At 38.6% G+C, this 66,300-nt stretch overlaps 1 protein-coding gene across 1 annotated transcript; it reads right to left on the bottom strand.

Moving 5' to 3' along the window:
- Positions 1-32,958: 32,958 nt before the first annotated feature.
- Positions 32,959-53,176, bottom strand: LOC128684063 (5-hydroxytryptamine receptor-like). The gene is made up of 3 exons (XM_070080627.1): positions 52,935-53,176; positions 44,745-45,090; positions 32,959-35,195 (listed from the first exon to the last, which is right to left on the bottom strand). Exons 1-3 carry the CDS (start codon positions 53,174-53,176, stop codon positions 34,950-34,952), a joined length of 834 nt encoding a protein of 277 aa, XP_069936728.1. The 3' UTR covers positions 32,959-34,949.
- Positions 53,177-66,300: the final 13,124 nt, after the last annotated feature.

Genomic DNA, 66,300 nt, shown 5'->3' on the forward strand with positions numbered 1-66,300 from the left:
ATTAAAATCTACACGCTCTCAGCGATTCTGATCATCACTCTGTGTGAGATGTGTAAAAATGAGAAATCAATTATCACATCACAGTTATTCATAAATGTCATTATTATCACTTGCACTCTCAGTGGTTTACCACTTCCCGTGATAATAATAATAATAATAATAATAATAATAATAATAATAATAATAATAATAATAATAATAATAATTGTATTATTATTATTATTATCAATAATAATAATAATAATAATAATAATAATAATAATAATAATAATAATAATAATAATAATATTATTATTATTATTATTATTATTATTATTATTATTATTATTATTAGTAAAGAGGAAGCAATGGGTTGAAAAGAGCCCTCATAACCTCCGTTTTTTCCAGGTTGTGGCAACAAGGAAAGGGGCAACTCAACATACTGGGAAACGTCTGCCAACTCCACGTTGTGATGAGCAGATTTGGACGCCGGAAAGCCACTCTCTCCTGCCCCGTCTGGACTGATGTGAAGGGAAAGGGTCAGTACTAAGCCGTATGTGCTGGTAGACGAATAAACTCCTGGGTTCTGCCTCCTAACCCAAAGATCGACCGGTGTAATGAGCTTACTCCAGGTGCAAGTGCTAACGTTGGGCATCATGATTCCTTACGCATATTGCCCTTGTTCGCATAGAAGTAATTAGGTCCCTGGGTGTTAGCCGAGTCTTGTGGGCTGCATCCTGGGGAGGAGGATAGAAGTATTGTCTCAGAATGCGGCAATCATTCTGTCCTTCAGTGCTCTTAAATCTAATAATGCCACAGTACTTTGACCCTCTACTATATTTTTAAAAGCGTCTATTAATATTCATTTATTGTCTTGCCATTTCAGTGTATAAATTTCTGTTTAAAATCACTCTGTATCTACATTATGACCTATAATATGATCTTTCTTTGCATGGAGAGATGTGGAGACTCCAACTGTGTGTATGAAGGTTGTACGACTCCACGTAAAAAATATTCCTATTCATTAAGTTTTTTTTAGACTGGTTATAAATGACCATAATTTTTAAAGGGGTGGACCGGTAAGCCAGCGGAAGGCCTCGGTCAGATGACCAAAAGCTCCAAAGGCGGGTCATCATCTGACTAAGACCCGCGTCAGGAAACATTTGTCCTGTTTCCTGACGAACCTTACCTAACCTAACCTATTAAGTTTTTAGATATATGATGTAAAACATTTTAGGCACGGAATCCCAGCCTCTGTTTTAGTAAGATCCTTCACCTCATTTGTAGGCAAATTACTAGAGTCAATTATAACTAATAATATAAGAAGCCGTCTTGATAAGCACAGCTTGATTAATAATACTCAGCATGGATTCAAGAGGGACTATTCTTGCCTAACTAATTTATTAACTTTCTTCAGTAAGCTTTTGAGGCCGTTGATCAGTATAAAAAGTTCGATATTGTTTATTTGGATTATAGTAAGGCTTTTGATAGAGCACCGCACCAGAGACTTAAAGAAAGTGGCAGCTCATGGAATTGGGGGAAAAGTTCTGTCATGGATCGACTCATGGCTCACCAATAGGAACCAGAGGGATCAATTTTAGGCCCATTGATGTGTATAATATATATTAATTACCTTGACGAGGAAATTACTAGTGATATTAGCAAATTCGCTGATGACACGAAGATAGGTAGGATTATCGATTCAGATGTACAGTGTTAGTCATGGTATTGTGCCGCCCCTCCCCCACACACGTACCAAAACAAACACATACAATGAGAGATTATAATATATATATATATATATATATATATATATATATATATATATATATATATATATATATATATATATATATATATATATATATATATATATATATATATATATATATATATATATATATGTGTGTATATATATATATATATATATATATATATATATATATATATATATATATATATATATATATATATATGTATATTATATATATATATATATATATATATATATATATATATATATATATATGAACATGTATATATATATATATATATATATATATATATATATATATATATATATATATATATATATATATATATATATATATATATATATATATATATATATATATATATATATATATATATATATATATGTCGTGCCGAATAGGCAGAACTTGCGATCTTGGCTTAAATAGCAACTCTCATCTTGCCATATAGGACAAGTGAAAATTTGAGTATGCAATAATTTCGCAAAAATCATTTTGAACCTAACGAAAAAAATATATTTCACTGTGTTTGTTTAGTATTAAATTAATCTAAACAAATCTAAAATATATTTAGTTGGGATAGGTTATAATAAATTGCGCTTGTTATAATAAGGTTAGGTAAGTTTTCTAAGTTCCTTTTGGTGGAAAATTAAAAATTTTTACATTAACATCAATGAAAAAAATATATCCTTAAACGTATAAGAGAAAATTTTAGAAAGGATTTAATTTTAAATGAGTTCTTGCTAATTGACCAGTTTTACATATTCGGCACGACATATATATATATATATATATATATATATATATATATATATATATATATATATATATATATATATATATATATATATATATATATATATATATATATATATATATATATATATATATATATATATATATATATGCACAATTACTGAGGTTTTAATCCTTGGTGCTGCGTCTTTTATGCTTAATCACGACCCACAGCCGTGTAGGAAGACTCCCACACAAATTCTTGAAAGTTTGGAGAGGTATGTTATTCCATGCCTCATGTAGAGCAGCCTCCTCCAGCTGCGGGATGGAACTGATATCCTTGCCCAGAGAACTTTGTTTCACTATTGACCAGAGGTTCTCAATAGGGTTTAGGTCTGGAGAATTGTCTGGTCAGTCATTAAAGAACCACACTTCACAGTTCTTAAGCCATTGAACTACTGATTTGGCGTTATGACACTGTGCACCATCCTGCATGAAAGCCGTATCCCCACACTTGTCAAACACCTCGGGTAAATTGTCACACAATAACTCCAGGTAATTATATTGGTTCATATACTGGTTTTTGGGAAGCACAATGAGTTCATTAACACTCTGAGCACTGAAACACCCCCAAATCATGAGCGAGTCTGGGCGTTTGGTGGTTCCACAGGTGTAGCGTGGGTCTAGTGGGTCACTGCCTCTGGGCTGGTACATGTTCCCCAAGGTTACAGGTGATGGTGAAGTTGCTTCATTCCTCCAAAGTACTTCAGACCACTGTTGAGGATTCCAGTGAAGATATTTCTTTGCATAATCAAGCCTACAGTTCTTCTGTGGCTTGGAGAGGATCGGTTTCTTAACCTGGCTGTGACTGCTGTACCCCAGTTCTGACACACGTCTGTTAACAGTTCTTACAGACACCTCTGCGAGAAGATGTGGGTTCTTTTCTTTCAGTTCTCTAGCAGTTATCTTAGGTGTACTTTCTGTTTCTTTAACACAGTTAAAGATGTCTTCTTCGATGGGCCAGGCCAAGGTTTGCCAGACAGTAACTCGACACTGCTACCAGTTCCTCACTGAACACTCACACACACCAACATTCTCCACTATTTCTTTCGTCTGGTGCCCAGCTTTGTGAAGCCCTGTGATTTGAGCTATAGTTTCAGGTGTTAAAGACTTCCTTTTATCCATAATCAAACATCTATAGCCCCCAAAACCAAAGGGAACACCGGACAAAAGATGGGGTGGATGAGAGACAAAAGTGCAACACTTCCTCTCACCAGGCAGCCATGTGAGCACTGAGGAGTCACTGTGGAGTGTGGAAGCAGACTGTGACATCATGCTATCGGCTGCTCCTCTGCATAATGCACTGACGAAAAACACCCTCTTGTATGGTAGGCCTTCGATTTTCGTCACGGCATTATGCCGGAGAGCTCACCCGGCATAATGCTATGACATGGGGATTTAGTCAAACTCAATCCCTGGTCAGAAAAGTGGCAGATGTAGTTCAATGTAGATAAATACAAAGTTCTACAGCTCGGGAATGTTCATAACCCTAGCACATCTCAGCTTAATAATACTGAACTTAACAACAGAGAATGTAAAGAGGACTTGGGGGTTGTGGTAAGCAGCAACCTTAAGCCAGGACAGCAATGCCTAAGTGTACGTAATAAGACAAATAGATTACTAGAATTTATATCAAGAAGTGTAAGCAACAGAAGTCCAGCGGTTATACTACAGCTTTATATATCATTAGTAAGGCCTCACCTAGATTACGCAGCTCAATTCTGGTCTCCATATTACAGAATGGATATAAATTCGTTAGAAAACATTCAGCAAAGAATGACAAAATTAATTCATAGCATTAGAAATTTTCCGTATGAAGACAAATTGAAGCCTCTTAAATTACATTCACTTGTAAGACGAAGAATGAGAGGAGACATGATCGATGTGTATATGTGGTAGATGAGTATTAATAAAGGGGATATAATGAAAAAAAAATAAGCAGTATAATGTGATCCTTTATTGACAATGTTTCACCTACACAGTGGGATTTATCAATTCACAAACAGATCTACCTGGGTGAGAGATATGTGAGTATTTATAGGATGGAGTCAAGTGGAGAATGCTGGGTAGGTTGGATCTGATAAGGGCGTGCACGGGACTGGCAGGTGCGTACGTAGTTATGTGGTATAACGATGAAGAAGTTTCTTGGCAAGGGGTTCAGCTATGTTATAGAATGGTTGTTTTGGCTGAAGTTGTTGTATATACAGATAAGTGATGATTCCAGGATTCTGTGGTATTGATTGTTTTCTTCTCTGGTGATAAGTCTTGCGTTTCTGTAGTTGATTAAATGGTTGTGTAAATTTCGGTGTTAAACACAAGCAGTCCTTAAATCGTCCGATTTGCCTGCGTACTGTGTTCTGAAGTACGTGTTTGGAGGCCTTTGGATGTTTCACCCACGTATAATTTGCTCCAGTCATTACATGGGATTATGTATACAGCTGCAGAGGACTGGAGCCTGATGGTGGTGGATGTGGAGGTAGATACTTGGCATGAGGTATTAGAAAAGATGTTGGAAACGTGTTTGGCAATGGAGTTGGTGGGGAGGACTATGTATCTTCTCTTGGCAGTGTCTTCTCTGGGTATGTTAAAGATGTTATATGTCCGGCGTCTGCAGTCTCTGATAAACTGACGAGGATAGTGAAGTTAAGAAGATACTTGTTTAATTAGAGAGCATTCTTCCTCAAAGAACTCATTGCTGCAGATCCGGCGTGCACGCAGGAAAAAGCCTGTAATTACACCACGTTTGGTTTTGGTGTCGTGGTGAGCATAGAAGTGGAGAAGATCATGTTGGTTGGTAGGTTTTCGATAGACTTTAAAACAAAGTTCTTGGTCAGCCGTGAAGAAGGTTATATAGATGTCCTATGAACCAAGATTCCATGAAGTTGCAGTGTCTGACAAGTTGTACATGAATGGTATACATTCATGTCTTCCATTCATATCCTTGAATTTGCATTGATAAAGCCACTGTATGGCGAAATGTCTACTATAAAGATTCCCACATGTTACACATGTGTCTGAATTTTCATCTTGTCGGTATTGTATACCATTCATGTACAGCTTGTCAGACACTGCAACATCATGGAATCTTGGTTCAGAGGACATCTATATAACTTTCCTCACAGCTACTACTACTACTACAACTAACCCATTCCATGGGTATGACCTACTTCCACTGGGGAATCCTGCCTACCAGTGACTATGCCCTCGTCCCTACACGTCCCCTTCTACCTGACGCCAGTATATAAGCGCCAGACTTCTTGCCTGTGCTCCAGAATCTTCACGACTACGGTGCTTTTCACACCAACTTCAAGGCTGAGGGACTGATTACCTTATCTTCTGTATATAGTTTTACTGTCTTCCATTCATGTCCTTGAATTTGTATTGATAAAGCCACTGGATGACGAAACGTCTATAATAAAGATACCTACTTGTTGCACGTGACTAAATTTTCATCTTGTCGGTACTGTATATCATTCATGTATATATATATATATATATATATATATATATATATATATATATATATATATATATATATATATATATATATATATATATATATATATATATATATATATTATTTTTTCAAGGCTAGTTCATTTAAAAATATTTTGTTGGGTCCCTTTTTCTTTTCTTGTGTGCTCATTGTCCTTTAGGCAGCATCCGTCGTATTATGCATGTTTGTTTCATTATGCCCATGTTTTGTGAGCCATCTTTGTTGAATTATGTCTTAATAATGATTGTTTTTGTCACAGCGTGTCTGTCTAGTGAGTATCAGGTGGAAGATCAAGCCTCATTGAATCCTTGCGTTGACCAGTTTTGTTTTGTCCAGTCTGCATCCTGTGTATTCTCGCGCATCACACATTGCGCAACGCGATGTACGCTCAAAACATGAACATTTCTGTTTTATCTTTTTTTCCTGGCAGCTCTGAGCCGCAACGGGTACGGGGTGGTGGACGACACGACCAGGGACTTTTTCAGAAAAGCTATCAGTGCGGGAATCGTCAACAAGAAGGCGATAGACGAGTGGCTCAAGTCCTAGCTAACTTCTTCCCGAAACGAGTCGCCATCGCATCCAGCACTTTCATAAGGGATCTAATCAGGACAAAATCGAACCACCACGAACCGGTCAATGCAGAAGTTTACACTATACCTTGTGGAGGATGCGACAGAATATATATAGGTGAAACAGCAAAGAACCTCGAAACACGTCTCAATGAACACATAACGTATGTAGGAACGATAACTTCAACAATGCCTGCGTACAACACCGGAATTCCACCAATGAGAGAACCTAATTTCTAAAGACGTAAGTGCCTTGAATCATCATTAATCGTTGTTTCTAATACAATCAAGCAAAATAAAGGCAGCTTCATCATCCTGAAGTATTAGCAAAAATCCTCCTCAAAACAATGAAACCAGCCATCACATAGGCTCTGCTGCTAATACTACATAAGAATATAAGAGGAGGAACCCTGAAACAGATCTCAAATCCTATCACTAACAGAAATATTTTTATGCTTCCCAAATAATGGCTTTTATACCTTTTACTCATGTGCAAGTTGATTGTTCTACCACATTGTATTACTACTACTACTACAACTAATATTACTACTACTACTATTACTACAACTAATATTACTACTACTACTCCTACAATTAATATTACTACTACTACTATTACTACAACTAATATTACTACTACTACGCCTACAATTAATATTACTACTACTACTACTATTACTACAACTAATATTACTACTACTACTACTACTACTCCTACAATTAGTATTATTACTACTACTACTACTCTTACTACAACTAATATTACTACTACTACTCCTACAATTAATATTACTACTACTACTACTACTACCGCTAGTATCACACCTCTAAGCCTACGTATACCTTCTGTGTCCATGTATTGTTTGTAACGGCTTGATAAAGCTCCTGGAGAGCGAAACGTTGCCACAGTAACATGTCACATTTGTTGCACTAGTGTCCTTTTATCTAACATATTGTCGGTAAGTCTACCAAAATTAATACAATATATTTCCCGGAAATCTTCCTAAAAAAAAAATCTTACCTCCCCCCACCATCACAGAAATCTTACACCCTCTTCGGTAATTACCCCCGTCATGGAATTCTTAAACCCTTCAAGGAAATCATTTATATTAAAATGAGGTTTCAGGTGTTTTTTTTTTTTATCAGTCCAAAATCCTGCTGAGAAATCCTAAGTCTCTTCAAAATGTTCCGAGTCGTTTCTGAATGACCTACGTATACCTTCTGAAGATGGCGTGACTGTTAGCGGCAGTTATACAAACTCTCAGGCTTGACTAATGTGAGAGTATACACACACACTCTAACTCTCTGAAGTCGAATGAATGAGTTGAATTCTTTCATTTCTTTACTCGCAATCTCTGTTCTGGAATATTTACATAATAAGTAAATATTTATGGAAATATACATACAACATTCGAAATAATAATGCTCTTAAATACAATACACATTTCGAAACTGGCTTATTATTGGGACAACGTTTCACACTGTGTCTAACTTCATCAAGTCATCAAATAAGAACGATTTGACGAAGGTTTCTACAGAGAGAAACATTGTCGCAATAAGAGCCTGTTCAGTAACTTGCGTCTATTCTTCACTGTACTCAACAGTACGAAATTTGGATCAAATAAGACTTTTAAAATGTGCATGTAGTGTGAAATTTATGTTGGGTAAAAACTTTTCACCATTATGTACGACTTTTCTGGCTACTTGGTAATGAAAACATTAAGTAACTTTATTATGGAAACGTTTCGTAATATTTACGAAGTGTTTCGTAATTATTACCTAACGTTGCATAAGTGCAGTAATATAATAATGAAACCACGAAACAAGTGGTATTGACACATTTACCAAACCGTGGCCAGCCGGGATTAGATCCTGCGACACATTCTCCCGCCTCAAGAGACTGAACAACGTTCACACTCACTTAACTACTCAACCAGCAACGCGGTTAAAGCAATGTGAACATTGTTCTATCTTTTGAGGCGGGAGAACGTATTGCAGGATCTCATCTTGGTTGACCGCAGGCGATCTTAACAATGCAAGACAAGCCAAGTTCAAGTATTTTCACACGTTTCAGTGCGCCATTAGGAGTTGTGCAATGTTGCAAGGGCAGGAGAAAATGGGGGGGAGGGGGGGAGTTTTTTCAGAGTATGTTAGCATGGATGACACCCGGGAGGATCTCTGAATGAGGAAGGGGAGGCCAAACCCATTGCCAGCCGCCACCAGTCGCCCCACACTCCGCCCTCTATGGGGTCGAGTGGAGTAGGCTCCACAGTTTGCAGATAGCATGAGATAAAATAACTAGGGGATAGTTAATAGCCAACCCTAAGTTCCATATCGCTGGAAACAGGTCTTGTGTCATAAGTTACATTACAACACTGTGGATCATCCACATACAGAATGTAGCTATTATTTACAATCGTCTAACTAATGAAACAGAAGGAATAAATGCACTCATTTTGACTTAAGAAATCGTAATGACACGATTGCAAATAAACCATACCCCCGGCCGGGACTGAACCCGCGGTTACCTGGAGGTTACCTGGAGGTTACCTGGAGGTTACCTGGAGGTTATTCCGGGGATCAACGCCCCCGCGGCCCGGTCCATGACCAGGCCTCCCGATGGATCAGGGCCTGATCAACTTGGCTGTTACTGCTGGCCGCACGCAGTCCAACGTACGAGCCACAGCCCGGCTGATCCGGCACTGACTTTAGGTATCTGTCCAGCTCTCTCTTGAAGGCAGCCAGGGGTTTATTGGCAATTCCCTTAATGCTTGATGGGAGGCTGTTGAACAGTTTTGGGCCCCGGACACTTATGGTGTTTTCTCTTAGTGTACCAATGGCGCCCCTACTTTTTATTGGCGGCATTTTGCATCGCCTGCCCAGTCTTTTGCTTTCGTAGGGAGTGATTTCTGCCCGTCGCGTTAGCCACTAGACCAGCTAGCCACAATAGTTGGATGAATCTTATTGTGGCTAGCTGGTCTAGTGGCTAACGCGACGGGCTGGATTTTTGAGACTCTATGACCGCGAGTTCAATCCCGGCCGGGGGAATGTTTTTTTTGTACTCATTTTATCAACAGGTAATACCCGATGTCCCAGAACTTAAGTTAAGATAAGATTTCGTTCTGATTTTTAACCCCGGAGGGTTAGCCACCCAGGATAACCCAAGAAAGTCAGTGCGTCATCGAGGACTGTCTAACTTATTTCCATTGGGGGTCCTCAATCTTGTCCCCCAGGATGCGACCCACACCAGTCGACTAACACCCAGGTACCTATCTGCTGCTAGGTGAACAGGACAATAGTATAAGGAAACGTGTCGAAATGTTTCCACCCGCCGGGAATCGAACCCGGGCCCTCCGTGTGTGAACATGCCTGTGTGAATTCTCCTATTCAAACTTTCATTTCTTGTAATAACTAGGCAATTCCTGTTTTTTTCTTTTTAACCCCACTATTATTATTACCTGGTAAAGTGTATGGTAGAGTTATTATTGAAAGAATTAAGAGTAAGACGAGAGATGCCAAGCCCATGATGATCCTTTTCAAATCACTTGTTCTCTCTAGGCTGGAATACTGCTGTACATTAACATCTCCATTCAAAGCAGGTGAAATCGCAGATCTAGAGAGTGTACAGAGATCCTTTACTGCACATATAAGTTCTGTCAAGCACCTTAACTACTGGGAACGCTTGGAAGCACTTGACTTGTACTCGTTGGAACGCAGGAGGGAGAGATATATCATAATCTACACTTGGAAAATCTTGGAAGGAATGGTCCCAAATCTGCACACAGAAATCACTCCCTACGAAAGTAAAAGACTGGGCAGGCGATGCAAAATGCCCCCAATAAAAAGTAGGGGCGCCATTGGTACACTAAGGGAAAACACCATAAGTGTCCGGGGCCCAAAACTGTTTAACAGCCTCCCATCAAGCATTAGGGGAATTGCCAATAAACCCCTGGCTGCCTTCAAGAGAGAGCTGGACAGATACCTAAAGTCAGTGCCGGATCAGCCGGGCTGCGTGCGGCCAGCAGTAACAGCCTAGTTGATCAGGCCCTGATCCATCGGGAGGCCTGGTCATGGACCGGGCCGCGGGGGTGTTGATCCCCGGAATAACCTCCAGGTAACCTCCAGGAAAGACGGAGAATAGGATAGCAGATGAACAAGGAGGCTTTAGGAAAGGTAGGGGGTGTGTGGACCAGGTGTTTACAGTGAAACATATAAGTGAACAGTATTTAGATAAGGCTAAAGAGGCCTTTGTGGCATTTATGGATTTGCAAAAGGCGTATGACAGGGTGGATAGGGGGGCAATGTGGCAGATGTTGCAGGTGTATGGTATAGGAGGTAGGTTACTGAAAGCAGTGAAGAGTTTTTACGAGGATAGTGAGGCTCAAGTTAGAGTATGTAGGAAAGAGGGAAATTATTTCCCAAGTAGTCACAGTTGCTCTTTGCTGATGACACTGTGCTCTTGGGAGAGTCTGAAGAGAAGTTGCAGAGAATGGTGGATGAATTTGGTAGGGTATGCAAAAGAAGAAAATTAAAAGTGAATACAGGAAAGAGTAAGGTTATGAGGATAACAAAAAGATTGGGTGATGAAAGATTGGATATCAGATTGGAGGGAGAGAGTATGCAGTAGGTGAAAGTATTCAGATATTTGGGAGTGGACGTGTCAGCGGATGGGTCTATGAAAGATGAGGTGAATTATAGAATTGATGAGGGGAAAAGGGTGAGTGGTGCACTTAGGAGTCTGGGGAGACAAAGAACTTTGTCCTTGGAGGCAAAGAGGGGAATGTATGAGATTATAGTTTTACCAACGCTCTTATATGGGTGTGAAACATGGGTGATGAATGTTGCAGCGAGGAGAAGGCTGGAGGCAGTGGAGATGTCATGTCTGAGAGCAATGTGTGGTGTGAATATAATGCAGAGAATTCGTAGTTTGAAAGTTAGGAGGAGGTGCGGGATTACCAAAACTGTTGTCCAGACGGCTGAGGAAGGGTTGTTGAGGTGGTTCGGACATGTAGAGAGAATGGAGCGAAACAGAATGACTTCGAGAGTGTATCAATCTGTAGTGGAAGGAAGGCGGGGTAGGGGTCGGCCTAGGAAAGGTTGGAGGGAGGGGGTAAAGGAGGTTTTGTGTGCGAGAGGCTTGGACTTCCAGCAGGCATGCGTGAGCGTGTTTGATAGGAGTGAATGGAGACAAATGGTTTTTAATACTTGACGTGCTGTTGGAGTGTGAGCAAAGTAACATTTATGAAGGGGTTCAGTGAAACCGGCAGGCCGGACTTGAGTCCTGGAGATGGGAAGTACAGTGCCTGCACTCTGAAGGAGGGGTGTTAATGTTGCAGTTTAAAAACTGTAGTGTAAAGCACCCGTCTGGCAAGACAGTGATGGAGTGAATGATGGTGAAAGTTTTTCTTTTTCGGGCCACCCTGCCCTGGTGGGAATCGGCCAGTGTGATAATAATAATAATAATAATAATAATAATAATAATAATAATAATAATAATAATAATAGTAATAATAATAATTATGATAATAATAATAATAATATTATTATTATTATTATTATTATTATTATTATTATTATTATTATTATTATTATTATTTTATTTTATTTATTATTAACACTTCTGCCGATTCCCACAAAGGCAGGGTGGCCCGAAAAAGAAAAACTTTCATCATTCACTCCATCACTGTCTTGCCAGAAGGGTGCTTTACACTACAGTTATAAAACTGCAAAATTAACACCCCTCCTTCAGAGTGTAGACACTGTACTTCCCATCTCCAGGACTCAAGTCCGGCCTGCCGGTTTCCCTGAATCTCTTCTTAAATGTTACTTTGTTCACACTCCACCAGCACGTCAAGTATTAAAAACCATTTGTCTCCAATCATTCCTATCAAATCAACAAAAAACCCCCAACAATAGATTTGTAGCCACGTAAATATCTTGTTGATTTTATTTTTAAATACTTACAAAAAAATATATATATATATATATATATATATTTTATATATATATATATATATATATATATATATATATATATATATATATATATATATATATATATATATATATATATATTTTTTTTTTTTTTTTTTTTTTTTTATCACACTCTGGGTTCCTTCCAAAAAAGGGGGCCCCGAAAAAAAAAAAACTTTTACCATCATTCACCCCCATCACTGTCTTGCCAGAAGGGGTTTTTCACTACAGTTTTTTAAAATGCAACATTAACACCCTCCTTCAGAGTGCACACTGTACTTCCCCCCCTTTCCCGGACTCAAGGTCCTTTCCCAACCCCCAAACGTGGGCTCTGCCCTTCAAATTTTTTACTTTTCCTAATTTCCCAAAAGCACCCAAATATTTTCCCTTTGCCCCCATTCACTCCTATCAAACACGCTCACGCATGCCTTGCTGGAACCAAGCCCCCGACACAAAACCTCCTTTTCCCCCCCCCCTCCAACCCCCCCCTAGGCCGACCCCCACCCTGCCCTCTTCCCTTTCCCCTACAGACTGATACACTTGAAGTCATTTGTTTTGCCCATTTCTCTAATGTCCAACCCCCTCAACAACCCTTTTCCCCCCCCCCTGGGCAACAGTTTTGGTAATCCCGCACCCCCTCCTAACTTCCCAAAATACAAAATTTTCTGCATTATATTCACACCCACATTGCCCTCAGACATGACATCTCCACTGCCTCCAGCCTTCTCCCCCCAACATTTTATCACCCACGCTTCACACCCAAAAAGAGCCAATTTGGAAAACTATACTCTCATCCCTTCCCCTTTTGGGCCCCCAAGGGCAAAAAATTCTTTGTCTCCACAGACTCCCAAGTGCACCACTCACCCTTTTTCCCCCTCAATTTAAGGGGTTCACCTCATCTTCATAGACCCATCCGCTGACACGTCCATTTTCCCCAAAAATTTGAATACGTTCAACCTCCATACTTCTCCCCCCAACTAATTCAATCTTTTATCACCAATCTTTTGTTATCCTCATAACCCATTTTTTCCTTTTATCTAATTTTTAATTTTCTTTTGCACACCCTACCAAATTCATCCCCCAAATCTTTTCAGAACTTTTAAAATTTCCCCCAAAGAGCAAAAAGGTCATCAAAAGAGCAGCGGGACAACCCCACTTTGTGTGGTTTTTCTTTTTTAACCCACGCCCCCAAAGGCCCCCCTTTTCCCTTTCTTAAACCCCATCTATAAAAATTTTAAAAACCCGGTGACATCAAAAATCCTTACTAAGGCCTATTTTTACGGGGAAAAAAATTTCCCCTTTTCCCTACATCCCTTTTAACTTGACCCTCATACCCCGAAAAACTTCTTAAAGTTTTCCCAGAACCACCTCCTACAAATACCCCCTTGCAAATCTGCCACATTGGGGCCTAAACCCTCCTTACCCCTTTTTCCAAAATTTCCAAAAAATGCCAAAAGGTTTTTTTAGCCTTATTAAATACTGTTCACTTATATGTTTCACTGAAACACCTGGTCCACACCCCCTTTTCCCTTTTCCTAAAGCCCCCTTTTGTTCATCTGCTATCCTATTCTTTTCCAAATTTTAATTTTTCTTCTTTATAATTCCCCATACCCCTTTTTACCAGGTAATAACCAGACTTATCCCCAAAATTTTTTTGATTTTTTTTATTTTTTGGGCCTTTATAAAAAAAATCCATGCATGCCTCTCCAACCCAGGTACCTTTCCCTTTTCCCAAACTTTTATTAAAAACCTGCCCCCCAACCACTCCAAAACTATACCCCCCACCTGTTTTTAAAAATTTTATTTTTATCCCATCAACCCCGGCTGCCTTCCCCTTTTTTCATTTTACCCCAGCCCACGAATTTCCCCCACACTCACAACTGGCCTTTCCTCACCCACAAGATGTTTTTCCCTCCCCCCCTATACACGAAATCACAGTTTCCCCTATCTTCATCAACATTTAAAAATTTCCCCTCAAAATATTCTCCATCTCCCCCCAAACCCCTCTAACCCCATTTAATAACTCTCCTCCTTTTTTTAACTGACAAATCCATTTTTTCCCCCGGGGTTTTCTTAACTGTTAATTCACCAAAACTTTTTTTTTATTTTCAACAAAATTTGTTGATAACTCACCCCCTTCTCATTTGCCCCCTTTTAATTTTTCAATTTTTTTTAACCTTTTTCTCTTTTCCCATAATTCCCTTCCCCTCCTTCATCATTTTACTTTAAAAACTTCAAAGCTTAAAATTTTTTCCCCCCTTTTCTACTCTTTTACATCATCATTCCAACCCAATTTTTCCCCCCTTCCCTCCTGCACCCACTCCCCCCTGTAAACAAAATTTCTAAAACCTCACTACATTTTTTTAAACCCAGCCCATACCTCTTCGACCCTTTTTTATGCCCCCATTTGCCCATCTATCCTCCAATAGCTGTTTTTAAATTTACCCAATGGCCCTCTTTTTTGGGGTTTTAAACCTTCACCCCCTCTTCTTCCTGATGCTTCTATTTCCTTTTATCCCATCTTTCCTTTTTCCCCAGTGTAGGGTACAACCAGAAAGGATCTGAATATTTGGGGGTCTATAAACATGTACCCCGAAGTTACTCCCTTTTTATCTACCAAACAAAAATCCAACAAACTAATAATTTTGCCCACATCAACGGGATACTTTTTTTATCCCTTTTTCTTTTAAAAAATGTATTACCTATAACTAAACCCCTTTCTATACAAACAATCAAAGGGCCCCCCTTATCATTTACACCCGGCACCCCAAAAATTTACCACCACAACCCTCTAAAAGTTTCTCCTACTTTAGCATTCAGGTCCCCTTCCACAAATTTCCCCCATTTGGGTTTAAAGGTCTTATACATTCCCCTTTCATTCCCAAAAATTTTTCTCTCCTCTGCATTTCTCCAGGATACACGCTATTATGACCCACTTCGCATCCAACCTTTACTTTTTAAACCAATAATTTTTGAATTTTCACACCATTTTCCCCTTTTTCCTCCATAACTGGGGTCATTTAAATACGAAAAACTTCCTTTGCCCCTTTAAATCTCTCAGATAATTGGGGTTTAATTTCCCCTTTATTTCCCCCCTGAAACCCCACCCCCCTTTAGCTTTTTTCCTTTTAGGGGCCCGGGCATCCAACCCTTTTTATTCATAAATCAGCAATCATCTGTTTCTTTTCATCCCAATTACATCCATTCACATTTGAAATCAGTTTTATAAAGTTTTTTTCTTTCTTTTTGTAAAAAGATGAGAAGGGGGTTTCTACCCATTGCTCCTTTCATTTTATTTTTTTCATACGACACGGGAACCCAAAAGGGGAAAAAGGGGATTTTTTTCCCCCTTCCCCCTGGACAATAGAAGAAAAAAAAAGAAAAGAGCCATTTAGGGGAGAAAAATTAAAATTTTGTTTTATTTATATGATGCGGTTTTGTGAAGTACCAAAGTGTAAGTAGGGGGAGAAGATATCCCCGTTATCTTATGTTTATGAGACAGAAAAAAAAACCAGCAATCCCCATCATGGAAAAAGTTACAGGTTTTTGTTTTTCAGTCATCTGGGAGGATTTGATTTTCCCCCCGGGGGTTGCTTATATATATATATATATATATATATATATATATATATATATATATATATATATATATATATATGTATGTATATATATATATATATATATATATATATATATATATATAGATAATCTATATATATATATATATATATATATATATATATATATATATATATATATATATATATATATATATATATATATATATATATATATATATATATATATATATATATATATATATATATATATATATATATATATATATATATATATATATATATATATATATATATATATATATATATATATATATATATATATCAAACACTAAGTGTCGTAAACTGTTCCTGGATCCTCTCAAGTAAGCACAAATTGAATGAATTTTCACAAGAGCTTACAAGAATTCAGTTTTAACTAAAGATTTGAACACGTAATATAATTTTAACATAAATTAATAAACGCTTCAAACCCCTTTGCTGCTTTAACTTTTATCCTTAAAAAAGTTATAAATAATTTATCCTCTCACCCCCCTCAAAAAAAAAAAAAAAATTGAAGGAAAATACTTGTCAGAGAATTTGCTATTCATCTCTCTTTATCGACTTTATGTTCAGTTTAGGACCCTTGATAGGGAGCGTCGTAATGCCGGAGGAGGGCTCTTGATCCAAAAACTTGGAGCTACCTTTCCAGCTTTTTAGATCAATCTTGATTAACTCCCACTCCCCTGGCACTTTTACACAATTATAACACTACAACTGCTATTACTACTACTACTAGTAGTACTACGACTACGACTACGACGACTACTACTACTACTAGTAATAATAATAATAATAATAACTGAATGTATTTCAGTTGCTGTGCTTTCCGAGGAAATTATCACTGTATTTTATAATCCCAGTCCCTGTCTCTCTAACATCATCCTTGCTGCATTCTCCTCCCGGAATACTGTAGACCCCTGCAGCAATAGTGTAAATGGGTCCCTAATTTTGGTGATCTCGTTTATAGGTTTAATTGTAACGATTGCCACGGTCACGCTGGCTAACTGTTGTGTGAGGAAAACGAGTCGACGGAATGGCGTGAATTAGTTTTGCCATCCTCTTGCAGGCGTGGAGGACGTGTAGACAAAACTTAATGGCGGCATAAACCCTTCTCGATGTATTTCTGCTCACCTGCCAAGAATTCGTCGTCACGAATCCTGAGACTTGAGATCGGTGTGAAAATAAACGAAGTGGATATTAATTACTGTTGGGTGTCCGATAAACTCTGTGTTTGAGTGTTACTTTCCTTGATAAGAAAGACGTCAAGACAGGATAAAGCGCCCTCTTTAATTTGTTTGCTGTAAAGTAGAAGGACACAAGTGCAACTAATGTGACATTTATTGTGGCAACGTTTCGCTCTCCAGGAGCTTTATCAAGCCATTACAAACAATACATGGACACAGAGGGTATATAAAGGCTCAGAGTGAGGTGAATACTAGTGAGGTACCATTTCGATGTTCACTAGTGGTAGTAGTAGTAGTAGTAGTAGTAGTGGTAGTGACAAAAGTAATACAATATGGTAGAGCAATTAATTCGTACATGAGTAAAAGGATATAAAAGCTATTACTTGGGTAACATAAAAATAGGTTGGACAAATATAAACTGGAATGAGGCAGCTTGTTTCAGTGTTCACTCTCTGTGCTTTGTGTAGTATAACGGGAGAGACTATGTGATGGCAGGGTTTACTATTTTCAGGAGGATTCTTGCTAAGACTTCGGAGATGGTGAAGCTGCCGTTGTTTTGTTTAATTGTATTCGAAACAGCGATCAGTGCTGATTCAAGGCACTTGCGTGTGCGGAAATTATTTTCTTTTATCACTAATTGGGCGTCTCTGAATTTCATAAGATGATTGGTGGAATTTCGGTGTTGTACACAGGCGTTGTTTAAGTTGTCGTTCCTACATGCGTATATGTGTTCATTGAGGCGGGTGTCGAGGTTTCTTGCTGTTTCACCTACGTAGATCTTGTCACAGCCTCCACAGGGTATAGTGTAAACTCCTGCATTGACTGGTTCGTGGTGCTTGGGTTTTGTCCTGGTTAGATCCTTTATTGAAGTGGTAGAAGCGATGGCGACTCTGGTGTTAGCTTGTGAAAGTACTTTTGAGACGTTTAGTGCAACCTGGCTGTTGGGAAGAATTATAACTTTGTTGGGAGCGGTGTTGATGCGTGGAGAATTGATGATCTGAAGAGCTCTTTTCTTGCAGTCTTTGATGAAAAAAGAAGGAAATTGTAACTCAGTGAATGTTTGGTGAATGTAAGTACATTCCTCGTCAAGAAACTCAGGACTACAAATTCGGTATGCTCTTAGGAAAAACCCGATGATGATGCCTCTTTTGGTCTTGGTATCTTGACTGGAATAGAAGTGTGTGAGATCATTTTTATTGGTGGGTTTCCGATAAACTTGAAATCTTAGGTTGTTGTCTACTTTGTGAATGAGGACGTCGAGGAAAGGTAGCTTGTCATTGGACCCTCCTTCTAGTGTAAACTGGATCGCTGGTTCAACTGCGTTGAGCCTTGCCTGAAGATCCCGTACATCAAAACGTTTTGGAGTTATTACGAGGACATCGTCCACGTAACGTAACCAAGTGACGCTTGAAGGGATGATGTTGGCGAAGTGTTCGGACTCTAGGTGTTCCATGTATAAGTTGGCTAGGACGGCACTTATTGGGGACCCCATTCCCATGCCGTAGGTTTGTTTGTAGAGCTTGTTATTGAAGGAAAAACAGTTGAAGATAACACAGAGTTCAATCAAGTCAACAAAATCTCCGGGAGGTAAAGGAAGATTAAGGTCCTGGTTGACTTTACGTCGTAGAACCTCGATGGCTTTTTTGGTAGGTACTTTTGTGAAGAGGGAAGTCACATCCAAACTGCTTAGTTTCTTGTTACGGATGGAGAGGTTACGGATGCGGTTGAGAAGGTCGCCTGAGTGTTTAAGATGAGCGGGGCTGATGGTCCCCAGAAGGCAGGAAAGATGTTTGGCAAGAACTCCGGCTAGTTTGTGTGGAGCAGTGCCGTCCTAGCCAACTTATACATGGAACACCTAGAGTCCGAACACTTCGCCAACATCATCCCTTCAAGCGTCACTTGGTTACGTTACGTGGACGATGTCCTCGTAATAACTCCAAAACGTTTTGATGTACGGGATCTTCAGGCAAGGCTCAACGCAGTTGAACCAGCGATCCAGTTTACACTAGAAGAAGAGTCCAATGACAAGCTACCTTTCCTCGACGTCCTCATTCACAAAGTAGACAACAACCTAAGATTTCAAGTTTATCGGAAACCCACCAATAAAAATGATCTCACACACTTCTATTCCAGTCAAGATACCAAGACCAAAAGAGGCATCATCATCGGGTTTTTCCTAAGAGCATACCGAATTTGTAGTCCTGAGTTTCTTGACGAGGAATGTACTTACATTCACCAAACATTCACTGAGTTACAATTTCCTTCTTTTTTCATCAAAGACTGCAAGAAAAGAGCTCTTCAGATCATCAATTCTCCACGCATCAACACCGCTCCCAACAAAGTTATAATTCTTCCCAACAGCCAGGTTGCACTAAACGTCTCAAAAGTACTTTCACAAGCTAACACCAGAGTCGCCATCGCTTCTACCACTTCAATAAAGGATCTAACCAGGACAAAACCCAAGCACCACGAACCAGTCAATGCAGGAGTTTACACTATACCCTGTGGAGGCTGTGACAAGATCTACGTAGGTGAAACAGCAAGAAACCTCGACACCCGCCTCAATGAACACATATACGCATGTAGGAACGACAACTTAAACAACGCCTGTGTACAACACCGAAATTCCACCAATCATCTTATGAAATTCAGAGACGCCCAATTAGTGATAAAAGAAAATAATTTCCGCACACGCAAGTGCCTTGAATCAGCACTGATCGCTGTTTCGAATACAATTAAACAAAACAACGGCAGCTTCACCATCTCCGAAGTCTTAGCAAGAATCCTCCTGAAAACAGTAAACCCTGCCATCACATAGTCTCTCCCGTTATACTACACAAAGCACAGAGAGTGAACACTGAAACAACCTGCCTCATTCCAGTTTATATTTGTCCAACCTATTTTTATGTTACCCAAGTAATAGCTTTTATATCCTTTTACTCATGTACGAATTAATTGCTCTACCATATTGTATTACTTTTGTCACTACCACTACTACTACTACTACTACTACTACCACTAGTGAACATCGAAATGGTACCTCACTAGTATTCACCTCACTCTGAGCCTTTATATACCCTCTGTGTCCATGTATTGTTTGTAATGGCTTGATAAAGCTCCTGGAGAGCGAAACGTTGCCACAATAAATGTCACATTAGAGCTTTTTGGAAAAAGTCCAAATTTGTTTTGGTGTCTTTCCAACCTTTTGGGGAGGTATCCAGGATAACCCAGTTAACCCCCTCCTCTAAAGGAAGGAGCACGGCCAGACCAGCAGCACAAAAAACGGGTTTCCAATTACACCCCCCACCACCCCCATGTATTTATCTAACCTCCCGTTTAAGGGGCCCAAAAATTGTGTGGGCCAAAAAAGGGTTGGGATAAATTTTAGGGAATGGGGTGGTTAGCCCTGAAAACCGAACTAAGGGTCGGTTGCCGTGTTCCTCCCAAGGGCCCCCTGACCGGGCCAGGTTGGGTGCTTTGGGCCCAAGCCGGTAGGAGATTTGGACCTCCCCTTCGCTGGCCAGGGCCTTCGAAAATTTCCCTTCGTTTTTATGTTCTTATGTTCTTTTTTTAAAACTACACAACGTTTTAGCCTCAACTGTATTTCGGGTTTTTTTAAATAAATCCAAACCAGTGCTTTCCTATACCCTTTCCCTGAATCTAAATTTTTTCCAACTTGAAACCATTGCTGCAGTCCTGTCTTAGAACATAAAGAACATAAGAACATAAGAAAAAGGAACACTGCAGCAGGCCTACTGGCCCGGGGAAAAACCCCTGTTTCCCAGGGTTGGCCAATGACCCAATCTAGCCGGTCCGGGTCACTTTGGGTTTAAAAGGGAGGAACACGGCAACCGACCTGGTAGCACAACCCACGGTCCAACCCCCACACCTACCCACATCCACAAATTTTTTACCCCAACCCTTTTTAAAAGCTACACAACTTTCCCTTGGCCTCTATAACTGTACTTGAGAGTTTGTTCCACTCATCCACAACTCCATTCCAAACCAGCACTTTCCTTCCCCGAACCCGTTTTTTCCAACTTAAAACCATTGCCGAGTCCTGTCAAAACTAGATATTTTCACCCACTATTACATCCCCTTTATTTATTCCTGTCTTCCATTTATACACCTCAATCATATCCCCTAATTCCAGTCTTTCTAGAAAATTGCAGATTCGGGCCCCCTTAGTCTATCCTAAAGGGGAAAGGTTTTGTCATGGATAAACTTACCCTCCTTTGTACATTTTCCAGAGCATTTATATCCATTTCTGTAATAGGGGCCCAAAAACTGTAAGCAAATCAAATGAGGCCCAACCAAGGATGAAAGAGCTAAGGAAAAACCCTTGGGGATTTTTATTTTTTTTGCTTCTTTTTTATGAACCCAAAGGTTTATAAAAAACTTTTTAGAACACTTATGCACTGTTGTCTTGGTTTCAGTTATTTCAACCCAAAGAACCCCAAATTTTTTTCGCAACCGAACATTAAGATCTACTTTTATTTTTTTATATGTGGCATGGTTATTGTCCTGCCCAACATTTAGAACTTTGCATTTTTTCATATTAAACCCTTTCGCCACTTCCCCAAACCACTGCATCAGTCTTTTCAAATTTTCCCTTTTAGTGCTCAATGTCTCGCCAAAATAAAATTCGAGGGCCCTATTTTGGTTCCCCCAAAAATTTGTTTGATGCCCCTTTTTATCCCCTCATCTATGTCTTTTTGTAGTTTGAACAGCGGGGGCCCAGCGCGCCCGGGGAAAACATGCTGTGACCTTCCCCCTCTGATTTCCCCCCAAAAGTTATGAAACTCTCGGGTTTTTCATTTTAAACCCATGCCTCTATCCGGGAAAAAAATTTCCCCTATTCCATGTCCCTTTAATTTTCCTAAAATAGTCTCTGATGGGGCCCCTAAAAACCCTTACTAAGTCCATATACACAATATCAAAATTTCATTACCATGACCCCCCTTCAAATACCTTAGTGAAAAAGTTAATAAATTGAAGGCGGGAACCCCCCCTTTGAAAAAACCATGCTGAGATTCGTTGATTAATTTATGTTTTTCGGGGGTACAAAACCCCTTCCCTTGGGAATTATTGTTTCCCCATAAATTTTCCCACTATGGGGGTTAGGCTTATTGGTCTATGGTTCGGGAAAAAGGCCCTGTCCCCCTGCTTTGAAAATAGGTATCACATTTCCCTTTTTTCCTTTTATTTTGGCCCATGCCAGTTTGTAGTGATATGTTGAAAAGAGTAGCCAAAGGTTTCCCTAAGCTCCTTTTTACATTTTTAAAACCCCTTTTGCATACATTTCCCTTTTTCAGGGGGGGTTTGTTGGGTTTTTAAATTTTTATCTTTTTGCCTAAGGACCACATTTTGGACCCTAATGGGCACAGTTTATTATCGCCCTGTTCTAATTTGATCATTTCGGGAATATAGTTTGGTATCCTCCTTTTAAAAATTGAGAGGAAGAAAATTTTTAAAATTTTAAACTTTTCCCTTTATCACTGTCAGTGAGCTGCCCCGAGGAATTTTAATTGGGCCTACCCTTGCCCCGGGATTTTCTTCTTGATACCTAAAAGAACCTTTTGGGAATTTGTTTCTTTCCTTTTAACCTCAAATCTTTTTTTGCTTTTCCCAAATTTCCCCTTTTTATTTTCTTTTAAAAAGATTTCTGATACATGGAATCATCTTTGTCATCCTCCTCTGTACGTTTTCCAGAGCATTTATGTCCATTCTGTAATACGGTGACCAGAACTGAGCAGTATAGTCTAAATGAGGCCTAACCAAGGATATATAGAGTTGAAGAGCAACCTGAGGACTTCTAATATTTATACTTTTAGATATGAAGCCAAGAATTCTGTTAGTTTTATTGCGAACACTAATGCACTGTTGTCTTGGTTTTAGATTACTGCTAACCAGAACTCCCAAATCCTTTTCGCAATCAGTAGTATTAAGATCTACATTATTTAGTTTATATGTCGCATGGTTATTTTCCTGTCCAACATTTAGAACTTTGCATTTGTCTATATTAAACTGCGTCTGCCACTTCTCCGACCATTGCATCAGTCTATTCAAATCATCCTGGTGTGGTCTAGTGTTCTCATTAGAATGAATTGGACGGCCTATTTTGGTGTCATCAGCAAATTTGTTTATGTCGCTATTTATTCCCTCATCTATGTCGTTTATGTAAATTGTGAACAACAACGGGCCCAACACTGACCCCTGAGGAACACCGCTTGTGACGTGCCCCCATTCTGATTTCTCCCCATTTATGCAAACTCTCTGCTGCCTATTTGTCAGCCATGCCTCTACCCAGGAAAAAATTTCTTCTCCTTTTCTGTGTGCCTTAAGTTTCCTCAATAGCCTCTGATGTGGAACTCTGTTGAAAGCTTTACTGAAGTCCATATGCACAATATCATATTCATTACCATGATCTACCTCCTCAAACACCTTAGTGAAAAATGTTAGTAACGTGTTGAGATTCATTAATCAATCTGTGCCTATCAAGATGGCTACTAATTGCTTCGGCAATTATTGATTCCTTAAATTTTCCCACTATGGAGGTTATTCTTATTGGTCTATAGTTCGAAGCCAAGGACCTGTCACCTGCCTTGTAAATAGGTATTACATTTGCCATTTTCCACTTATCTGGCACCATGCCAGTTTGTAATGATACGTTAAAAAGATTAGCCAAAGGTATGCTAAGTTCTTCTTTACATTCCTTTAACACCCTTGCAAACAGTTCATCAGGGCCTGGGGATTTGTTAGGTTTTAGTTTCTCTATTTGTCTGAGGACCATGTCACTAGTTACGGCAATCGTGCATAGTTTATTATCGTCCTGTTCTACATAATCTATTATTTCAGGAATATCGATAGTATTTTCCTGGGTGAAAGCTGAGAGGAAGTAGGTATTGAGAATTTCACACATATCCCTATCACTGTCAGTGATCTGACCAGAGTTACTCTTAAATGGGCCAATCTTGTCCCTAATCCTACTTCTGTATACCTGAAAGAACCCTTTTGGGTTAGTCTTTGAATCCCTTGCGACCTTAGCCTCATAATTCCTTTTTGCTTTTCTTTTCCATTCTTTATTTCCCTCTTTAATTGAATATATTGATTTCTTAACTGCCCATCCCCTCTTTTGATACGCCTATATATGCCTCTCTTTTGACCAATGAGATGTTCCAATCTATTGTTCAACCATTTGGGATCATTTTTGTTCGGTCTAATTTCCCTACTGGGAACGAAAGTTGTCTGGGCAGCTAGAACTATGCTCTGAAAAACGTCATATTGGCAACCAAGATCACCTACCTGACCCATAGTCAGGACATCTCAATTTAGCCAACCCAGGTAATTTTTCAGTCCCATGAAGTCCGCCAAGTGAAAATCTGGGACAGACATTTGATTGCAGTTATCTCGGTGATTCCATGATATATTGAAACTAAGTGATTTGTGATCACTTTCCCCAAGCTCATCATTAACCTCAAGATTATTATTTAGTGACTCTTTGTTGGCAAGAACCAAGTCAAGCAGACTGTTTCCTCTAGTTGGTTCCGTCACAACCTGTTCTAAAAAGCAATCCTGAACAGTATCAACAAAGTCACTAGACTCAAGATTTCCTGTCATATTGTTCCAGTCAATTTGTCTAAAGTTAAAATCTCCCATTACCACAACATTTTCATATCTAGATGCCTTATGAATTTTGTCCCATAACTGCTTACTGCACTCCCTATCAAGGTTTAAGGGCCTATAAATCACAGCCAAAATGAATTTGTCACGACCCTCGAGAAACTGTAGCCAAACAGATTCTGTGTTTGATGTTTCTAATCTTATATCATGTCTAAGACAAGAATTTAAATTTTCTCCGACATACATCGCCACTCCTCCACCCTTCCTGTTGACCTTATCAGTGTGGAATAGTTTATAAACCTGTATGTTGCATTCAGAAGGTATTTCTCTATCTTTCAGGTTGAACCAGGTCTCTGTTATACCAATAATATCTATATTACCTACACTTGCAAGTAATCTTAGCTCATCTATCTTATTTCTTAGACTCCTACTATTTGTATAGTAAACATTAAGGGAGCTAGTCACTCGTTACTCTCTGCTATCTCTCTTTGTTTGTTGATCAATTGATTTGCCATTACTAGCAACTTTATTTTGAATATTGTCTTTTAAACATATCCCTGAGGTATCCCGGTAATATCTGCTGTTTTTAACCCTAATACTGCAGCCTGATTGTTTCCCACAAACACCCATACCTCTATAATCTATCAGTTTAAATTCCTAGACAAGTCATCAATTACCCTCTCAATCGAATTGGCTAATGCAACCACTCCATCCCCAGAGAGATGAACCCCATCCCTTGCATACATATCACTTTTGCCAACTGATAGATGTACATCTATCAGTTATCAATGAATGGGATTGCAAGTTCCTTGCAGTACCTGTCTAGCCAGCAATTTATACCAATTGCCCTAGACATCCCTTTCTAGGCAAGATGCTACATATGACTGTGATCCCTCCCTTAGACCTAACTACTTCTATGGCTGACCTGTGCTTATCCAGCAGCTCCTCTCTCCTGCCCTTCCCAGTGTCATTACCCCGAGCACTAAGACAGATAATTGGCTTGTTCCCATTACCTGACATAATATTATCCAACCTGCTGACTATGTCACCAACACCAGCTCCAGGAAGGCACACCCTCTGTCTGACCTTTCTGTCTCTGTTACAAAAAGCACTGTCCACATATCTTACCTGAGAATCTCCTACTATTAAAATATTCTTATTGATTAGCAGGGGAATCAGTGGTACCTTCAACCTCACTAACCACTGAAGTACTCTCGTGCTGGAGAACAGAGAATCGATTTCCTACCTTCACATCTTCTCTGTTAACCCTCCTTATCTTCCTTCTTCCTGAACTGCGAACCACTTGCCACTTAAAGTGGCTGCCACTATCACTGCTAGTGACCAATTCCTCCTTACAATGTCTTATAGTGGGATGACATCTTCAGAATGTGCGAAGGTTGTTAAAAATGCTCTTTTCGCTCGGTATAAGCCGATTTGTATTATCTAATGGGCCCAGGAGCAAGAAACATTTTTAAAGTCCCATAAAACTCTGACGAGTCAAGAACGTAACATTTACCTTTATTTATTTACATTGCACACAATGTACTGGTCCTGTTGTTTTCAATGGAAATATTTATCTATAGATATATCTTGGGGCCAGTATTTAGGAGAGTGCCCAAGGCTTACAAATACTAATCCAGTCCTGGGCGTGGGAAGCACGTCCTCTCACCGTAGGTGAAGAGCGTGTATGAAGTAAGCTAATTATTGGTGTAATGGTGTGTGTGTGTGTGTGTGTGTGTGTGTGTGTGTGTGTGTGTGTGTGTGTGTGTGTTATATCATGGGAAAGTAACCATAGCTCTCCCCAACTTTCATCTTTCTTTCAAAACTGATGAATTGATATGGGAATTTTTAATATCTCTAATCCCACAGTTTTTCATTTGGGCTGCTTATTGTTTTTTCTTTTATCTCTCCCTCCCGGTCATTTTTCCCCACCAGTATCTTGCCTCCGTAATGCCCATTTTTCTGTCTCCAAATTGTCTCTCGTGGCAGCGCTAAAAATAAGTGATCAACTGGATGTTTTAATTGAATGTAAAATCGAGCTCTGGTAGGTCAAAAGATGACGGCTGAGGATTTCGTTTTTATAATTTTTTCGGACTTAAATATACATTTCTAATATGATTTTCTAACATTACTGAACACAAAGTAACCTAATCTAACTTCACTTATGTCTAACCTAACGGAGTCTAATAAAAGGATAAATGCAAAACTGACGCGAAGCGTATAGAAACTGAAGCTGGGAATCTCGAACGAAAATCAACGCAGTGAAACCAGGATGAGTTTCCTCTCTTTGTTTTTCCTCGTCTCATCCACCTTCCACTTTACAATGAGTTTATTATGGCTCTCAAATATTCAAGGGACTGGATGCACGGCTGAATACAAGATGACTAATAAAAAGTTGTATTTTATGAAGAGCTGAACCCGTGAGGGTCATTCAGCTCAAGGGGCGCTGGAGGCTCGATCCTCCGTGTGCTAATAGCGGCCCGGTCTCTGATTATTATTATTATTATTATTATTATTATTATTATTATTATTATTATAATCAGACTAATTATTATTATTATTATCATACTAATTATTATTATTATTATTATTATTATAAAATACTAATAATATTACTATTAAAATTAGTTATGGTTATTAATTATAATCCCATAGGGACCATGCAGCGTTTGGGGAATAAGAGGTAATCAGATTTGATGCAATAAAAGGAAGGTAAATCAGATTACTGGAGTCATTAGTTTTCACAGCGGCGTCAGAGTGCCATTGACTGAAGGGAATATACACTTATAAAATGAACTGAAAATCCAACTCTTGTGGTAAAATATACAAGTATATTCCATGGAGAAAACCATAAGTGAAGAAATTCAAAGTCATCCCGCTATGAGAGGAATAGATACGAGCTGTGGAGACAATTTGGTTTTATGGATATTGTGGAAAGAAAGCAGCCATATAAATGACTTAAGATGGTGTGTAAATCTGGAGTGGATGGGAAAAAGTGTAGGACGAGTTCATTGGAGGATGTGAGGAACTTTTTCAGAGGTTTGGGGCTTGAGCATCCAGCGGGTATGTGGGTGCTATAGTTTGGAGTTAAAGAAAGGAGCTTTTGGGGCTTGTCGTGCTGTTGGAGTGTGTGCATGGTAATTTAAATGAAGAGAATTAGAACACGTATTTTAAAGATGTAAAGTACTGCACCTGCACTTTAAAAGATTACAAATGATGATAAGATTCCATTGGTCAACACTGGCTCTTCTTTAATGAATTTCCATTGCTATGCTTCATTTCTTTTGCAACTCTTATGAGAATTACAAATGCAGCACGCATTTTATATGAAAATATATGAGTCTGTATTTTATCCGAAGGTATATATTAAAACAAGAATTCAAAGACATTTGTTACAGAGGTTTTTATTTAACATGTACAACCTAATAGTGGACAATGCCACTGGGACCCGCCACTCCAGGTCAGAGATCAACAACTGGGGCGTTACAGACACGCACACACACACACACACACACTCGCCATGACACTCTCTGGAGTAAGTTACACGGGGATATAACCAAATGAAGTCATTTCTTACTTGACGCCATGTTGAGACGTCCCCGTGTAAACAGATATGGCGTCGCTGTTGCTCGAAAAATGGAGGCTCATCATTTTACGAGGAACAGCTGGAGATGGTATCGGGCACAACGCTCAAGACTCTCTCAGTCAAAGCAATATGTACATACACAAATGCTGAGTCATATATATATATATATATATATATATATATATATATATATATATATATATATATATATATATATATATATATATATATATATATATATGTATGTATATATATGTACATCTATCAAACTTTATATAACTCACAACCCCAGGCAACATTGATATGAATCCAAGTACAGAGAATGAAAGCATGAAAAACACTGTTTATGAATGAATTGAGTGTGGAATTCACTGAAACTTGGAAAAATGGCGATGGCTTATTACTCTCTCTAGGTGTGAGCGATACAATGCAACAATGAATGAATGAAGCTCTGTACACCACCCTAATCACGCTGGAGGCTGGGCTTATGAACTTACTTGTACACTCACGGACTCCGGCGTGTGTAGGGCTGCGTGATATGCACACACACGTGTCTGTAGGGCTGTGACGCTCACGTGACATCAGTGTGTGTAAGGCTGTAATACGCACATGACACAATATCTGTGACGAGGGTGCAGTCATTTAATTCAAGTTTTTCTATACACACACACACACACACATATATATATATATATATATATATATATATATATATATATATATATATATATATATATATATATATATATATATATATATATATATATATATATATATATATATATATATATATATAAAGAGTTTATTACAACATACAACTACAACGACGAAGCACCTTGTTATGTACGGCAGGGGTAGTGTTCATTTGTTTGAGTTAGTTTCTCGTCAGAATAGGAAACAAAGTAATAAATTATGTTCACATTTTGGTTGGATAACTTTTGAGTGCATAAATGATACCTTGGTTGGTATAGTTAGGCCTTTTTACTTTGCTTCTGAAGATATGTGGAATATTATATGAAGTTCAAGCATTTAGTAATTTGCCACATTATCATGTGATTGCTCCTACATATATATATGTTGTGCTTTAGAGCCTGATCTTACCAACTTAGCTTATTTGCAAACTGTGGTAATATTCGGCTGAAAATTCCAAAGTTAAAATGTTATACTGATGTTAAATAATTCTAAAATTTATTGTATTAAATTATTAAATAAGCTCGTTAGGCAAAAAAAAATAAGAAAATACTTTATATATATATATATATATATATATATATATATATATATATATATATATATATATATATATATATATATATATATATATATATATATATATATATATATATATATTTTATTATAATCATTATTTTTATTTATTTTTGTTGAGATGTATCACTATTGATTTAGCACTTGGCAGACGTCCTCGTATAGGAATGAATGAAAAAAAATTGTAAACATTACGCGAATGGAACTCAGACAACAGTATATATCTTCAAATATTTAGAATTAGAATAGGGATAGACTAGTGCCTCAGGGATGATTGGAATGGAATCATGGGCTACAGCGATTAGGCGAGGCGTCTGAGTGACCTTGCTATATAAAAAAAAAGTTTAAATGAGTTTGGCTTCCACGCCATAAAAAAAGTAATTTGAATTCTTTTTTTTGGGGTGAATGTATGAGCTTCTTTTGACTTTTAGGTGAAAAGAAGGTACTGAATGCCTATCTGAACGACTGTCAGAAGGACAGACTTAGTCTCCGTGGAGGTGAGAATGACAGTAAGGGTGAGTAAACATATTTTCGTACTTTGGCTTCCATAGGAAGCATATAGAGAGTGGCATTCACGGAGAGGTTCAATAGCATTCTCAAAACCTGTGTGGCTAGTGTTTACAGCGGGTATGAAACAATAGGAGGAAAAAAAGACGAAGTATCCCATGCAAACTGAATGAATAAATTTAGTGTTTTAGAGATTAAACTAAACGGTTAGTAAGTAAAAAAATACCCTGTACTTTTTCGCGTAGTAAATATCTGATTTTTTTTGAGGGGGGGGGGAGGGGTTACAAGAAAGAAAGTATTAGAACTAAAAGCTGAATTATCATTACTTTATCTTCCCTTTCATAAATCAAAAATATATTTTGACTAAAAAAAAAAAAAGCAAAATTTTCCCCTTTTCATACCTGTGTGTGTGGACTAAAATAGTCAGAGAAGAGCTTCACTGTAGTGATAAATGAAACACAAATATATTGTCTCAATAATATTTTCTAAATGTAATTAGTATTTGCTATTCTTTGTTTGAGTTCATTGTTTGTACTGAACATAAAGTTAAGCTGTACCTATCGCAGCCCAATCAAACAGCCTCTCCTAATCAATGATTCCATTCCTGGCCCCGAAATTCTAATCAACCTGAACATTATATATATATATATATATATATATATATATATATATATATATATATATATATATATATATATATATATATATATATATATATATATATATGTATATATAGACGAGAATGTTTCAGTAGATATCTTTAACTGTATTCCGTGTCCGCTTAGAGAAGCTTCCCAACTCCCAATGTTTATCTTTTCGCGATTAGCTTATCTCAATTTTTTTTTTTGTAGAACAATAATATCCCGATGGCCCGTATTAATTCCATGGTTGGTAGCAAAATGTGTCTCACCGTCTGTCCTTATTCCTCAGATACTCTTGACCTTCCCCGAAGCCTGTCCTGAACTACAGTGGTTCTACAACAGCATAGCAAACGATCCACCAAATCTGTCTTGAACCTACAAATGGTTCTATAATAATTTAGTGGGAACTGCAATTGGCAATGATGAAGTATTTCCAATACCTCTCCAATAAATCTCACTGCCGTTCATATGTCTAGAAATATTTGTTTGAAGATTCATCCGATTCAAGAGTCGTCGATATACAAGTCTTCTTGAAACATTTTTTTTATAGTCAAGAAGGAAAGTACATCCGTATATAAGCAAACACTTGGTGAAGTTATTCCTTCATGAATAAAAAATTTGAAAATATGTAATAAGACTGTAAAGTATTTTAATTTTAATGAAGACTCTAAATGTTGAGTAATATTACTAGTACTACAAATAATAATAATAATAATAATAATAATATTATTATTATTATTATTATTATTATTATTATTATTATTAATAGCAATAATACTATTAAAAACTGAATAATAATAATAATAATAATAATAATAATAATAATAATAATAATAATAATAATAATAATAATAATAATAATAATAATAATAATAATAATAAATACTCCAAATATTAGCAATTATAATAATGTGGTGAAAATTAATATAATGGACAATGGCGACGGATTGATAATTCTTGACCACGGATTCGAATCCCGATTATTCCCACCAATAATTAAAAATATATACGAATTTACATTAAAAAAAATCAACTAAAATTAAAGGAAAATAATATAGCCGGTAATTTCACGAAAAAAACGGGTTATTCTAATTGCAATTCACCTGCAGATTAACTTTCAAAATCTCATTTTAATAAACCACTCGCTGTGTACACTGAGAGATGCACATCTCTCAGTGTACGTATTTTTGAGAGATACATACTTATGGGTGTATAGGCACTGTGAGAGATATATACCTTCTTGGTGTATATACAATACAGTGAGATTTATATACCTCTCCGTGTGTATGTATTTTCTGGTCTCATGAAAAACAAGATAAACGTGAAATAATAGAAACTTCTGGTGTAGAGGGTAAAAATACTCAGTTTGCTGAGAGTAAACTGAATGAGATGTTTCGTTCGTGAAACACGTCTTTACCACAGCCAAAACGTTTCATCATACATCCTTTCTGCAAACTGTTTCTATTTTTTCCACCGCTTATCTGCCTTTGCAATTTGGCCGAATCTGGATCTGTCAGATACACTCCTGACAGTCCTGAGACACCAGTCACATTAGGACTCGATCGTTTAAACATGGACTTTCGAATCCCAGTTCGAAACACGAATATTTTTTTTTATCCGGATTCACAGAGTGAAGAATTACCGACTGGCACTTGTCAAGTCTTATTTTAGGCTTCGTCTGTCTGCTGTGTAGTTCAAGAATAATGATCTTGTTACTCAATAGACAAATCAAATTACTTTTCCTTTTAGTGTTTGTTTCACCATATAGCTGACCACAGCAGTAAGGTCAAGAGAACTTACTGGGTGTAACAAATATGTCTATAGACTAGTATAAGATACACCTCATATAGCGACTATTATGTATATATATATATATATATATATATATATATATATATATATATATATATATATATATATATATATATATCTTACATCATGGACATATTTAGTTTAGCTTCATATTAACTACAGGTAAACCCCGAACACTATTTTTTTTATCGTTGATTAATATAAAAATATATGCATGGTACTTACTGAAACAAAATGACATCGACAAGCATATTTACATATATGTGAAAAATTAAAAATTAAAATATGTATACACGCACATATGCATATGTATACTCTGCAATGTACACGTAAGGGAGGTTGAGTCTGTTGTGAAAGTTACAGTCTTTCTCTCTCTGTCTGTCTCTGTCTCTCTCTTGGCATGGCTACTGATCCCAGGGGATTCAAATACACATTTCACTCCACAAATCACATCCCCTATTAAACCAAATCACAAATTCTTCTAGTTGACTTTGCAATTCTTAAATATTTTTCATCGCATTTTTTTACTCTTTATATTTTCCTGTGTCATTGATATTTACAGTTTTGCAAGAGTTTGTGTCTATGAAATATTTTTCTTTATTCTTTCCTGTGAGGTTGATATTTACGTTTTTTTTCCCCAAGATTTTGCATCGTACTTTTATATGTTATTGATATTTAGTTTTCTGCACGTTTGGCTAAAAGATGTAGAATTCTGTTGAGTGGACGTGTATGGGTGTTAGACTTTCTTCAACTTTGGTTATCGCCACAGCTGCGATATATCTCAAAGAAGTTCATGGGCACTCTGTGAAGTGTAAGCTGCTTCACTCTTTCTCTCTCACTCTCTCAGCCGGTTAGGGTGAGTTTCATGCTCATCATTAGTTCTTATGGTTAGTCATTTCTTGAGCCAACCGTCATGAGAAGGTCAGATATAGTAATGTACTGTTTTCTCGTTGATGACTGTTTATTAATTACGTAGAAAAGTAATCTCCAAAGTTTCCAAATGGGCGAGGACAGTGTTGCCACCGAGGGCCAACGGGTTGTTACTGAACGATTATTGTTGAATGATTGTAGCTAAGTGTCATGAAATTGCTTTTCCGTGTTATTCACAAAATATCAGCTTCTTCAAGAAAATTTTACTGCTACAAAATTTGCACATAATATTTCATTTGAACCAAAGGAAGTTTTCAACTATGACAGCCAGATTCTTGATGATATTTGAACATATCTGTTCCTTTTGTTACGTTTATTATTCGTTTGTGTTTCTCCTCTTTTAGAAGTCATTATCATAGGTCTCTACACACTAAAGGAATCCGGATAAACAAACCACTTGTCTTTGAAATCAGTTATTTAACATTTTTAAGTAAATTAATTTTATCTTCTTAGTTGTTTTTTTGGCATAGCCAAAACACACATTTTTAAATATTTATTTAACTGAACTCACCTTAATATGTAACTGTTTACATTACCGTATAATTTAGTTATACTCTGAGACCAGAAATTTTAAATGGTGTTTTATTTATATAACCCAAACGAAGCTTCAACTTTTTCTGTTTTTTTAAATTGTTTTCCACTGAAACATTTTTTTTCATATTTTACTGACATTTCAACGTTGGCAATATTTTTGTGACCTGTTGTTCCTCGTCAAATCACGTTTCTGGCTTCAAGTTTTAACACAACACAATTTTTTTGGTCTTTTATTTTCACTTTTCAGACCTTCATTCCATTTTCCTTTTATGTATTACTTTATGACTGCATCCTTATCCTAGAACCTATTCCTGAGATTCACTCACATTAAAGTTAATTTTCCATCCGCCAGGTACACTCAAGAATGTAATTCAACTAAACTTTATCCAAAGTAAGCTGTTCTTAGTTTGTTAATTCACTTTGGAACAATTAGTGAATTGAAGTTTCAACTATTCAGTCTCGAAAATTCGCAGTTTTATTTTAGGAAAGCATTCTAGGTTGTGCTCCTCTTCATGAAGGCAAATAGTCAAAGTTTTATATATGTAACCTTCACTTTCCGTTTCACTTAAATTATTTGATGAATAAAGTTATAAATGCACCTATAGTTCTCTATTAGGACACTTTAGACTTTAGAAAGAATCGAAGACCACGTGTAAACAGTCTTAGCGAACCTTCCCAGGTCTGTAGCGTTGGTTGCTCTTCCTGCCAAAGAGAATCCTCTTGAAGGCCTCGCGAAACTCAGGGCTGAAGATAGTGTAGATGATAGGGTTGAGGGTAGAGTTGAAGTACCCGAGCCATAAAAAGATTGAGAACATGACGTCGGAAAAGTAGCATGCTGGGCAGATGGGCATCAGCAGCGCCGTGACAAAGAAGGGCAGCCAGCAGATGACGAAGGCGCCCGTGATTATATTTTTTTTTTTTTTTTTTTTTTATTATCACACCGGCCGATTCCCACCAAGGCAGGGTGGCCCGAAAAAGAAAAACTTTCACCATCATTCACTCCATCACTGTCTTGCCAGAAGGGTGCTTTACACTACAGTTTTTAAACTGCAACATTAACACCCCTCCTTCAGAGTGCAGGCACTGTACTTCCCATCTCCAGGACTCAAGTCCGGCCTGCCGGTTTCCCTGAATCCCTTCATAAATGTTACTTTGCTCACACTCCAACAGCACGTCAAGTATTAAAAACCATTTGTCTCCATTCACTCCTATCAAACACGCTCACGCATGCCTGCTGGAAGTCCAAGCCCCTCACACACAAAACCTCCTTTACCCCCTCCCTCCAACCCTTCCTAGGCCGACCCCTACCCCGCCTTCCTTCCACTACAGACTGATACACTCTTGAAGTCATTCTGTTTCGCTCCATTCTCTCTACATGTCCGAACCACCTCAACAACCCTTCCTCAGCCCTCTGGACAACAGTTTTGGTAATCCCGCACCTCCTCCTAACTTCCAAACTACGAATTCTCTGCATTATATTCACACCACACATTGCCCTCAGACATGACATCTCCACTGCCTCCAGCCTTCTCCTCGCTGCAACATTCATCACCCACGCTTCACACCCATATAAGAGCGTTGGTAAAACTATACTCTCATACATTCCCCTCTTTGCCTCCAAGGACAAAGTTCTTTGTCTCCACAGACTCCTAAGTGCACCACTCACTCTTTTTCCCTCATCAATTCTATGATTCACCTCATCTTTCATAGACCCATCCGCTGACACGTCCACTCCCAAATATCTGAATACGTTCACCTCCTCCATACTCTCTCCCTCCAATCTGATATTCAATCTTTCATCACCTAATCTTTTTGTTATCCTCATAACCTTACTCTTTCCTGTATTCACCTTTAATTTTCTTCTTTTGCACACCCTACCAAATTCATCCACCAATCTCTGCAACTTCTCTTCAGAATCTCCCAAGAGCACAGTGTCATCAGCAAAGAGCAGCTGTGACAACTCCCACTTTGTGTGTGATTCTTTATCTTTTAACTCCACGCCTCTTGCCAAGACCCTCGCATTTACTTCTCTTACAACCCCATCTATAAATATATTAAACAACCACGGTGACATCACACATCCTTGTCTAAGGCCTACTTTTACTGGGAAAAAAATTCCCTCTTTCCTACATACTCTAACTTGAACCTCACTATCCTCGTAAAAACTCTTCACTGCTTTCAGTAACCTACCTCCTACACCATACACTTGCAACATCTGCCACATTGCCCCCCTATCCACCCTGTCATATGCCTTTTCCAAATCCATAAATGCCACAAAGACCTCTTTAGCCTTATCTAAATACTGTTCACTTATATGTTTCACTGTAAACACCTGGTCCACACACCCCCTACCTTTCCTAAAGCCTCCTTGTTCATCTGCTATCCTATTCTCCGTCTTACTCTTAATTCTTTCAATTATAACTCTACCATACACTTTACCAGGTACACTCAACAGACTTATCCCCCTATAATTTTTGCACTCTCTTTTATCCCCTTTGCCTTTATACAAAGGAACTATGCATGCTCTCTGCCAATCCCTAGGTACCTTACCCTCTTCCATACATTTATTAAATAATTGCACCAACCACTCCAAAACTACATCCCCACCTGCTTTTAACATTTCTATCTTTATCCCATCAATCCCGGCTGCCTTACCCCCTTTCATTTTACCTACTGCCTCACGAACTTCCCCCACACTCACAACTGGCTCTTCCTCACTCCTACAAGATGTTATTCCTCCTTGCCCTATACACGAAATCACAGCTTCCCTATCTTCATCAACATTTAACAATTCCTCAAAATATTCCTTCCATCTTCCCAATACCTCTAACTCTCCATTTAATAACTCTCCTCTCCTATTTTTAACAGACAAATCCATTTGTTCTCTAGGCTTTCTTAACTTGTTAATCTCACTCCAAAACTTTTTCTTATTTTCAACAAAATTTGTTGATAACATCTCACCCACTCTCTCATTTGCTCTCTTTTTACATTGCTTCACCACTCTCTTAACTTCTCTCTTTTTCTCCATATACTCTTCCCTCCTTGCATCACTTCTACTTTGTAAAAACTTCTCATATGCTAACTTTTTCTCCCTTACTACTCTCTTTACATCATCATTCCACCAATCGCTCCTCTTCCCTCCTGCACCCACTTTCCTGTAACCACAAACTTCTGCTGAACACTCTAACACTACATTTTTAAACCTACCCCATACCTCTTCGACCCCATTGCCTATGCTCTCATTAGCCCATCTATCCTCCAATAGCTGTTTATATCTTACCCTAACTGCCTCCTCTTTTAGTTTATAAACCTTTACCTCTCTCTTCCCTGATGCTTCTATTCTCCTTGTATCCCATCTACCTTTTACTCTCAGTGTAGCTACAACTAGAAAGTGATCTGATATATCTGTGGCCCCTCTATAAACATGTACATCCTGAAGTCTACTCAACAGTCTTTTATCTACCAATACATAATCCAACAAACTACTGTCATTTCGCCCTACATCATATCGTGTATACTTATTTATCCTCTTTTTCTTAAAATATGTATTACCTATAACTAAACCCCTTTCTATACAAAGTTCAATCAAAGGGCTCCCATTATCATTTACACCTGGCACCCCAAACTTACCTACCACACCCTCTCTAAAAGTTTCTCCTACTTTAGCATTCAAGTCCCCTACCACAATTACTCTCTCACTTGGTTCAAAGGCTCCTATACATTCACTTAACATCTCCCAAAATCTCTCTCTCTCCTCTGCATTCCTCTCTTCTCCAGGTGCATACACGCTTATTATGACCCACTTCTCGCATCCAACCTTTACTTTAATCCACATAATTCTTGAATTTACACATTCATATTCTCTTTTCTCCTTCCATAACTGATCATTTAACATTACTGCTACCCCTTCCTTTGCTCTAACTCTCTCAGATACTCCAGATTTAATCCCATTTATTTCCCCCCACTGAAACTCTCCTACCCCCTTCAGCTTTGTTTCGCTTAGGGCCAGGACATCCAACTTCTTTTCATTCATAACATCAGCAATCATCTGTTTCTTGTCATCCGCACTACATCCACGCACATTTAAGCAACCCAGTTTTATAAAGTTTTTCTTCTTCTCTTTTTTAGTAATTGTATACAGGAGAAGGGGTTACTAGCCCATTGCTCCCGGCATTTTAGTCGCCTCATACGACACGCATGGCTTACGGAGGAAAGATTCTTTTCCACTTCCCCATGGACAATAGAAGAAATAAAAAAGAACAAGAGCTATTTAGAAAAAGGAGAAAAACCTAGATGTATGTATATATATATATGCATGTGCGTGTCTATGAAGTGTGACCAAAGTGTAAGTAGGAGTAGCAAGATATCCCTGTTATCTTAGCGTGTTTATGAGACAGAAAAAGAAACCAGCAATCCTACCATCATGCAAAACAGTTACAGGTTTTTGTTTCACAGTCATCTGGCAGGACGGTAGTACTTCCCTGGGTGGTTGCTGTCTACCAACCTACTACCTATATATATATATACATATGTATATATGTATATATATATATATATATATATGTATATATATGTATATATATATATATGTATATATATGTATATATATATATAGGTAGTAGGTTGGTAGACAGCAACCACCCAGGGAGGTACTACCGTCCTGCCAAGTGAGTGTAAAACGAAAGCCTGTAATTGTTTTACATGATGGTAGGATTGCTGGTGTCTTTTGTCTGTCTCATAAATATGCAAGATTACAGGTACGTCTTGCTACTTCTACTTACACTTAGGTCACACTACACATACATGTACACGTTTATTTATACACACTCATCTGAGTTTTCTTTGATTTTATCTTAGTTCTTGTTCTAATTACTTTTCCTTTTATATCCATGGGGAAGTGGAATAAGAATCTTTCCTCCGTAAGCCATGCGTGTTGTAAAAGTCAACTAAAATGCCGGGAACAATGGGCTAGTAACCCCTTTTCCTGTAAAAATTACTAAAAAGAATAATAAGAAGAAAATTGTCAAAGTGGGAAGTCTGAATGTGCGTGGATGTTGTGCAAATGATAAGAAAGAGATGATTGTGGATGTTATGAATGAGAAGAAGCTGGATGTCCTGGCTTTAAGTGAAACAAAGCTGAAGGGGGTGGGAGAGTTTCAATGGAGAGGAATAAATGGGATTAGGTCAGGGGTTTCTAATAGAGTTAGAGCTAAAGAAGGAGTAGCAATAATGTTGAAGGATAAGCTATGGCAGGAAAAGAGGGACTATAAATGTATTAATTCAAGGATTATGTGGAGTAAAATAAAGGTTGGATGTGAGAAGTGGGTTATAGTAAGCGTATATGCACCTGGGGAAGAGAGAAGTATAGAGGAGAGAGAGAGATTTTGGGAAATGTTGAGTAATTGCGTGGGGAGTTTTGAACCAAGTGTGAGAGTACTTGTGGTTGGGGATTTTAATGCTAAAGTGGGAAAAAATGTTGTGGAGGGAGTAGTAGGTAAATTTGGGGTGCCAGGGGTAAATGAAAATGGGGAGCCTTTAATTGAGCTATGTGTAGAAAGAGGTTTGGTAATAAGTAATACATATTTTATGAAAAAGAGGATAAACAAACATACAAGGTATGATATAGCACGTAATGAAAGTAGTTCATTAGATAATATATTGGTGGATAAAAGTTTGATGGGTAGGCTCCAGGATGTACACGTTTATAGAGGGGCAACTGATATATCTGATCATTATTTAGTTGTAGCTACAGTTAGAGTAAGAGGTAGATGGGATAAGAGGAAAAATGACAACAACTAAGAGGAAGGTGAAAGTATATAAACTAAGGGAGGAGGAAGTTCGGGTGAAATATAAGCAACTATTGGCAGAAAGGTGGGCTGGTGCAGGTATGAGTAGGGAAGGGGGGGGTTGAAGAGGGTTGGAATAGTTTTAAAAATGCAGTATTAGAATGTGGGGCAGAAGTTTGTGGTTATAGGAGGGTGGGTGCAGGAGGAAAGAGGAGTGATTGGTGGAATGATGAAGTAAAGGGTGTGATAAAAGAGAAAAAGGTAGCTTATGAGAGGTATTTACAAAGCAGAAGTGTTATAAGAAGAGTAGAGTATATGGAGAGTAAAAGAAAGGTGAAGAGAGTGGTGAGAGAGTGCAAAAGGAGAGCAGATGATAGAGTGGGAGAGGCACTGTCAAGAAATTTTAATGAAAATAAGAAAAAATTTTGGAGTGAGTTAAACAAGTTAAGAAAGCCTAGGGAACAAATGGATTTGTCAGTTAAAAACAGAGTAGGGGAGTTAGTAGATGGGGAGATGGAGGTTTTGGGTAGATGGCGAGAATATTTTGAGGAACTTTTAAATGTCGACGAAGAAAGGGAGGCGGTAATTTCATGCACTGGCCAGGGAGGTATACCATCTTTTAGGAGTGAAGAAGAGCAGGATGTGAGTGTGGGGGAGGTGCGTGAGGCATTACGTAGAATGAAAGGGGGTAAAGCAGCTGGAACTGACGGGATCATGACAGAAATGTTAAAAGCAGGGGGGGGGACATAGTGTTGGAGTGGTTGGTATTTTTGTTTAATAAATGTATGAAAGAGGGGAAGGTACCTAGGGATTGGCGGAGAGCATGTATAGTCCCTTTATATAAAGGGAAGGGGGACAAAAGAGATTGTAAAAATTATAGAGGAATAAGTTTACTGAGTATACCAGGAAAAGTGTACGGTAGGGTTATTATTGAAAGAATTAGAGGTAAGACAGAATGTAGAATTGCGGATGAGCAAGGAGGTTTTAGAGTGGGTAGGGGATGTGTAGATCAAGTGTTTACATTGAAGCATATATGTGAACAGTATTTAGATAAAGGTAGGGAAGTTTTTATTGCATTTATGGATTTAGAAAAGGCATATGATAGAGTGGATAGGGGAGCAATGTGGCAGATGTTGCAAGTATATGGAATAGGTGGTAAGTTACTAAATGCTGTAAAGAGTTTTTATGAGGATAGTGAGGCTCAGGTTAGGGTGTGTAGAAGAGAGGGAGACTACTTCCCGGTAAAAGTAGGTCTTAGACAGGGATGTGTAATGTCACCATGGTTGTTTAATATATTTATAGATGGGGTTGTAAAAGAAGTAAATGCTAGGGTGTTCGGGAGAGGGGTGGGATTAAATTATGGGGAATTAAATACAAAATGGGAAGTGACACAGTTACTTTTTGCTGATGATACTGTGCTTATGGGAGATTCTAAAGAAAAATTGCAAAGGTTAGTGGACGAATTTGGGAATGTGTGTAAAGGTAGAAAGTTGAAAGTGAACATAGAAAAGAGTAAGGTGATGAGAGTATCAAATGATTTAGATAAAGAAAAATTGGATATCAAATTGGGGAGGAGGAGTATGGAAGAAGTGAATGTTTTCAGATATTTGGGAGTTGACGTGTCAGCGGATGGATTTATGAAGGATGAGGTTAATCATAGAATTGATGAAGGAAAAAAGGTGAGTGGTGCATTGAGGTATATGTGGAGGCAAAAAATGTTATCTATGGAGGCAAAGAAGGGAATGTATGAAAGTATAGTAGTACCAACACTCTTATATGGGTGTGAAGCTTGGGTTGTAAATGCTGCAGCGAGGAGGCGGTTGGAGGCAGTGGAGATGTCCTGTCTAAGGGCAATGTGTAGTGCAAATATTATGCAGAAAATTCGGAGTGTGAAAATTAGGAGAGGGTGTGGAGTTAATAAAAGTATTAGTCAAAGGGCTGAAGATTGGTTGTTGAGGTGGTTTGGTCATTTAGAGAGAATGGATCAAGGTAGAATGACATGGAGAGCGTACAAATCTATAGGGGAAGGAAGGCGGGGTAGGGGTCGTCCTCGAAAAGGTTGGAGGGAGGGGGTAAAGGAGGTTTTGTGGGCGAGGGGCTTGGACTTCCAGCAAGCGTACGTGAGCGTGTTAGATAGGAGTGAATGGAGACGAATGGTATTTGGGACCTGACGATCTGTTGGAGAGTGAGCAGGGTAATATTTAGTGAAGGGATTCAGGGAAACCTGTTATTTTATATAACCGGACTTGAGTCCTGGAAATGGAAAGTACAATGCCTGCACTCTAAATGAGGGGTTTGGGATATTGGCAGTTTGGAGGGATATGTTGTGTATTTTTCTACGCATATACTTCTAAACTGTTGTATTCTGAGCACCTCTGCAAAAACAGTGATTATGTGTGAGTGTGGTGAAAGTGTTGAATGATGATTAAAGTATTTTCTTTTTGGGGATTTTCTTTCTCTTTGGGTCACCCTGCCTCGGTGGGAGACGGCCGACTTGTTAAATATATATATATATATATATATATATATATATATATATATATATATATATATATATATATATATATATATATATATATATATATATATATATATATATATATATATATATATATATATATATATATATATATATTGAGAATGTTTCCAGATACTAAAATCCAGGAAAGCTTTCCGACTATTGCCGGCTACACCTCATGGATAAACTTTACAAACAGAAAAAACGATGAAGTTTTTCCTATAAACATTAATACATCTATACATTTCCACCTCAGTAATGTTATCGTTCTTCATCACCTGGAAATAATGTTTTTCAGTTTATTCATAAGTCCTAAAATCTAGATCCTTCATTGTGCAATGTTCATTCAATGCCTGCATGATGACTCAAATTTTTTTAATGAAAAAAGCAGAAATTTTACCGCTGCAACACAGCTGTAAACACATAATTGCTAGCTACTTCGCAAGTCACTTGTGCAAAGGAGCTGTGGTAAGTCCCTCACTGTGCTCGATCTGATAAAAAGTGTAAAATTTGACATCCTTCTCTCTGGTATCTTACCTCGACCTAGTCGTGAGTGATCTACCTGAAGGATCTGGTAGATAGGATACATCAGTTCATGATCACAAGACTGTCTTTACTACACTGAACGTATCAACTGAACGAAGGGAAGAATCGGCTCTCAAAACATCTGGTGAGGCAGTAAGGAAACTAATCAGTCCAATGCTTGTTTTTTTATCATACACCATGAATGAATGAATCAATCAGTCATAAGAGCATTCCTTATCGGGATTTACTTACATGTAAAATAGCCTAACATTTAACCATTTACCACCAAGTCCTTGCTTACACCGTTCTACATTCAAGTTCATACTTTCACCCTTCTACCTTCAAGTCATCACGCTCAACCCTCTACCTTCAAGTCATCACGCTCAACCCTCTACCTTCAAGTCATCACGCTCAACCCTCTACCTTCAGGTCATCACGCTCAACCCTCTACCTTCAAGTCATCACGCTCAACCCTCTACTTTCAACTCCTTCCCTTCAACCTTCTGCCCTCAGGTCATTTGATATATCCTTTTACCCTCAAGTGGCAGTGGCGGCTCGTGTATAGGCACTGCGGAACTGCAGCACCCCCTATTTTCACTCAATATTATCGATAACATTCAATATAATGAGTCTTATTTTCTTTAATTCTTTTTTTATACTTGTACATTATATAATCCTTAAGCTTAATGCTAGTAGCCATTCCCTAGTACAAGGAAAAAATTACAAAAATCCTTGTATGGAACTGTGCGCTTCACAGTTCCAGCAACTCGGTGTTTAGCTGTTGTGCGCATGCGAACATGTCCGAAATAAAACGCTGCATGCTAGGTAGAGAAAGCACTGTCGCTGATGCAGTGCCGACCCTGCTGTGCAAGCTTAAGGTAGCGTTTCTTTTTGGCTCAGCGACGTGTGTTGTGCTTAAAAATCATGTACCATATTCTTAAATGTGATAAAGTGTTGAATTGAAACTGAACTAAAAGTATTCTATTGTAGATCCGATATGCATGAATACTGCAAATTAATTGAGCTGCTGAAATTTTTCGTTGAAAATAATCTAGATGATGTTCCTAGTGAAATTGCGAAACTGATAAAGATCCTCTTGACATTTCCCATGACAACATCAGAGCCAGAACGCTGCTTGTCAACGCTGAAAATAATAAAAACTTTTCTAAGGATCACTATGAATAATGAAAGACTAAATGCATTTGCAGTGCTTTCAATGGAGAAAAATTTCCTCAACAGTCATCAAGAGATCAAGGGGAGAATTATTAATCTTTTCGAGCAAAGTAGATTTCGTTTTTAAATGAATGGATCAAGCTTAACTGTAACAGTTTAGGTAAGTTAAAAATATTTTTTTGTTTATGATTTTATCAAGCTTATGTACAGATTTTCTTTGTATATGCTTGTTTCGTTTTACACAGTATTAAAACAATGGCTAAAATTTTCTGAAGCAGCACCTCCACCAATTTTAGCTACGAGCCTCGCACTGTCATGTCCTGACTTCCATTCTTCAAGTCCTTACCTTTAAGCTCCTTCCCTCAAAACCTTACCTTTAATCTTCTATCCTCAAGTCCATACCCTATACCTATCCTCGAAGTGACTCACGCTCCATCCACTACCTATACCCTTACCTTTGGCTTCTTATTGTTTCCTCTCTTCTTAGTCTCCTTCTTGCCTCCAAATTTGCTCTTATGGATCCTCTTTCGGGCTGCTTGGAAGATCTTCCAGTATAGGATGAGGATCGCTGTGAGAGGGACATAGAAGGTGGCCATGGTTGCGAACACCTGGTAAGCGAGATCCTGTGACACCAGACACTTTTTCTGCTCGTTGACCCGCACCAAGAAATCTGGATCCTTCCAGCCGAAGAGCGGAGCTATGGAGACTACCACCGCCGTCAGCCACACCATAAGAATCATGATGCCGATGCGTTTCCCATTCCTTGAATGGATGTAATCAACCTGTGTCACCGCCCAGTATCTGAAACAGGTATAACAGGTTGGACTATCAGGATTTTAGCTTCTTAATGTCGAGATCCTTTACCTGACGATGCTGACGTCATTCGTATAGCTGATGTAACTGATGTAACTCACCAGTCAGTGACTGTGCCAACGGCCGGTGCCTGCAGGACGAAGCAATCTTGAGTTATAGAATTGTAACGAAATAATTTATTTGTAATAGATAAGGAGTAAACGTGATAATTACATCTAAGGTGGTGGAAAGATACAAGAAATCTGATAAATATTATTATTGTTATTATTTGGAAAACAAACGTGGAAACTAAAAAGAAAAAAAGTTGTGAATAGGACGTTAGAAAGTATATACTCAGTATATATTATACAGATGGCATGGTATATAAGAGGAAACATAGTGTGCTACAACCCTTGAAAACTTTAATAAACATACTATTAAGGAAATCCAACACTAAAGTTGCAAATAGGTAATAGCACATGAAGAAAGGGAGGGAGAGAGGCAGATATATATATTTATGTCGAGCCGAAGAGGTAAAACTGGTCAATTAGCAATAACTCATATAAAATTAAGTCCTTTCTAAAAAATTTCTCTTATAATAAATATTTTATTTTTTTTATTATCACACTGGCCGATTCCCACCAAGGCAGGGTGGCCCGAAAAAGAAAAACTTTCACCATCATTCACTCCATCACTGTCTTGCCAGAAGGGTGCTTTACACTACAGTTTTTAAACTGCAACACTAACGCCCCTCCTTCAGAGTGCAGGCACTGTACTTCCCATCTCCAGGACTCAAGTCCGGCCTTCCGGTTTCCCTGAATCCCTTCATAAATGTTACTTTGCTCACACTCCAACAGCACGTCAAGTATTAAAAACCATTTGTCTCCATTCACTCCTATCAAACACGCTCACGCATGCCTGCTGGAAGTCCAAGCCCCTCGCACACAAAACCTCCTTTACCTCCTCCCTCCAACCTTTCCTAGGCCGACCTCTACCCAGCCTTCCTTCCACTACAGACTGATACACTCTTGAAGTCATTCTGTTTCGCTCCATTTTCTCTAGATGTCCGAACCACGTCAACAACCTTTCCTCAGCCCTCTGGACAACAGTTTTGGTAATCCCGCACCTCCTCCTAACTTCCAAACTACGAATTCTCTGCATTATATTCACACCACACATTGCTCTCAGACATGACATCTCCACTGCCTCCAGCCTTCTCCTCGCTGCAACATTCATCACCCATGCTTCACACCCGTATAAGAGTGTTGGTAAAACTATACTCTCATACATTCCCCTCTTTGCCTCCAAGGACAAAGTTCTTTGTCTCCACAGACTCCTAAGTGCACCACTCACCCTTTTCCCCTCATCAATTCTATGATTCACCTCATCTTTCATAGACCCATCCGCTGACACGTCCACTCCCAAATATCTGAATACATTCACCTCCTCCATACTCTCTCCTTCCAATCTGATATCCAATCTTTCATCACCTAATCTTTTTGTTATCCTCATAACCTTACTCTTTCCTGTATTCACTTTCAATTTTCTTCTTTTGCATACCCTACCAAATTCATCCACCAACCTCTGCAACTTCTTTTCAGAATCTCCCAAGAGCACAGTGTCATCAGCAAAGAGCAACTGTGACAACTCCCACTTTATGTGTGATTCTTTATCTTTTAACTCCACGCCTTTTGCCATTTACTTCTCTTACAACCCCATCTATAAATATATTAAACAACCACGGTGACATCACACATCCTTGTCTAAGGCCTACTTTTACTGGGAAATAATTTCCCTCTTTCCTGCATACTCTAACTTGAGCCTCACTATCCTCGTAAAAACTCTTCACTGCTTTCGGTAACCTACCTCCTACACCATACACCTGCAACATCTGCCACATTGCCCCCCTATCCACCCTGTCATACGCCTTTTCCAAATCCATAAATGCCACAAAGACCTCTTTAGCCTTATCTAAATACTGTTCACTTATATGTTTCACTGTAAACACCTGGTCCACACACCCCCTACCTTTCCTAAAGCCTCCTTGTTCATCTGCTATCCTATTCTCCGTCTTACTCTTAATTCTTTCAATAATAGCTCTACCATACACTTTACCAGGTATACTCAACAGACTTATCCCCCTATAATTTTTGCACTCTCTTTTGTCCCCTTTGCCTTTATACAAAGGAAATATTTATGCATGCTCTCTACCAATCCCTAGGTACCTTACCCTCTTCCATACATTTATTAAATAATTGCACCAACCACTCCAAAACTATATCCCCATCTGCTTTTAACATTTCTATCTTTATCTCATCAATCCCGGCTGCCTTACCCCCTTTCATTTTACCTACTGCCTCACCAACTTCCCCCACACTCACAACTGGCTCTTCCTCACTCCAACAAGATGTTATTCCTCCTTGCCCTATACACGAAATCACAGCTTCCCTATCTTCATCAACATTTAACAATTCCTCAAAATATTCCCTCCATCTTCCCAATACCTCTAACTCTCCATTTAATAACTCTCCTCTCCTATTTTTAACTGACAAATCCATTTGTTCTCTAGGCTTCCTTAACTTGTTAATCTCACTCCAGAACTTTTTCTTATTTTCAACAAAATTTGTTGATAACATCTCAACCACTCTCTCATTTGCTCTCTTTTTACATTGCTTCACCACTCTCTTAACCTCTCTCTTTTTCTCAGTATACTCTTCCCTCCTTGCATCACTTCTACTTTGTAAAAACTTCTCATATGCTAACTTTTTCTCCCTTACTACTCTCTTTACATCATCATTCCACCAATCGCTCCTCTTCCCTCCCGCACCCACCTTCCTCTAATCACAAACTTCTGCTGAACACTCTAACACTATATTTTTAAACCTACCCCATACCTCTTCGACCCCATTGCCTATGCTCTCATTAGCCCATCTATCCTCCAGTAGCTGTTTATATCTTACCCTAACTGCCTCCTCTTTTAGTTTATAAACCTTCACCTCTCTCTTCCCTGATGCTTCTATTCTCCTTGTATCCCATCTACCTTTTGCTCTCAGTGTAGCTACAACTAGAAAGTGATCTGATATATCTGTGGCCCCTCTATAAACATGTACATCCTGAAGTCTACTCAACAGTCTTTTATCTACCAATACATAATCCATCAAACTGTTGTCATTTCGCCCTACATCATATCTTGTATATTTATTTATCCTCTTTTTCTTAAAATATGTATTACCTATAACTAAGCCCCTTTCTATACAAAGTTCAATCAAAGGGCTCCCATTATCATTTACACCTGGCACCCCAAACTTACCTACCACACCCTCTCTAAAAGTTTCTCCTACTTTAGCATTCAGGTCCCCTACCACAATTACTCTCTCACTTGGTTCAAAGGCTCCTATACATTCACTTAACATCTCCCAAAATCTCTCTCTCTCTCTTCTACATTCCTCTCTTCTCCAGGTGCATGCACGCTTATTATGACCCACTTTTCGCATCCTACCTTTACTTTAATCCACATAATTCTTGAATTTACACATTCATATTCTCTTTTCTCCTTCCATAACTGATCCTTCAACATTACTGCTACCCCTTCCTTTGCTCTAACTCTCTCAGATACTCCAGATTTAATTCCATTTATTTCCCCCCACCGAAACTCCCCTACCCCCTTCAGCTTTGTTTCACTTAGGGCGAGGACATCCAACTTCCTTTCATTCATAACATCAGCAATCATCTGTTTCTTGTCATCCACACTACATCCACGCACATTTAAGCATACCAGTTTTATAAAGTTTCTCTTCTTCTCTTTTTTAGTAAATTTCTACAGGAGAAGGGGTTACTAGCCCATTGCTCCCGGCATTTTAGTCGCCTCATACGACACGCATGGCTTACGGAGGAAAGATTCTTTTCCACTTCCCCATATATATATATATATATATATATATATATATATATATATATATATATATATATATATATATATATATATATATATATATATATATATATATCTTTAAACGTATAAACGTTGTTTCGGCCCGCCTAATGGTGAGCGTAAATACATGACGCTCTGACTCAAAGGACTCAAGAACCAAGCACCAAGCCAAGCTAGGTGTGTTACCTTGGTACGAGAACATACAGTGGTGTGGGTGCCTCTGAACAAATTGTATTCTAATCCCCGTTTGGTGTACTAGCCTAACAAGCAGTATTTTTATAATATTGTAACCACGCACGAGTGGTATTGATCAATAACAACACTGCGACTAGCCAAGGACTCGAACCGATGTTGTTTTGGCCCACCTCATAGTGAGCCAAAACACATGATCGAACAATTACAGCCTCAAACGGCTTTTCTCCTCTCCTCTCGTCGTCCCCCCAACACCACTTTCTCGTAATGGTCTTTGGTCAAACAGTGTCGATTACCGGTTAAGCATTCCCATGGCAGCTTGTGGCACATTTACCTTGTATTACGAGCTCTCGAGGCTCCCAAGAGGTCTCTCTCTCTCTCTCTCTCTCCAGTTGAGACGGCTCCGTCTCAACTGGAGAGAGAGAGAGAGAGAGAGAGAGAGAGAGAGAGAGAGAGAGAGAGAGACCTCTTGGGAGCCTCGAGAGCTCGTAATACAAGGTAAATGTGCCACAAGCTGCCATGGGAATGCTTAACCGGTAATCAACACTGTTTGACCAAAGACCATTACGAGAAAGTGGTGTTGGGGGGACGAGGAGGAGCAGGTGTGACGCCTTGGAGAGAAGAACAACCATTTTAGATTATAACTGTTCGGTTTTCTGTGTGTGTACATGTGTTACATATTTTTTCATGGTATTTGTGTATGTCAGTGATATTATTAAGATGTTGATAGATAAATTAGTTTGAGAAGCGTGGAATAAATCATTATAAGCAGGATTGAAAAGGAATTTAAGGGTTTTTTATAAGCAGGTATAATAGGAAAGTCAGAAGCCGTTATAAGCAGGCAAGAGGAGCAAGTCAATAGCAATTATTAATAGGTCAGGGAAGCAAGACAATATGCAACCTGAGAAGTCTGTTTTACGGGTCTGAGAGGCAAGGAATTGGTCGTTTTAAGTAGGTTTGAGGAGCATATGAGCGGTCGTTATAAGCATGCTTAAGTAGCAAATCATTGGTGGCCGATATAAGAAGGCTTGAGGAGCAAGTCAGTAATCGTTATGGCCAGGCTTCAAGAGCAAGTCAGTGGTCGTTACAAGTAGGTCTAAGGTGCAAGTCAATAGTCGTTAAAGGCAGGTCTAAGAGGCAAGTCAGTGGTCGTTACGGGCAGGTCTGAGAGGCAAGTCAGTGGTCGTTATAAGCAGTCCTTCTTCAACAACAACTAAGTCGAGTTAGCAAGACTTTGGAACAAAAACAAGCGCTTGGGAACTTGGTTCCACACTTCCTTAGAGTTTATTGATCAGTAGAGGTCAGGGAAGCCATCAGCTGTGACCTGAGGAGAGAATAGAGTGTAGAGAACAGAGAGAGCGAGAGGTAGGGGTAGAGCAGGAGAGGATGGGGAGAGAATGAGGGAAGAGATGGAGATACGGAAGGAGGAAAGGAGTGGAGAAAGAGAGAACGAAAAACAGGGAGAGGAGGGGGGACAGAAAGAAGGAGAATGATAAAAGTAATTGACAAGGTAGAGAGTTTAAGTGTTAGAGAGGAGGAGAGGAAAGTAACCCCCTTCTCCTTTTCCAGTACCTCCCTTCTCTTCCTCTCACACGTCCTCCACCTCAATAAGTGTCAGATTCCTTAAACTTTCCTGTAAAACTCCACAAAGTCTCGCATTTCCAACTCAATTTAAATATTGACACCCTTCAGTGTAAAGACTTTTATCACTGCTGAAGTTGTCCCCAAGATCCATTTCATCTAAATCTTCTTCTCTCCTGCAATTGCAACCTCCCGCCCCTTCAATATAGTTTACGATTTCCATTCGTATTATTATGAAAATGGTATACAACAGCTACAATTAGATTAGTAAGACATATGTGCAACAATTGGGTACTGTAGGGCCCCGCTTATACAGCAGGTTAGGTTCCGGGATGTTACTGTAAAGCGAAAATTCCTGTAAAGTGATACATGGCCTCTTTTCCAATTTCAAATATAAATAAAGTCTGATAACATGTTTACACTATCATACACTAAACAATAGAGCTAAGCCAAAAAAAAAAAAAACAGCTGCGTTAGCGAAATGTCGTAAAGCGAAGCATTGAAAAGCGGCGCCCTCTTGTATCTTTAATGTTGCAACAATAAAGACATCCCGCTGTTGCACATGTGTGTTACCCATCTTCAATTCTTATTGATGGAAATAAGAGCATGTGAGCAAATGCTGTTTTGCATTGGAGAAACCAGTGAAAATCTTATTTTCGGGCAACAGTCTGGGTCACAGTCAATTGACTAAGTACACCTTTCATTTTTTATGCTAGTGGACGAGTGGCTAATGTTGTGACCTCGGAGTCTGTGGGTTTGACAGTTCGACTCTCAAGTGATTCTTGTCCCCACATATTGTTATTACTACAGCGCTGCAACATTTCAACTTCTGTCTGTCTGTTTGCATGTCTGCCTTCTTACCTGCATGTCTGCATGCCTGCATGCCTGAATGCCTGTCTGTCTGTCTTTGTTTGTCTGACCGTCTGTCTCTCTTTTGGGTATTTCTTATACTGATCTTGTTTCTACAATGCAAGAAATAAAATGCATTTTCACTGAAATGTGAGTGCTCTTATTCTGTCTGTCTCTCTCTCTTTCTCTTTTTTTTTTAAACAGGGTTTGACAAGGTTAAGGATCCCTTGTTTTATTGACAAGCTATTTACAGGTTAAGGATTCCTAACTTTATTGACAAGCTAGGAGCTGTTACCTACATCAGCTCATTTGAAAGCATTTTTATTGTTATGAAACATACAAGTAGGGAACAGGATGAAGTTGGAGCCATCTGTGGGCCAGCATTTTCATCTGATCAACTGACTTTATCTCGTTTACATCATAATGCTGTACGAATGTGTTCCATACTCGAGTCATCCTGGGAATAAATGATCTCAGATAAAGTGATGCTCTGGAGAAGGGTACAGCCAGAGTGAAGTTGCTGCTTTCTGCCCGTCTTGTGGTATAGAAACTTGCTTCACGCTGTCCTCGAAGTGGATCCAAGTGTGGTACTTTTACAATATTGGCCTTGTACATAACAGTAAGGCCACCCACATCCCTCCTGTGTTGAAGGCTCTGCTGAAATGACACATCTATCCAGGATTGGTCCAGGCGAGAGATGAGACGTCTTGCTCTGTTCTCTACTTTGTAAAGCAGTAGCAGATGAGAAGGGGGGCAGTCGAACCAAGAAAGTGGAGCATACTCAAGGTGTGAGCTTACTTGTGCCTCGTACAAAATCTTGCAACCCCTGCTGTCAAACAGATGCGAGATACGGCGATGTACTGTAAGCTTCCTGGCTGCATTGTTTGCAAGATTTACAACGTGGTTTCTCATGGTCAGTTTGGAGTCAAATTTCACCACAAGGCTATCAACTTCTTCCCTAGGTGCCAACACCCTCCCATTCATCCTTACTACTGCACCAGCATTATCATCATCATGGTGCCTACAGATCATCATCATCTGTGTTTTCTCAGGTGCAAATGTTACTTGCCATCTATTTCCCCAAGCTGATATAGCTCTTAGCTGGTGACTGATGTAGCTTAGAGCAATTGGCATTTCTTCTCTTGGATAAGTGAATGTCAGTGTACAGTCGTCTGCATATGCATGGGATTCCGGAATGAGATGAAGAAGGTCATTGAAGTAGACATTCCATAACAATGGTCCCAGAACGATTCTGTTCCATTAAGAAGTGCCCTTAGAGATCTACCACGAAGGTAATCACTGAGGAGACAGCGCTGAGCCTGCAATTCCCAGAGCTTGCAGTTTTGCTAAGAGGCCCTGGTGCCACACCCGATTGAAAGCACCAGCAACGTCCAGTGCTACCACACAGCTGACTTTTGATTCATCAAGTGACTGGTGCCACTTAGTAGAGAGGTTTAACAACAGATCAGCAGCAAAGTAACCTTTCCTGAAGCCATATTGACGGTCACAAAGTAGTGAACGGTAGCAAAAAAACTCTGTCATTTGTCTTGAGATTATTGTCTCAAGGAGCTTGCCAGTGATTGACAGGAGTGACACTGGTCTGTAGTTGCTGATTTCTGCTCTGCTCTTCTTTTTGTGAACAGGGACTACATTTGCCTCTTTCCACAGAGAAGGCCATTTACATTGTACTAGGCAGTGCTGAAAGATGCGAGTTAGAGGTGCTGCTAGCTGGTCTGCACATCTTCTCAGCAGTCTTGGGCTCAACTTGTCTGGGCCCACAGCCTTTTCTTGGTTAGGCGATTTAAGAAGGAAGTGCACCTCTTCCTGCCTTATTGTCACCATTGACAGTTTTGACACAGTTCTTGCAGCTAGCCAAGGAGGTTCCCTTGCTGGATCAGGAACTTGCATTTTGGTAGCAAAGTGTTCAGCAAAGAGGTCCGCCTTCTCTTGACTACTAGAAGAGGTGGTCCCATCCTGTCGATTTAGAGGTGGAATGACCAGGGATCACCAGGTTTTGGAGCCTACCCTTCCTTATGCTAGCTTTCTTTTTGTGTCCACCTCCCATTTAGCGATGGCCCACTTTTGAACGTCACCCATATGCCTTCAGGCTTGCCTGTGCAAGCTCCAGCTATAGGTGGTAGGGTGTCTCTCATACCTTCGCCATGCCTTGTACCTAGCAGTAGCAGCCTCTCTACAACGAAAGCCAAACCAAGGTTGATCTGTAGGCTTTGTCACATACTGCCGGTGAGGAATGTGTTCTTGTTGTAGATTAAGGATGAGTCCAGTGACGGCTTTCACTTGGTTGTCAACATTCCCTTGGAGAAAAGCATTCCAATCGGTGGTGGCGAGCTCAGAGCAAAAGGCTGGCCGATTACCTCTTTCCCATAGCCAGGTTGTGCGTGTGGACTCCTCACCTTACTCTGTTGGGATCTTAACCCTTAATCGGGCAGACCACAAAATATGTGGGTCTGAGCACATGATTTTCTGTACATGTCATCCTACTCGTGCCGTACATCTAGATTCCCGTTCTTTATTTCTGACCAATCACAAGCCTTCCCTGAGTCGCTTCAGTTAAGTGGTGCTGTCCTGTTCTCGCTTCCCATTGGTTGAGAGACCAAGATGTAAACACTTCAGGCTTGGCGTCGCCGAGAGTAATATTTTTTTCATCTAGTGAGGCTCAAATACCCTTGGATTTTATCCTCTACAATGTCTGTAAGTACTGATTGTTATGTCTAGTGCGTAAATGAATAGTTTGGGCATATTTTGATATATATATAAAGGCCATGTGAAGCATAATATGAGTGTACCATGCAAATGAAAATAGTGCAACAAAAGAAACATCAAAAAATTTTGTTGTGCCCTTTTAGGGGCAGTTTTCAATTTCAGTAAATAAATATTTATAAAAAATATTTCTATTGCTTATATGAATTTTGTATTGGTCTGGATGTGTACAGAACGTTTTTATTGTTTTATGGTGAGCCCTCCAACACCAAGTCAAAATGTCTGTGTTTTGGAGGAAAGTGACTCAGAACTGGAGGTAGATGACCCAGAATTGCTTGAAAGTGGTGATGAATACTTGCCACTGGATGCAGAGGTGTCAAGTGATGATGAGGAGGAAGAAACACCAGCCAAAAAGTGAAAAGTAGTCAAGGAAAAGAAAGATATTAGGAACGAGGAGATGCATGTTGAACAAGAACAATTATACCACATCGTCATTTTATTGCTTCATATGCAAAGTAAATCTATGCATAAAGAAGGATAAAAATTGCTTCCTACCCTTCCATTCTAGCAATTAGTAATATACAATGACTGTTCTTTCTCAGGGAATTCAGGAATATGGGACTTGAAAATTTTATCCCTTTGCAATGTGTCAATGTAGCAATTTGGTTTCTTTTTATATTTTTCTAATACCTAAAAAGGTATGGATACAAGTTCCATTTATGTTTTTTTATATTGTCTGTTTGTATAATAAATTAAAAAAATAGTTATTTGCTGTTTTATTAACCTTTGCAAGTTTGCAACATCCAAATTTATACTCCCTTAAACGAGCAGCCCATAATAAATTAGGGTTTCACTGACTAGCAATTGCTTGAAAACTAACCATTAGAATTCCATTTATATGGGCTCATTGACCTTATATTGAGTTACTCTATCCACTATAGGGAGTTCAGTTCGAATTTCTAAATTTATGGCCATTTGCCCCATGAAGGGGTGTCGTAAAAACAGCCTTGTGGTCAGATGATCCAACGTAGCCGAGGGGTTGACAAGTGACTATACCTTCTGCCAGATCACTCACTACTGGGTCAAGGGAGGGGCCAAAGATGTGAGTAGGAAATCAACAAAGTTTCTCATGTCAAATACTGCAAGAAGGTCATCAAAGTCCCTCTGTATAAGGTGTTGGTTGAGGTCACCAACAATTATGACATGTTGACAGTTGTGTTGTAGCAGAAGGGAGTCCACATTTTCCATTAGGAAGTTGATGGGGTCTGCATGTTGCCACTGAGGTCTGTACATTACACATGCTAGTACAGAGGTACTAATGTTTATGCATAGCTTGAAGAACATCATTTCAAGATGAGTAGGGATGGCAACATCAATGTGCTGGGCATGTACACTTTTAGAAAAGCGCACAGCAACACCTCCTCCTTGCCCTTGCCTGTCTCTTCTCATCCATGAGGTTTAGCCAGCAATTCTTGCAAAATTTTCTGGAGTCCTGCCGTCCAAAAATGTTTCAACAACAGCTATCATGTCGGGACGTCGAGTGTTAACAAAACTATGTGTGAGCTCTCCAACATTAGTAATGAAACCTCTAATGTTGGCCGATAGGATGCTGATAGACAGGCTCCTCATGATGTGATCAGCTTGAGGTGGTGGGTGTGTCAGGCATGTAAGGTGACTGCCCTTGAGAGAGGTAGGGTACTGAGGCAGCTGCAGGGATGTAGGTCTGTGGTCTTTTATAAGGCACAATACCACCTGCTGGGCTGAGATAGGAGTAGCTGAGTTGGTGACGTGTAAGAGTGTTCACCAATTCAGAGATCCTGCTGGTTTGTTCCGAGAACAGGTCTCTAAACAGGTGGTCCTGTCTGTCAAGTTCCTTTCTCTTCCGATACTGGTCCTCCTTCTTGTGGCAGTAATTGCACCTGGTATCTCGCAGGCAGTTGTTGGTGGTGTGCCCCTTCTCTCTTTCTCATCTTACTCACATGGATACTAGTATGCATATATATGAGCTGGGATTCGATCCTACAGAATTTCTTGACATGGGGTAATATTCATATCAACGTGAAATTTTAGTTTAATCTCATGCATGATGTCTTCTGAAGAGGGCTCAGTCGGAGGTCGATAAATACACATAACTATTTTTCATGTTTCTTTGTGTCCCTGTAATGAACAGAGTTCCTTACACTTAGACGTGTCAACATAAAAAACGGCAAATTAAGAACGAAGGACAGAGAGATCTATAAGTGTTACCCCTGTTATTACTGAGACGTCGAGGAGGTACTAATCTAAATGAACCCAACCTATACAAACCTAACCTAAATTAATCTAATTCAACCGAACTTACACCTGCCGATATTAACTGCATCAAATCTAATTAAATTTAACTTAACCTAATCTAAACTAACCTACCCTAACTTAATCTAATCCATCCGAACTTAACATTACCGATATTAATCTCATCAAATCTAACCTAACCTACCCGAACTTAACCTAAGTTAATCTATATCAGTATATACTAACTTATCATCCCTACTAATGAGGAAGATCGGTTATGCATCAGTTTATATTATTTTCCTGAAGTCTATCAAGTAATTCGTTTTACCCTAAACATATTAGCTCACTTCAGGAATTATCACCGTTAACATTCCCAACTCAGATAACTGAAATATCAGTTCTTATTAATATCAATAACGTGAGGTGCTAAATCCCTAAGTCATACGCTAGCTTAGGAATAAGAGATAGTATAATTCCAGGAAAGGGAAGGGGAAGGGGTAACTCTAGTTCCCTGGATCAACAGCGCTTCATCAGTACCACTCCCTCTTTTGCAGACGGGAACATTTTAGGGCAAGCATCTGTCAGCAAGCCTGATAGAAAGAACATCTATCAGCAAGACCATCTGTCAGAAAACCTTCCAGCAAGAACATCTGTCAGCAAGTCTGCTGGCAAGACCATCTGTCAGCAAGACCATCTGTTAACAAGTCTGCCAGCAAGAACATCTGTTAGCTAGACCATCTATCAGCAATTCTGCCAATAAGGTCATCTGTCACCAAACCTGCCAGCAAGAACATCTGTCAGTAAGCCTACCAGAAAGACCATCAGTAGCAAACCCATCCTGCTCAGCAGGTCTTTAAAATGTGGTCTAAGACCTCTAGCTGGGGTAAGTCAGCGGATGATTCACCAGTTACAGGTCGCCATTTGACAGACATCTGTGTCGGGATACACTTGTCCTGTTTCTTGACAAATAAACCACCACCAAGAAGAAGAAGAGGAAGAAGAAGAAGAAGAAGAAGAAGAAGAAGAAGAAGAAGAAGAAGAAGAAGAAGAAAAGCAGCAACAACACAACTACCAACAACACCAGAACCACCAACAACTCCATAACCACCAACTGGTGGTTATGGAATTGTTGGTGGTTGCAACTCCAGCAACAATAACATCAATAGCAATTGTAACAGCAGCAGCAGCAGCAGCAACAACAACAACGACAACATCAACAACAGCAACAACAGCAACAGCAACAACACCAACAACAACAACACTACCACCAACAACATCAACAAGCACCAATAAAATAAGCACCTGCAACACCACCACCACCACCACCACCACCACCACCACCACCCAGTCAGTTTGATCCCAAATTGCAGTCTGCTAATAACATGTGGAAGACACTCCCGTTACTCAGCAAGCTTTCATTGGGACATTGTTTCTCTCTGTGTAGACATTCTTCGAGTAAAGCCCTAATCCAGCTCCACACAGACCAAAAACGGCGTCTCAGTACAAGCTTGTTCTCTAACCAGTTGACTGTAAGGAATCAACAACGACAGAACACACTAACAACTATTCCACACAGATCTACATAACAAGAACTTTACTCCCTAGCGAAATTAATTTAATTACAACGTAGATTGACCGATAATTGAATAATTTACATTGTCAATATTAATTAGAGGCCGATGAGGTGGAATATATATATATATATATATATATATATATATATATATATATATATATATATATATATATATATATACATATATACATATATATATATATATATATATATATATATATATATATATATATATATATATATATATATATATATATATATGTCGTGCCGAATATGTAAAACTGGTCAATTAGCAAGAACTCATTTAAAATTAAGTCCTTTCAAAAATCTTCTCTTATACATTTAAAGATATATTTTTTTCATTAATGTTAATGCAAAAATTTTTAATTTTGCACCAAAAGAAACTTAGAAAACTTACCTAACCTTATAAAAAGCGCAATTTATTTTAGCCTAACCCAACTAAATATATTTTAAATACTTTTACAGTAATTTAATACTAAACAAACACAATGAAATATATTTTTTTCGTTAGGTTTAGAATGATTTTTGCGAAATTATTGCATACACAAATTTTAGCTTGTCCTATATGGCAAGATGAGCATTGCTATTTAAGCCAAGATAGAAAGTTCTGCCTATTCGGCACGTCATATATATATATATATATATATATATATATATATATATATATATATATATATATATATATATATATATATATATATATATATATATGTCGTGCCGAATATGTAAAACTGGTCAATTAGCAAGAACTCATTTAAAATTAAGTCCGTTCTAAAATTTTCTCTTATACGTTTAAAGACATATTTTTTTCGTTAATGTTAATGTAAAAGTTTTTAATTTTGCACCGAAAGAATCTTAGAAAACTTACCTAACCTTATTATAACAAGAACAATTTATTTTAGCCTAACCCAACTAAATATTTTTTAGATTTGTTTACAGTAATTTAATACTAAACAAACACAGTGAAATTTATTTTTTTCGTTAGGTTCAGAATGATTTTGGCGAAATTATTGCATAGACAAATTTTCACTTGTCTTATATGGCAAGATGAACGTGGCTATTCAAGCCAAGATCGCAAATTCTGCCTATTCGGCACGACATATATATATATATATATATATATATATATATATATATATATATATATATATATATATACATATATATATATATATATATATATATATATATATATATATATATATATATATATATATATATATATACATATATATATATATATATATATATATATATATATATATATATATATATATATATATATATATATATAACATATATAAGATTTAAGAGATACATTGTTGATATAAAGGTGGCATATGCAGTACATGTTGTTACGTGTGTATCACCGATTATAAGGCGAAAATCTCATCCAGCTCCTCAGAGCTGGGGCGTGTGCCCAAAATACAGCAGTCATTACCCCTTTGAACAGCCGCACTGAGCCGCTGGAACAGAAAACTAGCTACCCTGGGATTCCTAGTTACTCTGATGAGTCTTTTTCCCAGCTCCTTATTGAATTTAGATGCATTCTTTCTCCATGAGCCAAGGGTCTCTGAGCCTATGGGAACAAACATATAATGATGGGCAAGTTCTCCATATTTTCTAGACTTTTGGGACTCCCTGAAGCAGGCAGCTGCCCCTCCTTCCTCCCTGGTGCATTGGAGATAGGTATCAGAAAAGGTAGATGCACATGTATAGTCCTACACCACCTGCTTCCCATCTGTCCAGGCTTGAAGGGTGATACCATCTGGAGGCTTTTGGCTGCCATGAGATCTGCATAGTTGGGGTGGCTCCCTTACTGCTGGGCATCCAGCTGTTGTGAGGCTCCTCTTGATAATGTTAACCTCCTCATGTCATGCAATCTTTCCCTAGGATTTACGGCACACAAGACCATGGTACCCGAATCGGTCTGCTGCTTCACTGCCACAAATACACCTGTGTTCGGCGAGAATAGGGGCGGCAAGTCGAAGGGCAACACCGATGCGGATGGTCTGTGGGTCGAGGCGTGTGCCAAGGCTGGAGTTGGGAACAGCCAACATATATATATATATATATATATATATATATATATATATATATATATATATATATATATATATATATATATATATATATATATATATATATATATATATATATATATATATATATATATATATATATATATATATATATATATATATATATATATATATATACATATATATATATGTTGCAGTTTAAAAACTGTAGTGTAAAGCACCCTTCTGGCAAGACAGTGATGGAGTTAATGATGGTGAAAGTTTTTCTTTTTCGGGCCACCCTGCCTTTGTGGGAATTGGCCAGTGTGATAATACGTAATAATAAAAATATATATACATGTATGTATATACATATATATATATATATATATATATATATATATATATATATATATATATATACATATATATATATGTATATGTATATATATATATATATACATATATATATATATATATATATATATATATTTATATATATACATATATATACATATATATATGTATATATATATATATATATATATATATATATATATATATATATATATATATATATATATATATATATACACTGATCTCTGGCTGAAGTGTTTGTGTATATATCGCATGCTCTCGCGAATTCCTTGTATATATATGTATATATATATATATATATATATATATATATATATATATATATATATATATATATATATATATATATATATATATATATATATATATATATATATGTATATATGCAATAAGATCACAGTAAACAGGTGATTTCAAAATATGCAAAACAACCACTCTGAAAGAATAGAGAAATTCCATGCGCTTTCGTGACTACTCACATTATCAAGGAACTATGAAAGTGAAGCATCCAAGGAAGCTATATAAGGGGTCCGGCCAGCACCTCACTATCAAAATTTGCGATAAAGTTTATTACGGTCAAACTGGTAAAAATCTCGAACTAAGATTAAAACAACATAAATATAGCATTAGAACTGGACAAGATTCCAATGCTCTATTTATTCATGTAAGAGATTTTAACCACCCAATTGATTTTCAAAAAGTTGAGAAAGTAGCATCAAGCAAGTCCATGGTCGACAGGAATATAATTGAAGCAGTTTTGACAATAATATGAATATTTCCTTTGGTTTATATAAATTAGATCCATTTATAATTAATAGAATTTGGGAAGAATTTAATAATACACTGGACAAATAATTTTTAAATTTTCTTGGGTAGAATAGCTTGGGGGTGAGTTGTGCAAAGGACCTATCCAAGTTGGCTCGCCGCGCGTCACGTGTTTAACCGTTGTGGGATCTGATAGTGAGGTGCTGGCCGGACCCCTTATATAGCTTCCTTGGATGCTTCACTTTCATAGTTCCTTGATAATGTGAGTAGTCACGAAAGCGCTTGGAATTTCTCTATTCTTTCAGAGTGGTTGTTTTGCATATATATATATATATATATATATATTTATATATATATATATATATATATATATATATATATATATATATATATAGATATATAGATATATATATATATATATATGTCGTGCCGAATAGGCAGAACTTGCGATCTTGGCTTAAATAGCAACGCTCATCTTGCCATATAGGACAAGTGAAAATTTGTGTATGCAATAATTTCGCCAAAACCATTCTGAACTTAACGGAAAAAATATGTTTAACTGTGTTTGTTTAGAATTAAATTATTTTAAACAAATCTAAAATATATTTAGTTGGGTTACGCTAAAATAAATTGTGCTTGTTATAATAAGGTTAGGTAAGTTTTCTAAGTTCCTTTTGGTGCAAAATTATAAATTTTTACATCAACATAAATGAAAAAAATATATCTTTAAATGTAAAAGAGAAAATTTTAGAAAGGACTTAATTTTAAACGAGTTCTTGCTAATTTACCAGTTTTACATATTTGGCACGACATATATATATATTTAACAAGTCGGCCGTCTCCCACCGAGGCAGGGTGACCCAAAAAGAAAGAAAATTCCCAAAAAGAAAATACTTTCATCATTCAACTCTTTCACCACACTCATACATAATCACTGTTTTTGCAGAGGTGCTCAGAACACAACAGTTTAGAAGCATATACGTATAAAGATACACAACATATCCCTCCAAACTGTCAATATCCCGAACCCCTCCTTTAGAGTGCAGGCATTGTACTTCCCATTTCCAGTACTCAAGTCCGGCTGTATAAAAATAACCGGTTTCCCTGAATCTCTTCACTAAATATTACCCTGCTCACACTCCAACAGATCGTCAGATCCCAAATACCATTCGTCTCCATTCACTCCTATCGAACACACTCATTCACGCCTGCTGGGAGTCCAAGCCCCACGCCCACAAAACCTCCCTTACCCCTTCCTTCCAACCTTTTCGAGGACTTCCCCTACCCCGCTTTCCTTCCCCTACAGATTTAAATGCTCTCCATGTCATTCTACTTTGATCCATTCTCTCTAAATGACCAAACCACCTCAACAACCCCTCTTCTGCCCTCTGACTAATACTTTTATTAGCTCCACACCTTCTCCTAATTTCCACACTCCGAATTTTCTGTATAATATTTACACCACACTTTGACTTTAGACAGGACATCTCCACTGCCTCCAACCGCCTCCTCGCTGCTGCATTCACAACCCAAGCTTCACACCCATATAAGATTGTTGGTACTACTATACTTTCATACATTCCCTTCTTTGCCTCCATAGATAATGTTTTTTTGTCTCCACATATACCTCAACGCACCACTCACCTTTTTTCCCTCATCAATTCTATGATTAACCTCATCCTTCATAAATCCATCCGACACGTCAACTCCCAAGTATCTGAAAACATTCACTTCTTTCATACTCCTCCTCCCCAATTTGATATCCAATTTTTCTTTATCTAAATCATTTGATACCCTCATCACCTTACTCTTTTCTATGTTCACTTTCAACTTTCTACCTTTACACACACTCTTCCAAACTCGTCCACTAACCTTTGCAATTTTTCTTCAGAATCTCCCATAAGCACAGTATCATCAGCAAAAAGTAACTGTGTCAATTTCCATTTTGTATTTAATTCCCCATAATTTAATCCCACACCTCTCCTGAACACTCTAGCATTTACTTCTTTTACAACCCCATCTATAAATATATTAAACAACCATGGTAACATTACACATCCCTGTCTAAGACCTACTTTTACCGGGAAGTATTCTCCCTCTCTTCTACACACCCTAACCTGAGCCTCACTATCCTCATAAAAACTACAGCATTTAGTAACTTACCACCTATTCCATATTCTTGCAACATCTGCCACATTGCTCCACTATCCACTCTATCATATGCCTTTTCTAAATCCATAAATGCAATAAAAACTTCCCTACCTTTATCTAAATACTGTTCACATATATGCTTCTACACATCCCCTACCCACTGTAAAACCTCGTTGCTCATCCGCAATCCTACATTCTGTCTTACCTCTAATTCTTTCAATAATAACCCTACACTTTTTCTGGTATACTCAGTAAACTTATTCCTCTATAATTTTTACAATCTCTTTTGTATCCCTTCACTTTATATAAAGGGACTATACATGTTCTCCGCCAATCTCTAGGTACCGTCCCCTCTTTCATACATTTATTAAACAAAAATACTGACCACTCCAACACTATATCCCACCCTGCTTTTAACATTTCTGTCATAATCCCGTCAGTTCCATATATATATGTATATATGCAATAAGATCACAGTAAACAGGTGATTTCAGAATATGCAAAACAACCACTCTGAAAGAATAGAGAAATTCCAAGCGCTTTCGTGACTACTCACATTATCATAATGTGAGTACATTGCACACAATGTACTGGTCCTGTTGTTTTCAATGGAAATATTTATCTATAGATATATCTTGGGGCCAGTATTTAGGAGAGTGCCCAAGGCTTACAAATACTAATCCAGTCCTGGGCGTGGGAAGCACGTCCTCTCACCGTAGGTGAAGAGCGTGTGTGAAGTAAGCTAATTATTGGTGTAATGGTGTGTGTGTGTGTGTGTGTGTGTGTGTGTGTGTGTGTGTGTGTGTGTGTGTGTGTGTGTGTGTGTGTGTGTGTGTGTGTGTGTGTGTGTGTACTCACCTAATTGTACTCACCAAATTGTGGTTGCAGGGGTCGAGACTCAGCTCCTGGCCCTGCCTCTTCACTGATCGCTACTAGGTCCTCTCTCTCTCTCTGCTTCCTGAGCTGTATCATACCTCTTCTTAAAACTATGTATGGTTCCTGCCTCCACTACTTCACTTGCTCGGCTGTTCCACTTCCTGACAACTCTTTGACTGAAGAAATACTTCCTAACGTCCCTGTGACTCGTCTGAGTCTTCAGCTTCCAGTTGTGACCCCTTGTCCCTGTGTCCCCTCTCTGGAACATCCTATCTCTGTCCACTTTGTCTATTCCCCGCAGTACCTTGTATGTCGTTATCATGTCTCCCCTGACCCTTCTGTCCTCCAGTGTCGTCAGTCCGATTTCCCTCAACCTTTCCTCGTACGACATTCCCCTGAGCTCTGGGGCTAGCCTTGTTGCAAACCTTTGTACTTTCTCTAACTTCTTGACGTGCTTGACCAGGTGTGGGTTCCAGACTGGTGCTGCATACTCCAGTATGGGCCTAACATACACAGTGTACAGTGTCTTGAACGATTCCTTATTAAGGTATCGGAACGCTATTCTCTGGTTTGCCAGGCGCCCGTATGCTGCAGCAGTTATTTGGTTGATGTGTGCCTCCGGTGATGTGCTCGGTGTTATGGTCACCCCAAGGTCTTTCTCCCTGAGTGAGGTCTTTAGTCTTTGTCCACCTAGCCTATACTCTGTCTGCGGTCTTCTTTGCCCCTCCCCAATCTTCATGACTTTGCATTTGGCTAGATTGAATTCGAGAAGCCAGGTACTGGACCACATGTCCAGCCTGTCCAGGTCTCTTTGCAGTCCTGCCTCATCCTCATCCGATTTAATTCTTCTCATCAACTTCACATCATCTGCGAACAGGGACACTTCAGAGTCTATTCCTTCCATCATGTCGTTCACATATATCAAAAATAGCACTGGTCCTAGAACTGACCCCTGTGGGACCCCGCTCGTCACAGGCGCCCACTGTGATACCTCTTCACGTACCATGACTCGTTGCTGCCTCCCTGTCAGGTATTCCCTGATCCATTGCAGTGCCCTCCCTGTTACATGCGCCTGATCCTCCAGCTTCTGCACTAATCTCTTGTGGGGAACTGTGTCAAAGGCCTTCCTGCAGTCTTGGAAAACGCAATCTACCCACCCTTCTCTCTCGTGTCTTACTTCTGTTACCTTTTCATAAAACTCCAGAAGGTTTGTGATACACGGTTTGCCTTCCATGAACCCATGCTGGTTTTCATTTATAATCTTGTTCCTTTCCAAGTGTTCGACCACTCTCCTCCTGATAATCTTCTCCATGACTTTGCACACAATACATGTCAGGGACACAGGTCTATAGTTTAGCGCCTCGTTTCTGTTTCCTTTCTTAAATATGGGGACTACATTAGCTGTCTTCCATTTCTCAGGTAGTTGCCCAGTTTCAAGGGATGTGTTGAAGATTGTGGTTAGAGGCACGCACAGCATCTCTGCTCCTTCTCTAAGGACCCATGGGGAGATGTTGTCCGGTCCCATCGCCTTTGAGGTGTCAAGGTCACTTAGGAGCTTCTTCACTTCCTCCTCAGTTGTTCGTATGTCATCCAACACTTGTTGGTATATTCCCTCTTGATGTTCCCTTCTGTGCTGTCTTCCCACAGCCCTTCCTGTCTCTACTGTAAAAACTTCCTTAAATCTCCTGTTCAGCTCCTCACATACCTCCTGATCATTTCTTGTGAGTTCTCCAGCTTCTGTCCTTAATCTGATCACCTGGTCTTTGACTGTTGTCTTCCTCTTGATGTGGCTATACAACAGTATCGGGTCAGTCTTGATTCTCGATGCTATGTCATTTTCATACTGTCGCTGGGCCTCCGTCCTTACCTGTGCATACTCGTTCCTG

The sequence above is a fragment of the Cherax quadricarinatus genome, unplaced genomic scaffold (genome assembly GCF_038502225.1).
Source record: "Cherax quadricarinatus isolate ZL_2023a unplaced genomic scaffold, ASM3850222v1 Contig710, whole genome shotgun sequence".
NCBI classification, from domain to species: Eukaryota; Metazoa; Arthropoda; class Malacostraca; order Decapoda; family Parastacidae; genus Cherax; species Cherax quadricarinatus.

Coding starts and splice junctions, on each gene's coding strand:
- LOC128684063 (XM_070080627.1), bottom strand. CDS start 53,176: ATGACAGAGTTTTTTTGCTACCGTTCACTACTTTGTGACCGTCAATAT. Junction 45,091..52,934: donor GGCTCAGCGCTGTCTCCTCA/GTGATTACCTTC, acceptor TACCTGTTTCAG/ATACTGGGCGGTGACACAGG. Junction 35,196..44,744: donor GAAACAATAAGAAGCCAAAG/GTAAGGGTATAG, acceptor AAAAAAAAAAAT/ATAATCACGGGCGCCTTCGT.